The 72,089-nt window shown below is 42.1% G+C and overlaps 1 protein-coding gene across 3 annotated transcripts; it reads right to left on the bottom strand.

The window, feature by feature from the left end:
- Positions 1–17,399: 17,399 nt before the first annotated feature.
- LOC127648086 (MAGUK p55 subfamily member 3-like) lies at positions 17,400–59,562 on the bottom strand. 3 transcript variants are annotated; one of them, XM_052132694.1, is made up of 20 exons: positions 59,438–59,562; positions 50,379–50,624; positions 49,107–49,162; positions 48,907–49,025; positions 48,648–48,725; positions 41,309–41,389; positions 41,072–41,209; positions 40,324–40,405; positions 39,697–39,782; positions 38,633–38,707; positions 38,309–38,505; positions 34,788–34,852; positions 34,218–34,238; positions 32,272–32,313; positions 27,408–27,569; positions 24,377–24,457; positions 24,033–24,126; positions 23,725–23,833; positions 19,155–19,283; positions 17,400–18,847 (listed from the first exon to the last, which is right to left on the bottom strand). In XM_052132694.1, the coding sequence occupies exons 3-20, from the start codon at positions 49,141–49,143 to the stop codon at positions 18,668–18,670; spliced, it is 1,776 nt and encodes a 591-aa protein (XP_051988654.1). In that variant the 5' UTR covers positions 49,144–49,162; positions 50,379–50,624; positions 59,438–59,562; the 3' UTR covers positions 17,400–18,667. The 3 variants fall into 3 exon arrangements, with proteins under 3 accessions (XP_051988654.1, XP_051988652.1, XP_051988653.1); XM_052132692.1 differs by lacking the exon at positions 50,379–50,624 and having other exon boundaries at positions 59,438–59,532; XM_052132693.1 differs by lacking the exons at positions 50,379–50,624; positions 59,438–59,562 and having other exon boundaries at positions 49,107–49,275.
- Positions 59,563–72,089: the final 12,527 nt, after the last annotated feature.

Here is a 72,089-nt window from a genome sequence, read left to right as displayed (position 1 = left end):
ATTTGTTTGTTGTTTACTGCCTCTAAGAGGCTGCAGGCTAATTGAATGCCGTAGACTCTGAAGATAAGGGTGCCTGCAAAGTAAGCATAACGAGGCCTGGGGAAATCAATAGCATTTTCAAACAACTTTCTTCACGAAGGAGCAACAGCTCTAATGAAGAGCATGGCATCAGTGTCTACCATTTAGATCCATCTTTTTTCTCCCCACCGACAAACAAACTATCGGCTCAGCATGAGCATTTACGGCAATTCATTTGAAAGGTTTCTCTGAACATGTTCCACCTTAATGACGTGCATAATTGTTCTCTTGAATCTTAGAGAAATTCTTCTGACATCATCCAACATATCGTCAAGGGAAATAAATAGAAACATTTGCCAATTTTATCCCACTACTGGGGCAAGATGATACCCCACCTGGGGCAAGAAAAATATTTAAATTCAATAAACACCTCAGCTTTCTCATTTTATTTAGGCATTTTATTTTTCACTTGAGTGTAGCCACGGAATAATACTCTACTACACAAGCATGGAAAACATATTGCTGTTTGTGCAGACTGACCATGTTGTGAATACGCCAACAGTAGGTAAAACGTTTTTTTGCTGAAATCAATCTAAGCTTATTGAATTTCGAATTACTTTCCCCCTTGGCCGAAGCTATAAGCGGTGTTGAATGTATGGGCACATGAGAGCTCCATTTAAATGGTGAAATGTCCACAGAGACATGCCAAAAACGAGCTTTCTCTCTCTCTCTCTTTATATATATATAAATATGCATTCCTATTCACTGTATTACATAACTGACTCTATATATATATATATATATATATATATATATATAGTCAATTATGTAATACAGTGAATAGGAATGCATATTTGATTAACCCAAACCTTAAATGACTATATAAATGAAGCCTTAGACTGGTAATTTGACTGAAAAATCGGGTAGTGACCCGATGTGTTGTGTTGGAGTCCTGTCTATATGGTTTATAGACTTGAATCTGTCATTTGTATTCATTTCAGTTTATTTGGAAAAAAAAGGGATGACATGATGCCAATATGTAGAGAGAAAAATAATATGGTGTTTGTGCATAGGCCCATTGAGGCTAAATACAATATGGATATGCAGAGAGAAAATGCTCAGCAGGAGTTCATTTATCTAAATCCTTCACAGATGAGACAATTTTTTCCTGCACATATAACAGGTACAGAATATACATTTTGGCTTAGAGTGCAAATCAGCTTGCACAGTATTTATTCAGCACACATTTAAACAGTGTGATATGTGATATATAAGTACTTTACAAAAAAAAAAAAAAGTAGTTACACGTGTAGGAGTAGCAAAAATATATATGTGGCAGGGCAGAGGGCGGGGCCGGGTCGTGATCATACACACCCGGTCCCGTATCAGTCTAATCAAGCCTCCGAGAGGGATAAGGGCCGATGACGGATGGTGGTGCCGGGAGAGAGAGATCGTTTACGGACATGTCTGTCATGTGTGTTTGTCTTTTAAGTTTATCATTAAAACTATTATTTATATTGTCAAGCCGGTTCTCGCCTCCTCCTTTCCATTGATCTCTTTACACTGGTTCCCTGGTGGTCTATTGGCTAGGATTCGACGCTCTCACCGCCGCGGCCCGGGTTCGACTCCCGGTCAGGAAACCAGTGTAAAGAGATCAATGGAAAGGATATATATATATATATATATATATATATATATATTTTTATAACTGTGACTCTTAGGTCTTATTTTAAACTTTATGTACTCCAGGTAGTGGCAGGTTGGTTGGACAGTCAGTCACACCTCAGGTAAACAAATATAATTATATTTGTTGTATGTAATGGTAGCCAGCTGGTCCGTGCTGTGCAGTGTGTCTAAACCTCTCTCACTGGCCTCAAGGGGCTTACTAGCGACTGACACTAGGGGCTGTAGCCTTTAGCTTGATCCTTAGCACACCCGCCTCCCATACCGGAGACACTGGTTCGAATTCCGCTCGGATCGGGTTTAGCAGGACCAGTTACAGGTATACAGTATGTTTTAGGAGTTATTTGTTCCTTATTGTTTCATTTTAGTTATTGCTATTTCAGTATAAAGAACACAGACAATATAATTACTCATCCTGATTCCTCTTGTGGTTCTCAAAGGTATTAAATGTGGACATAATACCTTTGATGCACTGACTGTATGAAGGCTACTAGTGAAGCTAAATATTTAATTTCTGAAATAGCTTTATCTGATTAATTATTTAAGATCAATACATTTTTGTCAGTGCACCACCACCGTCTACAAAACCATCTGCATCCCCCCTCCCCTTTTTGCTAAACCAAGCAGGATTCACAGCAAAGAGAAAGCTTGTTGGAGAAATCAAAGCTATCCTCAGACATCTTATCTTAAGTCATGTTGCTTTGACTGTTTTTTATTATTATTATTGTTCTTATAATAATAGTTGTTATTATTTATAATTATTATTATAAAGAAACATAAAAGATTTTGTAAATTTGTAATAATTTTCAGCTTTCAGCTATTAAGTAGAAAATAAAGTAATCTTCAACTATCAGCTGACAAAGTGTTATACCCATCACGTTTTAACAAATTATAATTGCTGGCAATGATGTTTTCATAAAAATAATAATAACAAAAAAAAAAAGATCAAAATGGCATGTCTGATATAGCTACATTTAATTGACATTCATTAGACTGATAGTAAAGCCCCAGGTGACTGCATGCATTTGAATAATTTTAAACATGACAATGGAACAGAAGTGACTCTATAGTTTGAAGCCTGCAAAATACAGCAAAACTTTCAAAGGCAAATAAGCCAGACTGCACAGATGGTACGACCAGAAAATGCTCTCGTGGCATTGGTGAACATAAATAAAGGTAGACTATGATTATCTTTACTAAATATTATTAATGTTGGCCTTCTGCAATGTTATTAGCAATGCCTCACAATGATACACAAGACAATGCAGTGCAAATCAGCATGCCGAATGACCCATGTTACACAAAAGGCTCAATAGATAAATGAATAAACTGGCTAATGAGATTGAGTCTCAAGATGAATGTCTGTTTTCTACTTTCAGAACAGAAATGTCTCGCAGAATTTAGTATGTATATGTGTGTGTGTGTGTGTGTGTGTGTGTGTGTGTGTGTGTGTGTGTGTGTGTGTGTGGACAGTTTTAAGTGATTTAAAAGGACTTTTGGGTTTAAGTGATTTACAAGGACTTTTTTTAGGTTACTAACCTGTAATTACAAGGGTATTATGCATTAAATGTAGTTTATGAGGACATTACTTGTGTCCCCATAATTCAAATAGCTTAAAGGGGTCATGACATGGTTTTTTTTATTGTATTATTATGTTCCCTTAGGTGCAATTATAGTATTAATATATTTTTTTTTAAGAAAAACTTTTAAAATCTAGTGATTTATGACCTTTTCCCACCCTGTTTCTCATCCTCTGATTCAAACAGTCTGTTTTGGGGGCGTTTTCCATTTAAGACTTCAGTGTTAACGCCCACTGTTATGATTGGCTAACGTCAGTGCCTATGTATCAATTATTGACGCCCCAGCCAGAACAATATGCAAGTAAACTAAGTAAAAACACTGTGATTATTCATAATGAATGAAATTGCGCTTTAAAAAGTAGTTTAAAGTTTAAAATAGATTAGGCCTACTTACAGTTTGCGTCGTCGTTGTTCCCAGAATAGTCGGCACGGACTTATCTTTGAGCAACAGTTTTCTGGCAAAGAAAGCATCATATTGAGATTTGTTCTCAAAACAGTCATCCTTAAAATGTACAGAACAAACGCTTAAGTTAACACTGCCGTGACTGGAACGTCCGCAAAAAATAAACTGCATCCATTTTTCCCTGACGTCTGGATCTTTCGGCAGCTTATTCAGAGGTTTTGTTTGACCACAGCCAGGAACAGCACATCTGTGTGGCATCGTAATTTTCCTGTGCACAAGTAGTCTCTGTCAGAGCTCGCTGTCCATTGACTGAACACTTGTGAGGCGCACGGCGATACGAAATGAGCGTAGCTGTCTTGCGCTTAAATCGTAGTTATCTTGTGCTGGAGGCGGTCATATGCAAACGCTGTTACGTCATTTCTAACCGACACGTCACTTCTAACCATGAATCCAGAACGAGCTGTATTTTGAGCTTGATTAAATAAATGATTCGTTTAGAATGGGGAGGACGTCTTAAAATATTAAACTTGCAGGACGTTTTAATGATACAAAGACCTCTTATATACCAAAAGATCAAGGCAAATTTGGTTTCTCATGTCATGACCCCTTTAAAAAAACATACTAAACAATGTTTTATTGAAAATGTAAAAATGCAAAAGGTGTTTTGTGAGGGTTAGGTTTAGGGGTAGGATTAGGGGATGGAATCTATACTTTGAACAGTATAAAAATCATTATGTCTATGGAGAGTCCTCATAATGATATCTGCACCAACATAAGTGTGTGTGTTTAAATACAGTATGTGTGTTGGGGGATCTCGTTCATTTATGCTTATTCTAAAAATGACATGTTTTTATGACAGTATGATTCAGTTGTGGCAATAGAAATCCATTTCTCCGATGAGACTTCCATACTAATTAGATCAATTGCCACCTTTTTTAACAAGGCTGGCAACAGGCAGACGAAGAGACAATGACAAAGTGTGAACCCAGGTGCAGTTTACTAATCAAAGTGATATCCAAAAACCATGAATCTAAACGTGAACAAAAGACTTGGCATAAAACTAGACTTGGCTTGCCACCCCCCGCTCCATGCCTCCTTCCTACGGGAATGGGGCTGGCGCAGCCGGCGATGAAGGCGATTTGGGGCATACAACGTGCTCGGCAGGGATGTAGTGGAGGCTAAACGCACGTAACGACTCGGTTACTAACGTAACCTCGGTTCCCTGAGAGGAGGGAACGACTATTGCGTAAGCTGCCGTGTCTGTGCTTGGTCAGTTCGCTTCAGTCGATTGAACCTAAAAGAACTGGCATGACGGGACATTCATTATATAGCCCTCATATGCTAATTTCAGCAGGCTCTGAGCGCGCGAATGCGGGACGCGCCCCCATTGGTCGCGCGTTCTAAGTCGCCCCGTCACTGGTTCGAGCAGTTGCCACAGCACAGCCAATGACCGAGCTGCCTCGCTCATCACTGTCTGCTGTGCAGCTGCAATGCGTTTTACATAAAGACTTCAATATTTCTCGAGAAACTGAGTTTTCCCATAGCGTAAGCTACTTACGCAATAGTCGTTCCCTCCTCTCAGGGAACCGAGGTTACGTTAGTAACCGAGTCGTTCCCTATCGAGAGGTCTCTCCTACTGCGTAAGTAGCTTACGCTATGAGAACACCATGTAAAACGCCGTGCGTGCTGACTTCGCTTTATAAAGCCAGAGGCAGTTGCCTGAGCCTTAAAGCAAAGTGATATTCCATGAGCCGACCAGCGGCAAGCTATATAGTGGGGTATGACAGGGTGCCCTTGCCTTCAAGGTGGGGCGCTCCTTGTACAAACACAAGCACATATCTCATGTACTGAGATTTTGTGTACTGGTACGCATAATAAACCCTCTAAGTCGGTCAGAGACGGACCTTATAAGGGAGGAGATGATGCCCAGCATATACATACTCCAGTTCATTCCACAGTCAGACTGATAGAATGTTGGAATGCAGTGAGGGGACCTGTAGGTTATAAAACCTGATAAATGTTGAAGGCGAGGCCCAGCCTGCCGCCGCACAAATATCTTCAATGGGTATCCCACTCGACCATGCCCACGAGGAGGCCATGCTCCTCGTAGAGTGAGCTCTGACGCCTAAGGGGCATTGAAGGCCCTTGGCTCCATAAGCTAGCACTATAGCATCCACTATCCAGCGCGATATTCGTTGCTTTGAGACAGCGAGACCCTTAGTTCGGCCACCAAAGCATACGAATATTTGTTCCGTCTGTCTGAACAGGGCAGAACGTTCCAAATATACTCTGAGCGCCCTGACCGGGCAGAGTAAATTTGCATCACCTTCGTCTGCTGAGGACGATAGCGCTGCCAGAGATATCACCTGTGCTCTGAAAGGTGTAGAGAGCACCTTAGGAATATACCCGTGCTTTGGCCTAAGGACAACTCTGCAGTCGTTAGGTCCAAATTCCAGGCAAGCAGCGCTTGATGAAAGCACGTGCAGGTCGCCCACTCTTTTAACTGAAGCGAGTGCCAGCAAGAGCGTGGTTTTGAGCGAGAGCTGCTTGAGGTGCACAGTTCGGAGAGGTTCGAACGGGGCACCTTTGAGTGCATCCAGGACCGTGGCCAGGTCCCAGATCGGCACCAAAGGTGGGCGAGGAGGGTTCATCCTCCTAGCGCCTCTTAGGAAACGAACGATCAGATCATTTTTTCCTAATGAATGTCCTTTATCAGGATTGTGTGACGCCGCTATGGCAGCCACATAGACTTTGAGCGTGGAAGGTGTGCGGCCCGCCTCCAGCAGCTCCTGCAAAAAGGCGAGTACACTTGGTATCTCGCACGTTTTGGGGTTCAAGCTCTTGGTATCACACCAGTCACTGAACACTTTCCACTTTTGGGCATACAAGCGCCTCGTAGAGGGGGCTCGCGCCTCGGTAATGGTTTTCAGAACTCCACTGGGGAGGTTCTCGGGAACCCGTTGAGGGGCCATGCATGGAGGGCCCACAGATCGGGGCGGGGATGAAGAATCATCCCGCTGGCCTGTCCGAGGAGGTCTTGCCTCAGCGGAATCAGCCATGGGGCAGATTGCATCATCTGTACCAGCTCTGGAAACCACATCTGGTTTTTCCAGAGTGGGGCTACCAGGAGCACTGCACATTTCACCTCCCTGATCCGACTGATGACCTGAGGCAGCATCACGATCGGGGGAAAAGCATACAAGGGGCAGCTCGGTCAAACTTGGGCGAGCGCGTCCGTGCTTTTTGAGAAGAAGAGAGGGCAGTGCGCGTTTTTTTTGGAGGCGAAGAGGTCGACCTCTGCCTCGCCAAAGGTTCGCCATAACCACTGAACCATCAGAGGGTGGAGAGACCAATCTCCTGGGAGAACTTTGTCTCTGGATAGCATGTCCACTCCTTGGTTCAGGACGCCTGGCACGTGCGCTGCCCTTGTGACCATAGGAGTGTGTGTTGTGGTGTTGTGACCATAGGATGAGCTCCCTGGCCATAGAGTGCAGGGAGCTCGACCTGAGTCCACCTTGGCGATTTATATACGAAACTACCGTCATGTTGTCCGTTCCAACCAGGACGTGTTCGTTTTGCAGGTACGGAAGCAGGGCTCTGAGAGCCAAGGCGACCGCTTTCATTTCCAGACAGTTTATGTGTAGGCGCTTTTCCGGGTTTGACCAAAAGACGGAAACAGGCCTGCCCTCATAAAGGGCCCCCCCCATCCTATTCTGGAGGCATCTGTCATGATCATTTTTCTCCGTGTATTCACGCCCAGACTCACGCCGGTTTGATACCAGATTATGGCTTTCCAGGGCGTCAGGGCTTTTATACAGCCGTGATTCGCTCTGATCAAAAAGTGGCCCGAGCGCCACGCGTGAGTGGGGACACGGCTCTTGAGCCAGCGCTGGAGAGGACGCATGTGCAAAAATCCTAGCTGGAGTACAGCTGATGCCGAGGCCATGAGACCGAGCATTCTCTGAAATCGTTTGACGGGCGTGCGCGCCGTTCTGAACGATGTTGCAAGGCGTCGAATAGAGAGCGCGCTCTGATGAGAGGCACGCTGTCATCTGCACTGAGTCTAGCACTATTCCCAGAAAAGAAATATTCTGGCTGGGGGATAGCACGCTCTTTGCAAAATTTATTCTCAGACCCAGGCATTGTAAATGGCTGATAGTCCAAGATCTGTGTGTCATTAACTGAACCTCTGATTGTGCTATGATTAGCCAATCGTCGAGGTAATTCAGTATCCGCACTCCCGCTGTCTCAGGGGAAAGTGCCGCGTCCATACATTTCGTGAATGTACGGGGGCCAATGATAGGCCGAATGGTAGTACTGTGTACTGGTATGACTGTCCCTCGAAAGCGAATCTCAGAAAGGGCCTGTGGTGAGCGCTATCGGGATGTGAAAGTAAGCGTCTTTCAAATCCACTGATAGAAACCAATTCCCGGGGCGAACTTGCGCGAGGATATGTTTGGTTGTTAACATTCTGAACGAGCGAATCATTAACGCTTTGTTCAGATGTCTGAGATCCAGGATGGGGCGAAGGCCACCGTCCTTTCTCGGGACGAGAAAATAGCGGCTGTAAAAACCCGCCTCGCTCAAAGAGGTAGGAACAGTTTCTATAGCGCCCTTCTCTATCAGTTTGAGCACCTCGGTGCGTAGAACATGTGACACATCTTTCCTCAATTTTGTCTCGACTACCGCTGAAAAGCGGGGTGGTCTGCGAGCGAATTGAAGTGAGTATCCGTGTTTTATTATGTTCAAACCCCATTTCGGCATGTCGGGAATTTTTTCCCAGGCTTCTGCTCACACAGATATGGGCTGAATGCCGGCTGGGGGTGTGTCGCAGTGACGTATGGGCAAATCGCTTTGTGCTAACACAGAATCTACGGCTCTCAGAGGCGCAGGTGCGCGCTGAGCAGCCGTATTGAGTGCCGAGTGCAGAGGTGCGTGTGAGAGTACAGGCACATGCGCTATTTCCGAAATGCTCACAGCATGAGTCGGAGAGGTGCTTGAAACTGTATGAACAGTGTTTTGAGGTGGGGGTGCATTCATCATTATGGGCACGCGTGCCACATTCATAAAGCTTTCCGCATTTAGCGGGGAGTTTCTTAGCTCGCGCATTGCATCTGTGATGTTTGCGGCATAGCTGTTTGAAACTGTGTGGGTAGCTGTGTGTAGGGGTGCGTGCAATACGGCAGGCACACGCGCTACACTTATAGTACTTCCGGTTTTTACTGGGGAAGTGTTTATAACTGTGGGAACAGTGCTTGTGTGTAGTAGTGCATACATGACAATAGGCACACGATCTACATTTTTGAGACATCCAGCCTGAGCTGGGAAGGTGTTTGGCACTGTTTGGACAGTATTGATATGTGGGAATGCGCACTTTAGTGTGGACATGTGAACCCTTAGTGACACAGGCAGAAAATGACTCTTTTGGTGATTTCTGTGTGTTGCCGTGAAAACGGCGTTTGATTGCAGGTGAGCGAGTTTTATGACTGGCCCATTGACTGCTGTATAGACATTTCCAGCCACCTGTAAGGGGACTGGGTAATGTTTTAAATGTTCTGCGAGGAGCGGTCCGGCATTTGCGAGACGCGTACTCCCTCTCTTTCTTCCTGCTGCTAGGAAGATTTACGAGGCTCTGTGTTCAGGGTGATTCTGGGTCGAGGGCCTCGTTGCTCCTGCGGCTTTCTTCGGCCAGCAGAACGCGAGCGGCGTCGAGCGTCCTTTTCAGGTCTGCTCTTCGGCTAGGAGACGGGCGGCTCTGCCCTGGCTCGCTGCTGCTGCTGGGGCGGTTTTTGAGATGAGCTGGAGCGCTTAGGCAGGAAGTGATGCATAGCTTGCGAATCCTTCCGCGCCTCAGTGAAGCGCTCCGTGAAATCTCTCACCGTAGGTCCGAACAGGCCGCTCGGAGTGACAGGTGCGTCAAGGAAGGGTGCCTTATCCGCGTCCTTCATCTCCGTTAGCGTTAGCCACAGATGGCGCTCAAGGACGATCAAATTAGCCATGGCCCGGCCAATGGATTGGGCGGTGGCCTTTGTGGCTCGCAGAGCTACGTCCGTAGCACTGCGCAGGTCCTTAAAAGCGTCGGGTTCAGGTCCAGACTCATCCATAGAGCGGAGAAGTTTGGCCTGAAACACTTGTAGATCCGCCATCGAATGCAGCACTGACGCAGCTTGACCGGCGGCGGCGTATGCGTGACCGGTGAGAGCTGATGTGGTTCTGCACGGCTTCGATGGGTGAGAAGCTCTGGCCTTCCATCCAGCGGTGGAGGGTGGGCATAGATGGTTGGCCACAGTCTCCTCTAGGGGCGGAGTTGCCTCGTAGCCTCTTTCTCTCGCGCCGTCCACTGAGGAGAGCGAAGAAGAGAAAGAAGGCTTTAGGCGAGCCGAGTGCGGGGCTTTCCACGACTTTGTGAGCTCGTCGTGCACAGCAGGGAAGAAAGGAGAGGGTCTCTGTCGGGGGGCCTGCCGGCGCCCCTGCAGGAACCACTCATCCAGCCGGCTGCGGGCGGGTTCTTCCGGAGAAGACCAGTTGAGCCCGAGGTCTTCCACGGCCTTAGACAGGATACGGATGATCTCCGAGTCCATGCTGGTGCCCGCGCTCGTGTCCGCTGATGCCGATGGCGCGGGGTCGAACGAGCCCGGCCAGTCGTCGGATGCAGCGTCAAGAGAGAGGCTGTCATCCTTTCCGTCGTCGTCCCCTGATGTGCCGAACGAGACGAGACCCACCGCTTTGTTGGAGGGGTGCAGGTCCGCTCTCGCGAAATGGACCGGCGGCGGGGAGACATCTGGTAGCGGTGATGCCCACGAGGACTGAGCCGGCGTGACATCACCGGAGTCGGGGTGCTCTGGCAGCCTCTGTGAGCAGCGCTTTTTCTTGCGCAGCTCGAACAGAGGTGGCAGCACGGGGGCAGCCGGCTCGCTTGCGGTGCAAACGGCAAAGCGAGTGCGCAGCTCGGCGAGGCCCAAGGAGTCGCATTCAGGGCATCCGCCCTGAATGAGTGCAGCTTCTGCGTGGTCCAGACCCAGGCAGCGAGTGCAGATGGTGTGCCGATCTCCGTCAGAAAGAGGGCGTCTGCACGAGGCGCAGGCTGAAGGCATTTGAAACAACGCCTGGAAAATAACTTTTTACTCTTAAAAGCGTCGCGGGGGCGAACGCTTGTTCAGTAAAGGATATGCGATGCGCGCCGAATGGCGTAGCAGAAGGCTTCGAAGGCAGCTGAAGATGCCGGCGTCCTCTCAGCAGTCCCGCTGTAAGCTTGTCCACGGCGGCGAAAGACTCCAAAAATCCGGAGGATCCAGTGAAGAGAAGATCTTCGCTGAAGGAGATTAAATCTAAAGAACTGGCATGATGGGACGTTCATTATATAGCCCTCATATGCTAATTTCAGCAGGCACTGAGCGCGCGAATGCGGGACGCGCCCCCATTGGTCGCGCGTTCTAAGTCGCCCCGTCACTGGTTCGAGCAGTTGCCGCAGCACAGCCAATGACCGAGCTCATCACTGTCTGCTGTGCAGCTGCAATGCGTTTTACATAAAGACTTCAATATTTCTCGAGAAACGGAGTTTTCCCATAGCGTAAGCTACTTACGCAATAGGAGAGTCCTCTCGATAGGGAAACGCCGTTTACACACCTCCCAAAATTCGGAAATAGCGTTTACCCACCTCCAAAGTGGGTTTATCCACCTCTAAATTGCGTTTATCCACCTCTAAATAGATAGTTCCTAAGCCATTGTAAATTAAGCTTATGTCGTTTTAGTTTCATATTGTTCATTATTAGTTTCATAGGTTGTTAAACCTAAGACGAAGTCTTTCATAATGCGCTGCTGCCAGTGTTTCCCATGCGCGTGCATCGATATTGACTACTACCAGCTATATACAGCGTGCTGACTTCAAAAATCCAGCTGTATTCTAACAATAACTTAGCTCTCCTTATTAGCTAGGCTCCTTGCATGCTGGCTAATAAGTAATAACTGACAGTGCTGTGTTGGACAGATTTATGCAGCGGTGTTCCATGACGGAGAGAGAGCGCGAGAGGTACGGGTGAGAGAGAGAGAGAGAGAGAGAGGGAGGAGCGAGAGGTAGCCTAGTGCTGCGCGAATGCGCTACAGCTCTCTGCAATCAAATACGATTTTAAATAGGCTTAGTAAAAAATAAAAAATAAATCGAAAATCAATGTGTGGTGGTCAGTGTTGATATTGTGGCGAGCCGCCACAAATAAATGAACGTATGGGAAACCCTGGCTGCATTACTGTCAGTGTTGACCAATCAGCAGGAAGCAGCAGACTGCATCAAGATTCATCCATCACTCACTAGCCCAAACGTCTCATGTAAAAATGTATATCCGGCAATTTTGTTTTAAAATATGTGGCACCAGATTCATTCTTCTGTCGTTAATCTGCACTATTTTACTATCTAAACTATTTTGATAATCAATAAGTCGGGATGAGTCATTTTTTAAGACAAAAGTAAAAAATTCTTTGATTCCAGCTTGTTAAATATGAATATGTTCTAGTGTCTTCTCTCCTCTGTGACAGTAAACTGAATATCTTTGAGTTGTGGACAAAACGAGACATTTGAGGACGTCATCCTCCTGGGCTTTTGGGAAACACTGATCCACATTGTTCTGACATATTATAGACCAAACAAATAATTAATTAATCGAGAAAATATTCAACAGATTAATCGACTATGAAAATAATCCCAAATCCCTAATCATTATGTACAAGTGCATTGCATTGGAAGCCCTGGATATAAATCTCCCTCTCTATCTCTCTTAAATATTTTTGTTCTCTCTGTTTTGTCATTTAGTAAACTTTATAGATTTCAACCATATTATTCCTTCTTGGGTCTCTTTAACAAGAACTTAGATTAATGTATGAATTGAATAGTGATTGTGTGACCTATGATGAGGGAACAACCAGTGATACCCTTGGTAGTACCATGAAATGATAGCCTATAGCGATGTCATCAGGATACACATACACCGGTAGGCAGTGGCCCACCTTACCGGGTGACCACGTCGTGGTCCACCAGAATTTATAGTTTACCCACCTCTTTTTTTACCACTACACCTCTGGTGCTCGGTTTCGCCCGGTAAATCCCCACGAACCAACCGCCCCCCAAGCATGCTCGTTTGCTTCCGTTCGGTCTTGAGGTGAGAGCGACTCACCTCACGGGCAGTCTGTTTACTCCCTTAGACCCTGCGAGCTGGATGATGATTTTGTCGCTGCATCGGAGAGCGTCACAGCGGTGTCTGATGCTGATGACTTGACTGGGCTGCCCCCTCGGGGTCTGCTCGTCAAGCCTGAGCCTCCACGGACCCCCCCGCCTCCGGACCCACGACTGCTGCATCCTGGCCGGTCGGTTCTGACGAGTCCAGAGGACGCCTACATGGGACATCCACCTCAGTCACTAACCCGCCCCCTGCCAGGTGTGCAGAGGGAGGTAAGTGCTTCGAGTATTCTCTCAGCACCAGAGCCTTGGGACGTGTTTTTGCCTCCCGACGCCACATTGCTTGATCCGCCCTGCTGGGTAAGTCAAAAACGATCGTCCCCTTAGTGCCCCTCGCATGGAGCTTGGATGCGTGGCTTTCACTTCCCAACCCATCGCTCTGGCCAGGACCAACCGACAGGGGAAAGGGAACGCTGTTTCCAAACAGAGGCTTTCCCGCTGGGTTGTTGATGCCATATCATTGGCCTATCACACCCAGGCTGTGCCTGCCCCCTTGCGGGTTTGAGCACACTCTACGAGAAATGTGGCATCCTCGTGGGCACTGGCCAATGGCACCTCCCTAGCAGACATATGCAGAGCAGCGGGCTGGGCAACACCCAATACCTTTACGATATTTTACAATCTCAGGGCTGAGTCGGTCTCATCCCGTGTTTTCTCAGATCCGAGCCGGTAGAACTCGGTAACGCGGAACAACTGACCAGGTGTACCGCTTTTCCCCCCACTGAGGCGATCACGTGTGCTCTTATCCCAGGAGATCCTGAATGGACAGACACATTTCCCTCCATTTATAGTGGGTGGGGTGGGACATGTAAATTCTGTCTGCCAATTTCTCATTGGCCTTTTCTCAAGTTCAGAGATGCACGAGGCTCTCAAGAGAGACCTCTAGTGTCACTTCTTCGACACAACGTCTCATTCCCTACATCAGGGAACGGAGATTACAATAGTAACTTAGACGTTCTCTTCCTGCTGGGGGGTGCTTGGTGGCTCAGAAAACCGAATCCTCAATTCATCTGCTTTTAAATCTCTGCATGTTTTATATCTCAATTGTTAAGAATAAACAACAAAGGATTCCAAAATATATTTGGGAGGTTTTAATCTGTTTCTAAAAAAAATACTTGTATAATATACAAAAAAAGGAAATTAAAATAAAAAATTAAATATGGTAGAGGCCACGTCCAATTTATGAACAGAGCCAAATTACATGAAATATTTCCACGTGGCTACACATTGGAGACACTGGATAGTAACTTTTAAGAAAAACTGATAATCTGTGAATGGAAATGCGCCTCAGGAGTTTCTATAAAAGCATTTTTAAAATTCTCATCCAGTAATAATAAACAACTGTAATTGCCTCATAATGGCCAGCAGTGAGAAAATTAACAGGTACCACATGGCAGTGTGATTTAGGATTATTAAAAAAAAATTACATTGCTTGTTGCCTCCCTTGACATGGTGCCCCTGGGCACTATGGTTAATCTGGCCCTGGAAGGGATTTACTTCAAAGGAGCTATGTGCTCACCAAACAAATAACAGTTCTTCCCACGCAATCAAACAAATGTCAATTGGTAAGCATCACGCCCCCTCCTTCTCAGCCCAATGAAGAGGACAGAATTCTATCACACACATGTCACTGCTCAGAGGCTTGAGAAATACAGCTAGAGAAAGATAACAGGAGGTTTCTGGCCCTTCCGTCATTCTTCCAAATAAGGACCATGATTTACTAATGAAATAAGCAATTATTACACTCTGAATGCTTTGCCTGTTGTTTGTTTTGCTTTGCTTTACCTTGATTCTATAATGCAAGTTTAAAGGAAGAATCCACTGAGAAAATGTGTTATCTTATTCTTCAGTTTTTGATAAATTCCAAATTTAATTTGTCAGAGTTAGTATGCTGTCTATGCTTTTTATAATCGCATTTTCGAAATGATTCATCCAAGTGTCAAAGACATCTAAAATATTCCACCCAGATTAATGGGTAACAAATCTGGGATTGTTTGTTCTGTTTTAGGAAAGCAACTGTCAAACTGTCAAAAAACGAATCCAGCATGAAATAGGAAAAACATTAAATTGAATAAAAAAACAATACAAAAGTATGAATATCTTAGAAATGGTATAACACTGATTTCACTGGATGACACAAAGCATGAATTTATAATGTTAGTCAGGGGCGGACTGGGAAGAGAAATCAACCCGGGATTTTACATTGAAACTGTGTGTGTGTATCCTTTTCTGCGTGCTGCGTTTTCCCGTGCTGCATAACGTGGCGGCTCATTTCAGCTTATCGCAGCCCATTCTGCCCCTTTCTCGGACAGCCCTTCAGGAAAAGTCTTGGTTCTGCTGATGGCCAGTCTGCCTCTGATGTTAGTACAATATAATAATTTGGGAAACATGCAGTCCCTCTTAACTATTATTTCACTCTAAATACATGAATGTCCTAAAATAAAATGAAAGATAAATATACCTCCAATAAAAGGCAAACTGCAGTAAATCCCAAATTGTTATGACTGGAATTAGTACTGGAATATGAGTAGTGACTGAAATTGGTCTCGTAAAAAACAATGATCTGTCTTGTGACAGATGGGTCAAATGAGTCATAGACAAAACTATTCTCAGATTCAGAGGAAAAAAAGCAGTGTGAAAATGGCAGACTTGCCTGCAAAATCCACTAAATCAAGGCAACCCATGGTTCTTACAAACAGTTGTTTGAGGTAATGCAAATGCAAACATTAGTGTATAAATGTGTTTTTGTGTCATCCGTCAAATTATTGGTCACGCTTTTTGTGCACAAAAATGGCCTCATCCAATCCAACAACTTCGACATCTCAGCTTTGGTAGTGGTGTAGATGCATACTTAAATGCATTTAACTAATTCTATATGTTATATGTCACATTTGTGCATATGTAAGACAGGAACAATTTATCAGTGGTTTTTTCTTTTGATTTGGAGTACACGACATACAATTGTTAATTTTTACACCCTATACATTGTAAATCACAATTCTGCGTCACGTTTTATAATAAGGGGCCTGGATGTTGCCGTCTCAACTCAACATTGATCTCTGTTAATCTAAACATATAAACCCTTTAATACATTTACATAGCAATTGTGCAGCTTAAGTGCTTTGGCATGGTATTTTGTAACACTACAAATAAAGAAAATCGGCAGTCCTTAAGAAAAGTATCTCGGTTACTGTAATAACCTCTGTTCTCTGATGGAGGGAATGAGAAGTTGTGACGATGTAGTGACACTAAGGGTCACTCTTTGGAGCCCCAAAAATCTCTGATCTTTGAGAAAATGCCAATAAGAATTGGTGAGTGGAATTTGCATGCCACTCCCCTGGACATATGGGTATAAAAGGAGCTGGCTCGCAACCACAGGTTTTGTGCTGAGGAGCTGAGACAGGGTCCCAGACATTTCAGCAGGTAGTACAGCGTTGTGGCAAGAGGGACACAACATCTCGTTCCCTCCATCAGGGAACGGAGTTTATGACAGTAAACGAGACATTCCCCTTCTGTCACTAACTTGACGTAGTGACACTAGTGACATTCCCCTTCTGTAACTCAGTCGATGTAGTGACACTAGGGTTCCCTATACAATACGCCACAACTGCTGAACTGTGTTACCTGGACTGCCGATGCAGGTGCAAGCAAGCAGCAGTGTGTGTAATAGCAGGTGCATTGGTCTGCACGTAACCTCCCCCAACACCCCAAAAGTTGTCATGTAGTTCCCCACATCCCTGGGGGGAATAGATGTAACTAGCATGGGAGCAGGCCACACCAGCCGAGGCCTTTTCTCTGTGTTTTTTCTCTCCACAGAGTGTTAAATTCAGCCGGGGCCAACTAACGCTATTATTCGCACCAGGGAAGGTGTTCTTTTCCTTTCCTACTTTTCAGGGGGAAAAGACACTGCGGAGACCACATCAAGCACCTACCCCAGTACAGGGCACGATAGCACATTCCTCCGCTGAATTCGCCAGCCACAGGGCTAGGGAGGAAAGACATCCTGGGTCCATGGACTCGTGAACTCACATGGGAGAAGAAAGTGCACGTCTTCGCCTCACAGAGGGGAAAGGCGCTGTACGCAAGTGGTACACCTGGCCAGCTGACCCATACACTTACCTGTTCGTACCTGAAAATACACAGGATGAAACTGGCTGAACCTGGAGATTATAGATTCTCGCGAATGTATAGGGGGTTGCCCAGCCCGCTGCCCTGCAGATGTCTGCTAGAGAGGTAATTTGCCAGTGCCCACAAGGATGCCATACTCCTTGAAGAGTGTGCTTGTATTCCCAAAGAGGTGGACACGGCATAGTATGCAGCACGATGGCATCCACGATCCAGTGGGCAAGCCTCTGTTTGGAGACAGTGTTCCCTTTCCGCTGTCTGCCGAAGCAGACCAAGAGCTGCTCAGAGCATCTAAAGCTCTGCGTATGATCCAAAGCAAAGCACGCACTGGACACAGCAACGATAAGGCTGGGTCTGCCTCCTCCCGGGGCAGCGCTTGCAGGCTCACCACCTGATCCCCGAAAGGGGTCGCAAGAACCTTGGCACATAGCCTGTTCGGGGTCTCAGTACCACAGGAGAGTCTTCCGAACCGAACTCAAGGCTAGTGTTGCTGACAGAGAACGCCTGCAGGTCCCCAACCCTCTTAATGGAGTTGAGTGCAGCCAGGAGGGCTGTCTTCAAGGAGAGTGCTTTCAGCTCGACTGACTCTAGGGGCTCAAACCGGGCTCTCCGAAGGCCCATGAGGGGAAGAGGCATGGCCTAGGAGGATTAAGCCTGCAGGCGCCTCTCAGGAACCTGATGATCAGGTTGTGCTTCCGTAGGGCCACATACACCTTCAAGGTGGAGGGGGACAACTGTGCAAGGTCTGTGCAAGTATGCTCACTGGGGGGAAACATATACTTGCGCAGCCCCCGGGGCCAGCTGAGTGCAGAGCAGAGCAGGCAGTGGGAGGATTCTCGGGAAGCAAACAGGTCTATCTGCGCCTTGCCGAACCAAATTCAAATCAGCTGGACCACCTGGGTCCATTGATCACACATGCGCCTAAAAGAGAACCTGATTTCTATTACAAAATAGAGTAATGCCTGATAGGTAAAGCTTTATGAAATGTAAACATTAAATGATTTCAAACTGAAGTACAGTAGTTGCTGAAGTCTCTATTTGGGTGTATGTCACAAGGGAGCAGCTTACTATGCAATGTTGAAACCTTTACAGTCCAACTTTTACTTTTCCCAGAAGTGCCACATTTCAGACAAACATTGCTCTTGCCATGACAACCACATTCCACGGCCATTTAAATCCAAAAGTTATCGTTTCGACTCTTTGATATGATGATCTGACACTGGTTTCATTTTTGTTGTATCTTAAGTATTGGTTAAGTGAACAGCCTATTGAAACTGATTAAATAACAAAAATAAGCTACAAAGTGTACAAAAATAAATAAAATAAAAAATCATTAATTTTATGACATATAACCAAAAATAAACAATTGTCATTAAAAAATTAATTTGATTATTCATGCATACATGTAAGTGCATATGTGCCAGCATGTCCCAGACCAGAAACAAAATATAAAGATATTCATGCTCTCTTTATGCTTGTCTAAAATTCAGTCTCCTTTGAGACCAATGAAGAAATGGCAGAGCTCAAAGAAGCAAGGCCCAAGAGAGGCAGAATGGAAGAAAAAGAAGCCCACCACTGCAAAGCTTTCAGTGGGGTGTTGATCAATAGTCTGGATTGGAGTACAGGGGGGTCCTAGGTCTTGATCCAGCTCACAGGAACCCAGAAAGTCTCTTGTTCCAATCTCTCCAGGATGCTACGTAGTTCTGTGCAGGCACTGGCAGTGTCTTCCTTTATCAGCATTCGATCCACCATGTGACCATAATGCTGATCTATCTGCTGTGCCGACAGACACATTTCCTGCAGGTCTTCCTCCTGAGAGATGAAGAGAGAGTGTAGCACAAGAATATCAATGAGGAGAACAAAATGAAAGAGAAATGACAGTGGATATGTGTATAAAATATTAAAAAAAAAAATCTGTGGATCCTGTTATTTCATCATACATATTTCATGGAAGAATAACCTTGCTGATTTTGAAACCAGATAGTCGCTGTAATTTTATTCCAATTATTATTAGATGATACAATTTTAAGGCTGATTTTTGAGAGGTTGAAAGAATTATCCTTGATCATTAACACAGGGTTTCTTTCATTGGAACTGAATGATCTAAACCCAGACTCACTTTCAATCGCCCATTTTCACCCCCTCCTGGTGATGTGCCAGCACTGCGGCGTCTGTGGCTCTCTGGGATTCGTGGTTTTACGAAAATGACATAAGGCTTAAACTCTGCTGTCCGCAGGGTCTTCAGTGCCTGTGGCAGGGTAAACAACATAACCATTTATGTGGGGTGATAACTCACACAAGCACAGAATAGAACATGTAGAGTCTTATTGTATGCTCAGAGCTGAGAAAATACTGTATTTTTAATACTGTTATAAAACAGGCATGGTCCGTCTGTCTGCCTGTCTGTCTATCTGTCTGTCTTATAATATTTCCCTAAATGCTTCTCTGTCTTATAATATTTATATTATAAGTCTTATAATATTTCCCTAAATGCTTCTCTGTCCAAGCGAGGGATACGGCTAGCATACACCCCATTTTTGCAGGAGCAGGACATCTTATAAGGACTGCAGGTAAGCAAAAATAGTTGCAGGTACTATAACATAATTCTCGCAACTTTGCCCCTTACAGATTCGAGCAAATGTTGATGAAGTAATGTGCATTAAGAGTTCTGGTAGAAACCCAACCAGTTATTGGCCAGTGCACTTAAGGATAAATAAGTACAACATACTTACTTATTTTGCTTTTGATAACATTGTTGTGCCTTATTTATTATCTAATGTTGTGGCTGGGTGATATCACTGGACTTTCTGTTCCTGTTGCTGATGGCATGCTGAACATTTGTTGCCTGCTTAGCATTGCTTATTCATATTCTCATACCGTCTTTTTATCCTTTGTCATTTTACCGTGTGTTTGGGTTTTTCTGCTTTTTATCTGTTGCTGCTGGTGCCTAGCTCGAGTCTGTGTTTGTAGCCTATTAGCTTTTTTCATCATCGCTTATATATTTGTTTTCAGCATTTAATCCTTAACATCTGCCATTTTTCAGAGCGCATCAGGTTTTCCCATGCATTATTCTCCTATCGCGATTAAACTGCGTGCATTTTACAGCGCGCACCTGTTTTTCTCATCTGTGTTACACGGATTACTGCATCGATCTCAAAGCACCGCTTATCAAGATCAACCACCAACAACAAACAATTGTGTGAGGGATTAACATCAATCTCAAACCCTAACCGCTCAGGAACAACCAACAACAACTGCGGTAAGTCATGGCATCCGCTCATGTTATAAGGTTTACAGTAGACTAGTATCACTGAGTGGTGTCTAAAGAATAAAATAGGATTTATAGACAATTGGAAGAGTTTTTGGGGTAGACCTGACCTGCTAAAGAGTTATGGACTCTCCATGGAATGTGTCACTCTCCTTTCTATTGATTTGGCTCGTAGTCTTAATAATGATAGTTTTTGACCAATTGGAGCCAAGTCAGGAAGCAAACAAACTGGTTAATCTGAACGTCTGCTAGCTGCCTTGAGATGTCTCAGGGGTCACATAAATTACAACACATAGAGACTGTATCACCTAGATATCTCATAGAGACTGTATCTGTTCCTCAAACTACCAAACACAAAACCCTCACTAAATCATTTAGAAAAAACAAATAAATTAATGATAAACATCATATAAATACAGGGCTACTAAACATTAGATCTCTTTTCTACCAAAGCACTATTTGTAAATTAAATTATTACAGATCATAGTTTGGATGTGCCCTGTTTGACTGAAACATGGCTTAAACCGGATGCATATTCGTTTAAAGGAATCTACTCCCCCATGTTATTGTTATAAACATGAGCCTCGAGGAGGAGGTGTTGCAACAATGTACAGTGATGTTTTTGGTGTTACTCAGAGGACAGGATATACATTTAAGTCTATTGAACTAATAATGCTTAATGTGACACCGTCAGAAATAAGTAAAAAAAACTCTGTCATCTTTTACCCTTGCTACAGTATATAGATCACCCGGGCCTTATTCTGATTTCCTTGGTGAATTTACAAATTGTTTTTTTCAGATCTTGTAGATAGAGCTTTAATTGTTGGTGACTTCAACATTCACGATAATGAAAATTACACATTGGGATTAGCATTTATCGATATTCTCAACTCTCTTATAGTCAGACAAAATGTAACAGGAACAACTCATCACCATAATTATATGCTAGATTTAATTCTGTCATATGGAGTTGATGTGGATAATTTAGAAATTCTGCCACAGAGCGATGACACCTCGAATCATTTCCTCGTCTCTTGTATGCTGTGATCAGCTAATGTTACTCAATCTACACCACGCTATCGTTCAGGTAGAACTATTCTTTCGACCACTAAAGATAGCTTCACTAATAATCTTCTAGATCTATCTCCCACACTCATAATCCCCAAAGCCCAGAAGAACTTGATGAAATAACGAAAAAATATAAGAAAAATATAAAAACAGTCATCTCTAGCACTCTTGATAGTGTATCCCCCCTTTGATTAAAGAAAATTAAAGAAAGATTTCCTTTTACCATTGCACCATGGTACAATGTTCACACTCATGCTCTCAAGACAGTGCTCGGAACATGGAGCGCAAGTAGAAAAATACAAAATTAGAGGTATTTTGCGGGTGCATGGAAGGATACTGTACGTAGCTACAAAAAGGCACTAAAAGCTGCCAGGTCAGCGTATAGAGGTTGCTATGAAACCACTCATGGACCAATGAGAAGTCTTTTCCAACGTGGCCTTTATTTCTGAATTAGCTGGTAGTTGTCCAAGCAGCTTATCTGATGGCAGTGCTTGACATTTGTTTGGGTTGGTCCTGCCATGATCCAATCAAAACTGAGCCACTCTTCTTTGCCTTGACAGTTAAGGAGGGGCTCTTCCATAAACTGGCTCCTGGAATGTCCTCTGGTCTGATTGGTCACCACATTTGTAAGGTAGGTGCTTTGTAAGTCCTGCAACGCAGCCATGTAAATCTGGCCCTTCCGCTACATACGGCAACAGCAAGCCGTGAGCGCTGAGTGCATTAAAGTGTCCAACATTCCACACTCCGTTTTGATAGTTGAAGAAGTGCATCATCCCAGCCTGATCTCATTAATATATGCAATACTTTTGGATAGACACTAAAACGTGCAATATTGACATATGAAAACCTCTAAAACTTATATATATTTTTTTTACATATTTACAGCTTTTGAAAGGTAAAATGTTGACAAATCCATTACAACTATATTTGAATACACAAATCGATTATAAATATATTTGTACATTTTTACTGTTTTATAGATATTTTAGATCCATTAAGCCTACCCCAACCTCTAAACATAACCGCATTTCAACAACATAAATACATGTAACATGAAATGTGCAGTAGCAATCATTTTTGTTACAATATATTAATTTAGATATATTTTACAGCTGCTAATACCACACCTACTCCTGAACCTAACCATAACCATTTATTAAGCATATAAAACACATAACAGGCAGATACATTTAACAACAATTATTTATTCAGAAAAATGACAAAAATAAATAGTAGAAAATTTGGAAGACAGTAGATTTTAAATGATTAATTGCTGTAAATCTTCTCCTGAGTAGGGTTGCACCAGCTGTGCATAAGTTCTCATGTAAGTTAGGATGTTAAGTTCACACTAAGGGCTTAGTAACTTCTAAATAGTTTGTAACGAAGTCAGAGCTTAATTTGGTTACACCACCTGTTCTTAAAGCAAGACTTAACTTGTAGGTCATAAGCTCTCCGTAAAGTAAAATAAGACATTTACCTGTACTGATCCAATAAGCAGCCTTCATATGTGTGCAAAGTAGTATTAAAAAGCCTTGAATTTCAGTTTGTTACAGCTGATGTTCAATACTTGTTTGCTCATGTAACTGTCAGATGTAATAAATTATATCCCCATTAAAATACGATACATAATAAAAAATTCATTCATTTTAATATCCTATAAATACTATAATGTTTTGAAACTTGACACCGGGTTACGCATCCTGAAAACTGCACCATATAAAAAACAACAATTCAGTTTCACTGGGAAATAATTTCATTTATTATATCTACTTTTAACCCAGTTGCAATGAACCTCTTGTTCATCTAAAAAAATTATGTATTCAGTAGATTGAGCAATATAAAACACTTAATGTTGTAACTGCATGCTCATCTAACTTTAGCTTTAACTTTAATGGTTGCAATAAGATCTCACATTAAAAATGCAAGAGAGTAAGTTTAAAATCAATTGCCCCCCCATGGCGATAAAAGGGATTCTTGAAATAGGGGTTAAATTGCTGCATTTGGTCCAGCAAAACTGATGTGCTTACTACATTAGGCAATAGCTCCACCTGAAGGTTAAACCAGTCAGCACACATCAATGTGTGATTAAGACAATGGAGAATTACTGCTTGGTTATGTATGGTGAATGTTGCAGAAAACAATGCAAATATAACCAAACTGAGTCACACATCATGCTTTTATCTGTTCAAATAATGGGACATTTGTGCATAAGTTATTCTATTTTTTTTTTTTTTTTCTGACCAGAGCAGAGTTTTGCTGTTTTCTTGTAAATTATAAATGACTATGTGTAGAGTGTGCTGACTGTAAGGTACAAAGTCAGCATAGCCTTGGAAAAAAGCTGTTCTAAATGTACCTCAGGTTGTACATCCACCAGACACATCTTGTTCTTGGCTTGAACAGAACGAATGGCTTCTATACTGGTCCCATACAGATTCTCCTTATACTCTCCATACTCTATAAATCTATTGACAAAATTAAAGTAGGTCATACATATTTCAGTGGTGTGCATATTCAGGGTTTGATCATTATAACATCATTATCTGGATCCATTTACAGATAGGATGGTATGTATTTAAAAATGAATATATCTAGTGTAGCTGAAGGTTTGTATACAATGCAGACAAATATAGGCCTACACAATTACCACAGTCTATCACTCACTTGTTATTCTGTGCATCTGCATCAAAGGCCTGCTTGGTCACAAAGCGGTACTCCACTCCCTCCTTTTCATGACTCTTTTTGGGCCGCGTGGTGTCTGTAATGTGGGACAGAGAGACAGAAATAGAGAGAGTGTAACATTGATAAAATGGTTGTTTAAGGTTCATAGATTATTTTCTATGAACTGAAAAAAAAAGAAAAATGAGTTTAAATGGCTATAGATTGTGTATATTTTGTGTGTGCATGCATGCATGTGTGTGTGTGTTTTTTTAGTTTTTTTTTTGGAAGAGTGTATCTATCAGAACATTTTTCACCTTGAATAATTACAAAAGAGTGTTATGACTTACGGGGCACAGCCACAGCATAACGGTGGGGATTTTCTGCTATCACTTTTTGCTTCAGCTCATTGATACGGGCTCCCAGAGAACCTGCCCAAGTATACACAAAATGATAATATGATTTTTGGCATAATATTGATTACCACAAAAATTATTTGGACTTTCCACTCCTTTTGTAAAAAAAATAAATAAATAAATATTCTGGGTTACAGTGAGGCACTTACAATGGAAGTGATTTGGGGCCAATCTTTGAATGCTGAAATACTCACTTTTTCAAAAGTTTAGCAAGACATAAACAATATGCGTGTAAGCAAGATTTTAGGGCGATACATTTGTTTACTAACCTTTTCAGTGTAAAGTTATAGCAAATTTTACAACTCCGTTGCCATGACGATGTTATGTCAACAACACTAAAACCCTAAAATGACTGTAATAGGACATTTTAAGCAAATTTACAACTCAAATAATATATGATGTTTAACAGAAGAATTAATATAAGTGCTTTCATAAGATTATAAGCTTCAAATTTCTGCCTTTGAACCCTCAAAATGGGCCCCATTCACTTCCATTGTGTATCTCAATGTAACCTCGATTTGTATTTATTTATTTATTTTTAAGAAAAGGAGAGACGAATCGAAATTAATTTTTGTGGTAATCAACATTATGCCACAAATTATGTCGATTGAGCTTAACTTGTACTGAACCCAGAATATATCTTCAAGTGAAAAGAAAAACTACCTCGCAAAATTAGTCAGATTAAATTCGAAGGTTGCCACTAGAGGTCATTGTTACCATTAGAATGTGCAAAGCAATACAATGGATGGTGGGCTTATTTAGCACTTATGTTTATAGGGGAAGGTACTGTGCATTCTCAGCCAGTTTTAATTATATATTCCAAGTGCTTAACATTATTGCTCTATTTTTTTCTAGCACTGATAAGAACTTGTTTTACAATATTTTTTTTCACAGGCATATGAACAAAACAGGCACATACATACAGTATCTCAAAAAAGTGAGTACACCCCTCACATTTTTGTAAATATTTGATTATATCTTTTCATGTGACAACACTGAAGAAATGACACTTTGCTACAATGTAAATTAGTGAGTGTACAGCTTGTATAACAGTGTAAATGTAATGTTCCCTCAAAATAACTCAACACACAGACATTAATGTCGAAACCGCTGACAACAAAAGTGAGTACACCCCTAAGTGAAAATGTCCAAATTGGGCCCAAAGTGTCAATATTTTGTGTGGCCACCATTATTTTCCAGAACTGCTTTAACCCTCTTGGGCATGGAGTTCACCAGAGCTTCACAGTTTGCCACTGGAGTCCTCTTCCAATCCTCCGTGATGACATCATGGAGCTGGTGGATGTTAGAGACATTGTGCTCCTCCACCTTCCGTTTGAGGATGCCCCACAGATGCTCAATAGGGTTTAGGTCTGGAGACATGCTTGGCCAGTCCATCACCTTCACCCTCAGCTTTTTAAGCAAGGCATTGGTCATCTTGGAGGTGTGTTTGGAATTCTGCCCTGTGGCCCAGTCTCCGAAGGGAGGGGATCATGCTCTGCTTCAGTATGTTACAGTACATGTTGGCATTCATGGTTCCCTCAGTGAACTGTAGCTCCCCAGTGCTGGCTGCACTCATGCAGCCCCAGACCATGACACTCCAACCACCATGCTTGACTGTAGACAAGACACACTTGTCTTTGTACTCCTAACCTGGTTTACGCCACACATGACACCATCTGAACCAAATAAGTTTATCTTGGTCTCATCAGACCACAGGAAATGGTTCCAGTAATCCATGTCCTTGATCTGCATGTCTTCAGCAAACTGTTTGTGGGCTTTCTTGTGCATCATCTTTAGAAGAGGTTTCTTTCTGGGACGACAGCCATGCAGACCAATTTGATGCAGTGTGCGGTGTATGGTCTGAGCACTGACAGGCTGACCCCCCACCCCCTCAACCTCTGCAGCAATGCTGGTATAGCCCTCATACATCTATTTCCCAAAGAAAACCTCTGGATATGACGCTGAGCATGTGCACTCAACTTCTTTTGACCATGGCGAGGCCTGTTCTGAGTGGAACCTGTCCTGTTAAACCGCTGTATGGATTTGGCCACCATGCTGCAGCTCATTGTCAGGGTCTTGGCAATCTTCTTATAGCCTAGGCCATCTTTATGTAGAGCAACAATTCTTTTTTTCAGATCCTCTGAGAGTTCTTTGCCATGAGGTTCCATGTTGAACTTCCAGTGACCAGTATGAGGGAGTGTGAGAGCGATGACACCAAATATAACACACCTGCTCCACATTCACACATGAGACCTTGTTACAGTAACGAATCAAATGACAACGGGGAGGGAAAATGGCTAATTGGGCCCAATTTGGACATTTTGTTTTAGGGGTGTACTCACTTTTGTTGCCAGCGGTTTAGACATTAACGGCTGTGTGTTGAGTTATTTTGAGGGGAGAGCAAATGTACACTGTTATACAAGCTGTACTCTCACTACTTTACATTGTAGCAAAGTGTCATTTCTTCAGTGTTGTCACATGAAAAGATATAATCAAATATTTACAAAAATGTGAGGGGTGTACTCACTTTTGTGAGATACTGTATGTTCACAGGCATGACTCTACCTTGGTAAACAAGATAGCTTCCTTGTTCTGAGTGCCAAATGTGTCAGATCTTATTTTAATGATGTTTAATAGGACACAAGGACATGATTAGGCTATTAGCTTTGAAAGTGCTTAAGACTTGGACATCCACTGTGCCTACAATTTACATTCAACCAATCAAGGATTCAGAACAATAAAATGTGTGGTCTGTTTTGGTCGTCCTGTGGGCTATGCTTTGTGGGCTATGTTACTGTTCCAAAGCTACTCATTTGTATATTTAAAGTTCTTATTCATTTAAATATAATTACATTTTGTGTATATTTAAGTGTAGGTCATTTAAGTTTGAAGTTTATTTAGGCTAACATTCAAATAACATTGAACTTTAAGGTCAGTTCTTATATTAAATGTTATATTATCTTACCAATGAGAACTACTAATCGGGGTCTTTCATTGGGCCTCTGCTGGTAGCGTGTAACCTCTTCATAGGTCAAGAACTCCATCTCGTTCTGGTCAAAAATACTGACCTCTCCAGTAGAACCACGACGATCCTTCCGACTTAGGCGAAAACTTCTCCGCAAGCCAGCTGAGATTTAGATTCAAAAGAACAGGCCACAAATCAAGCTGAATTTTAATTAGACTATCAATAGTCTGAATAACAGCAGCAAAATAACAGCTTATCGACTGACTTGCTATAGCTAGTAAAGTGTGTTTCAAAAAACATTCAGTAGTCTTTCAGTAGCCTGTATATCTATTAATGATAAGGAATCTATAATTGAGAACATCAATTTATTAAAAGGTAATTAATAGAGATCTACATGGCTACTGAAAGTCTACTGAATGTTTGTTGAAACACTGTTTACAAGCTATAACAAGCCAGTTGATAAGTCACTTATAGTCAATTAAATATCTACTTGGGACCATCAAAATAAAGTGTTACCCTGATTGGCAATAGTGTCTGAGCTCTGCCCCTTTTGGCATGCAGTTGGCCTATATAAGCGGGCACTCAGTCACCATTTCTTCAGAATATTCCTTCAAGACTGCCAACTTCGTCTTCGTCTTGGAACCCTTCTGCTTTGCCATCAATATACACTTACAGTGGACAGAACTTCTCAGCAAGATGCGAACAAGATGACTCGTCGCCTGTGCTCATACCCTGCACCAAGACGCTTCCGCTCCCCTTTGTGTTCCAGTGAAAAGCTCTCCACATCGCCGTTGAAGACACTCTTGGTAAACGGGTTCTTCACTTCAGATGCTCGTCTTTGATCAGTGTGGCACTTCAGTGAAGCACATACCTGCTTCCCACAGCGCTCTGGCTTCAGTTACTGTGTCCTTTATCTATGTATCTAAAACTCCTACCTGCTTCCCACAGCGCTCCGGCTGGAGTTACTGTGTCCTTTACATATAACTAAAGAGCCACTTACGTTATATGCATCTTTTTAAAGATGTCATTCTGCAAGTGTTTCCTATACAAATAAATATAAGCAAGAGAGCTGTGTTCACTGGCTGGACCGCACTGACGCACAAGCAGCTCTCATTGAGACAGACTGCCCTCTCTGCAAGGGCACGAATCTCCGGACAATGCACTTTAGAACTGACCATGTTCTGAGGGAAGATTCAGCCTCTTGTGCCCTCCCACCCGCCTCTTTTTCCGAGGGACCACATGAGGAGGCACGGCAGGGCAGTGAGGTTGATCTGGAAGAATTACTGGAGGATCTCGTGCCAGCGTAACCTCTGCGATCCGTTGATCCAATCTAACATCCTTGCCTGTCCAATATGTGCGTGATGAGCATGGTCTCATTATGTTTGCTGGCTCTGATGACGGGGATTATGCTGTGTCACTCACAGCTTCAGGCGAGTGGTCCATGGAGGATGTTGCTGCCCCTCCCCCCAGTGAGGGTCTTGAATGGTCCCTTCCAGAACAAACAGAAAAGTCTCTCCTGGATGAATGATTTTTGTAAATCCCACCCCTCCCACCCGTCTAATCCATGTCAACTGATGTCCGCACTGGCTGGAAGAGTTTATACAGCAGCACACCAAGATCATTCACCATTCTAGTGTTTTCAAGCTAAGCTCCTTAAACAAATAGATGAGCAAGGACCGATCCAGAGCTGTTCAGAAAACTCTGCACCACTACAAATGTGGCACTGAGAGCCACGAAAACTACTGCTCAGGCCATCAGCAAAATGATGAGCAGCCTGGTGGTTATGGACCAGGAAATTTGGCTTACTCTCCCAAAGATGTATGATGCAAGGAATGACCGAGGTTACATGTGTAACCTAAATCTTAACCATCTTTTTTATAGATTTCATACTTTTCCCATTCAAGTTGATATGAGCTGCATTGGCATGACTGGAAATAGCGTCCCGAGAGCATTCCAAAGATTGTCGACAGTGGACTGACTTGCGAGAAAGATTTGAAATAACTTTATACATTGTCCTATCCTCTAGCAGCATCTCTGACATTATGAGAAGATGTGATTTGTGATATTCTTCAGGACATGGAGGTTAGTAATACATTAGCAGCTGCGTAAGGAAGAACAAGGACTATACCTGAGTAAATGTCCCAGGACAAAAACACTGCTTTACTAAATGTAATATAGAATAGACTACAATGCACATTAGACCACCTCACACTTGTGTGTTTTACACGATATGCCCTTCACAACTGACCCAAGATTAGCTTCATCTGAGTAAACTTAAACTTATATGACATTTAATGATTTAATTTAACCATCCATACTTACTTTCATCATTGACTTCCCTAATAAGTCTGGTACTGCAAGTTACTTACTGGCTTTTCAAGAAGTAACAAACTTGACTTAATTTAAACTTCCCCAGTTTAATCTTCAGCACTTCCCAATATTAGGACTATAATATGGAATTCATGACTCTCGGTCAGTGGTGAGATTTGCCATCAAACACTTGACTCCGCAAGTGAGCTAACAGCCAATCATGCAGGTTGTAATGTGCAAAGTGTCCAATAGCAGGGCTGCAGCCTCACATTGGCTTTGGAGGGTGGGGTTTAAGGGTGGAGGACTTTAAATAATGTGAAGGGAAGCAGAGGAAAAGATTCACAAAGAAGCAATACCTGCCAGAAGGGAGGAAGATATGGGAACATTTTCTAATATTGTTTCAACCTGAAGCTTTTTGGTCACATTCGAACAAGAGGAAACACTTATGTTTCAAATATCATAACTACGCATATTCTTGCCACCCACAGAACGTATTCCAAATTTACCAAGCTTGTTTTTTACAAATCAGAGTAAATGTGTAGACTGTCGTGGAGGTGAAAAGCTATGTCCATGAGTCTGCCTATCTGCCTGTTGATCCTCACTAATCAGTCCTATTCAGAGCTACATCATTTCTGCAGCTAGTACACTAAACTGTTTGAAAATAACATAGTGATATGCTGTGAAAGAAAGATCAAACACCATATGAACTGAATATAACAATATCAATCTCACTTCTCTCTCTTAAAAGATCTTAAAATTAACACACATTAGCTAATGACTTGAAACATGTCAGACATGTTGCTCACACATTCAACTCAAAGAAATAACTCAAACTCTCTCTCTGTACCTCTTGCTCTTCCTTATTCTTGTGCTATATCTAAAGCCTGAAAAATATAAGCCAGGCTTCTTGTCTGTCCTCCAGAAAAGCATTGATGTACCCATTCAAATTAGTCTCTTCACTGTGAAAGTTTTTGACTAGGGATGTGTGAGATTAGTAGACAAGTTGACTAAACGGTTCTGATGCTGCTAGTCGACAGTGGAATTACTAGTTGGTCAATATTTTTCCCCATTCAATTGTTCAGCATTATTACACATTTACGTTTGACTTTATATTATTACAAAGGCTGCGCTTAAATTACTGTCATGTTAATATTACACATTTTAAATATAATTAATAATACAAATATTATTTTAAAAAAGCAGATGTATACAAACTTTAATTTGACCTCAGGCCGTGTGTGCTTCCCTCTCTCATTCGCAGCGCACACTGAAAAATGTCCACTCGCACGATTAGCAGAGTTGCTACGGAAATCACTTCGGTGACCTTGCAGGAAGCTGATTTCCAAAATGATGGTGAATGAATAACGTTGCTATGGATATTTTCACATTTGAGTCTTCTTTAAATCTGTGCATGCTTGTAAGTTCCAATTGTGGGCCAGTGGTGGCTCAGCAGTTAAGCCTCTGGGATACTGACCGAAAGGTCGGGGGTTCAAGCACCGCCAAGATACCACTGTTGGGTCCTTGAGCAAGGCCCTTGACACTATCTGCTTCAGGGGCGCTGTTTCATGGCTGACCCTGCGCTCTGACCCCAGCTTAGTTGGGATATGCGAAAACAAATGCATTGCATTGGCTCTGTACCTGTAATATGACAATAAAGTTGAATCTTAATCTTAAATTATTTTCCCGCCAATCTGGCTTTTTCAAGTGCAGGATAATCACCTCAGGTGAGTCAGGTCACATCTTTTACCAGACCATTTTGACATTTCTTTTTACACCATAACTAATATGAAGTTGTTTTCAATAAATATGCCTGTATTTCTCTATGGTTGATTCATTAAATGCATGTCATGTTCTATCTATGTTTAATGCAGCCTATAATAATGGTAATGCAAGGCAAGCACGTTGCGGAGAAATGCCGCTTTTCAGCAGAATTTAGTATCAGAATTGGCTTTTATTTTAAATGTAAATGCAAATTATTTTAAATGGGTTTCATAAATACACTTTGTTTTTGACTGTTTTCAGAGGGTTTCTTTCTTTTTAGACAAGTTGACTCCAAAATGTTTGTTTAATCATCAGTGAAATGAGTCATTCCGCACTTCCCTAGTTTTGACTGACCTTAAATTCCCTTCACACTGCCAAATATTTCACCAAAAGCCTCTCTTCAAACGTACCCTAGTAACCTCCACTTTTCAAGTGTTCCTCTCATCCATAGCTCTACACTGTACAACATGGTAACCTGAAAATGTTAACTTAAGTGGCTATTGCTTCCTGACTCAATCCTTAAAAATAATTAAAAAAAATAAAAATAATAATAATAATTTCTTATTGCAACATAATGTAATGAGGTTGATTCAAACGTGCTAAATAATATTTTTTTAATTGAGTCAAGCCAGTTTATTTACCAAGATGTTACCAAATGAAGCACATTTTCTATGTTAATAAAAAACATTTTGTTTTTAAAAGGCCCAGAGGCAGGCAGCGATAGAAGGCAGAAGGTTAGTATATATAAGAATTAGCAGGCATTGGGTAGAGAAGTGAGCATGCATGTTCTCACCGATGTACTGTCCATTGAAATAGCCCTCACAGTCACAATCCTCTGTAGGGAGGCAAGCAGGCAGAGAGGGAGTAAGCAGAGGAAACCAGGAGAGAGGATGAAGGGCAAAATAGGGCTGTAGGACTATAATTAGACAAGCAGGTTTAAAAGGTTTAAAGAGTAGGTGCAGGGAGGTGGGAAGCAGGTATTCAGCAGTCTGCATTAGTCATGAAGGAATGGACCAATAAACCAAGGTGTTTTTTTACCAGGAAGAAAATGATGGTGTGGTGCAGTGTAAATGTTAGGATTCTCTTGTCAGATTCATAAGATTTGAAATACAAAATGAAAATGAAGGCCTTGGAATAAAACTGATTACATTACATTTTGAAAATAATGGATGAACTGTGTTACATGAATTGGAAGAACTTGAAATAACATCATCTATGACAACATTTGACAGCTGAAGACGTTAAAGTAAAGAACATGTTGAATATATTTAAAAAGGGTAGAGATAGTGGGTTGAATTCACTAAGGATTAATTATGTCCAGTAAAAGTGCCTTTTATCTGAATATGCTGTTTGCACTGGTTTAGCGCCTAATTCACTAAAGGTATTATGCAGATCAGGCAATGGCACAAATGTAACCACACAATCTGTGCTGAATGCAATTTGCAAGGCACAATTCCGATCTCCCAGGCTGGTTCTGAGGATATTACGGCGGATGCAGCAGACCACCACAATTTTAACCAAATCACTCCACAACTGTGATCAAGACACAGTAATCAATCATGTTTTTAACTTGCTGAAAGTGTGCTTGACCACACAGCGCATCTGGATTTATGGCAGGATATAACGCTCTTCCCCATCATTTGATCATTATTTGGTGAATTACTGCTGACATGATCAATAGAAAATGTACACTAACATCTCTTTTGAATAAAAATCAGCTTACTGCCTGCTTTCATCTGGCATGATGAAAATTGCACTGAATTTATGCAATTTGTGCTGGAAGGAATTACTTTTAAATACTCAATATACAGCGCTATTTCAGGGCTTATTGTTGCTGCTTAAACTAGATTGCAGGTGGTTAATGAAAAAATCGTAGAACTTGCATGCAAAAGTGGCACAATTGTTTATTGCATTCACCCCAGAGTGTAAGAGAGAGAGAGAGATGAAGATAAATTTAAAAATCTCAGAAGATTCAGTTAATAATACAGAATGGAGAGACAATGGAAAGGAAGAGATGACAAGGAAGATGGGACTGAACGAAGGATAAGAAATCTACAAGTTTTTTTTTTATTAGACAAGTGATGTTCCAAGAGTGCTGATATTTAGTATAACAGCACTGGGACTCTTCACTGTTTGTATCACGTCGCTAGTCTAAGTTCTAGACATACTGCCAGTCTCTTCTTTGCTCAGTGAAACAGAGTGGTTAATCTTGCTTTGGCTTTGTTTTCATTTGTTTTCATTTTGCTTTAAAAATTTTCATTTGTGGACCAAAAATCAACAAAATAACTGGTAATATTGCATCTAAAATGTAGGTTCCTCAAACTTCTTGTATATAGAAATGTTGTATAAAAGCAATATCGCAATTCTATTATTGAAATAAATTTAGCATGACTGTGATTTGACCATAGGCACAAGGCCACAGGCAGCATTCTTGCTCATGTGATATTGCTTGAATGTCAGTCTACTACTGTAGGTCCATTTTAGAATTTTAGAAACATATTAGAATTGTATTGTATGCATTGAGTGGGAGTCTCTCTCTTGTTGTATGTGTGTTCATGTGTGAGTACATTAAAACAGAAGGCGTAGGATCTGTCGAGATCCACTGACAGAAGCGGTAATAAATTGGATTAAGTGACAAACTGGCCTAATTTCCTAATCACCACAGACCCACTCTGTATGTATGTGTGTGTGAGTGTGTGTGCATGTGTGTAAGTGTGAACTCTGATCTAGAACACCCACCTTTATCACATCCCTGATCATCTGGTGTTAGCAGTAACGAGAGAAGGAAAAGTGAGAATGACAAACAAATCTAAAAAATTAAAGCCTAAAATAATTTTACTCTGAAATTCTCATTTATAATTTTAGATGCCTCACTGACAATGCAGCATGGATTATGTAATAAATTACATCCCTCCCATGTCAAGCAGGTCAAAGTGCATCCAGCAGTGAAGACAAACACAGTAAGGGAGTAAAAACTAAGAGAAGTGGAGGAGTATGAAGAGAACAGTACGATGCATTTAAAGAGGAGTACAGGAAAGTGACACATGGAGATGGGACGGCTCGACGATAGAGAGAGAGAGCGGGAGGGAGAGAGAGAGAGGGAGGGAGAGAGGGAGGGAAAGAGAGGTGACGTGTTCCTGAACTGCAGATGTGTCTTTTCTTTAATCAGCTTTAGACTTGTGAACATGAAGTGCTTGGTTGGAGTACAGCTTCACACAACCACATACAAAGGCAAATTATACCTCCATTGGTCAGCACTAAATATTGATTGAAGGGGTTTTCAGTGAGAAAGTATCACGTAATACTCACAGACAGCTTTTTTTGGAGATTTGGGATTTGGAAGACTGCCCATATTGATTCTGTAGGCTAATCTCCTGTGGAAGAAAACCATATCCAATTGAAGTCAGAAGTTTACATACACCTTAACCAAATACATTTAAACTAAATTTTTCACAATTCCTGACATTTAATCGTAGAAAGAAATTCCCTGTCTTGTGTCAGTTAGGATCACTACTTTATTTTAAGAATGTGAAATGTCAGAATAATAATAGAGAGAATGATTTGTTTCAGCTTTTATTTCTTTCATAACATTCCCAGTGGGTTAGAAGTTAATACCAGCCAGTTGGTTCCCTCTGATGACGTGGCCCGTAATGCCGTCTGGACCCGCGGCTTTACAGATATTCACCCATTGGAAGGTTCGGGATACATCCGCTACAGAGCCGGAAAGTGAACTAACCTCTTCTAGGTAGCTTCTGCCGCGGGAGTTCTCTCCACGAGGGAAGTGTTATTTCCCTCAAAACGAGCATAAAAAGTATTAAGCTCATCTGGGAGAGAGGCAGCAGTGTTCATGGTGGAGTTTTTATTCCCTTGAATATCTGTGATGAATTTGTGAATCTGTGATGATTTTAATTCCCTGACACATGCTTCTAGAATCGGTGGTGATGAACTGTCCTTCAATCTAGTCCCTGTACTGGCGTTTGGCTGCTCTGATAGTTTTGCGGAGAGCATAACTGGTTTTTTTATGCTCCTCCACGTTCCCGTAATTAAAAGCGGAGGTCCGTGATTTAAGTGCCACAGGAATATCGCTATTAATCCATGATTTCTGGTTAGGGTAGATCCGTATAGTTTTGGTTGCCACTACATCCTCAATGCACTTCCTGATGAAACATGTTAAGTTATCAGCATAGACCTCGATGTCTTCATCAGAGGTGGACCGGAACATCTCCCAGTCCGCGTGATTAAAACCGTCTTATAACATAGAATCTGATTGGTCCGACCAGCACTGGAGTGCGGGTGCTTCCTACTTCAGTTTCTGCCTGTAAGCGGGCAGAAGCAGAACGAAAGAGTGGTCCGATTTGCCAACTGGTGGGTGAATGAGGGACTTGTAGCCATACTGGAAGGGAGAGTAGCAATGGTCCAAAACATGTGTTGAAACTGATGTTTTGGTAGTATTTCGGTGCTATAGACTTGAAGTTGGCTTTGTTAAAGTCCTGGTCACAATGAATGTGGCCTCAGGGTGCAAGGTTTCCTGCTCACTTATACTCCCATACATTTCCTTGTGTGCCCGGTCTGTCGGCTTGTGGTGCGATGTACACAGCTGTGATATTGACTGTGAATTCCCTCAGTAGCAAGAATGGTCGACAGAAGCATGAGAAATTCCAGATCAGGAGAGCAGAAAGACTTGATAGAATGTAGGTTCCTATAATCAAACAAGGTTTTGATGATCATAAAACATACACCACCACCTCTGCTTTTACCTGAGAGGTCTTTCGCTCTGTCCGCTCAATGCACAGAGAACCCCACAGGTTCGATGTCTGAGTCTGGACTCTCCGTAGACATCCAAGTTTCTGTGAGGCAGATAATGCAGCAGTCCCTCGTCTCTCATTGGAAATATATCTGTGCTCTAAGCTTGCAGAGCTTGTTGTCTAGAGACTGAACATTTGCCAGTAGAATGCTGGGTAGCAGGGGTCGATAGTCAAGTCATTTTTATTTGTATAGTGACTTTCACAACACACATCGTTTTAAAGCAGCTTTACAGAAGTTCAGGCATTAACAGAAGATAAAACTGTAATATCTATAATGTCTTACATTCATCATTGTGTAGTTTGATAAAATATGATTGTGAATTGTGTTTAAAAATAAGTAATTAAATAATAATTGTATTTATAACCCTTAGTCTGACAAGAACACCAGCTCTGCTTCCCCTTTTCCGGCTACGTTTCTGAAGCCTGTCAGATTATGTCGATATAGAACTTGATTTTCCAGTGTATATAGATACTTGCCTACCTGTTTCCTCCAGCATGTTCACAAGGTCCTTTACTGTTCTTCTGGGATTGATTTGCACTTTTCGCACCAAACTTCGTTCATCTCAAGGAGACAGAATGCTTCTCCTTCCTGAGCATTATGATGGCTGCGTGGTCCCATGGTGTTTATACTTGCATACTATTGTTTGTACAGATGAGCGTAGTACCTTCAGGCATTTGGAAATTGCTCCCAAGGATGAACCAGACTTGTGGAGGTCCACACATTTTTTTTATGAGGTCTTGGCTGATTTCTTATGATTTTCCCATTATGTCAAGCAAAGAGGCTGTGAGCTTGAAGGTAGTCCTTAAAATGCAAAACTAAAATATGCTTAAAATTTCGGACTGTCTGGAATTGTGTTATAGTCAATTAAAAGTGAAACAATCTGTCTGTAAACAATTATTTGAAAATGTACTCGTGTCATGCACAACGTAGATGTCCTAATCTACTTGCCAAAACTATAGTTTGCTAATATTAAATCTGTCGAGTGGTTAAATTTTTTTTTTTTAATGACTTCAGTGTAAGTGTATGTGCACTTCTGACTTCAACTGTAATTACAACTTGTAATTACAACAAAAAAGACAATGGCATCCACTCCAGATTTGGTCAAAAGTGAGTTAGTGAATTGACATTCCCATCCTTGGAGCTATAAAGCAAGATCAAAAAGCTCATGGTGAGAAAGGAATGTTCATTCTTAGCATGAGAGTATATCCAGCCATGATGCACCCCACTGAGATGAAAAAGGAAATAAGAAATTCTGGACCATCTCTCTCAAGAATGACCTGCGGGTGATTGTTCTGTGATGCAGAATTAAGAATTGATCCTATTGATTTAGCCAAAGGGAAGCACAGCTTTGAGAGACCGTAGCATTAATATGCAACTGTATGCTATCTTGCAATATCCAAGTACCCACAAGGTCTATATGCACCACATATACCATAAGAATATTCACTCAAACTTAAAGGGGTCTTGGCATGAGGAATCAAATTTTCGTTGATCTTTTGACATATAAGAGGTCATTTTATTATAAAAACATACAGTAAGTTTCAGAACTCAATGTTTCATCCTCACTCCAAAGAGAGCATTTGTTGAAACAAAGCTGCCAAAACGACTCATCCTCAACTTCCTCCACATTGTAATGTCACACTGTGATAGACTGACCACCTCCACAACAACACATCAATGCCTACTTAACCTTGTCACCTCAAAAGCCCACCCAGTGGTGGTGACCAATGAGATGACAAGAGGAAAGAGCAGGTCAGTTAAGAGCAGAGAGCCAATCACAATAGTGGGCATTTTCTGTCAAGTTTTAAAGGAGAAGCAGCACCAAAGCCAAGCGTTTCTGACAGAGGGTCAGAATGAGGGTGGAAAATGTGGACTGTTTTTGTGCAAAAAACTTTACTAATATTGTAAGTGAACCTTAAGGAACATGTTAAAATAATTTAAAAAAGCATGTCATGAACCCTTTAATGCAGACTAAACAGTTTTGAGACACTAGTGTTTTATGGTTTAGGAATGATTTGTCCCACCTCTCCTGAAACTGTTTGGATGGGATGAGTCCTGCACGCAGGTTGCTATCTCCCACTTTCTTGGCCTGCCACCAGATTTGATCATCCTGACTGACCACCTGCAGGATGTCTCCACGTTTAAATGTAAGCCCCGCCTCCTGACAGGGCGTGGCCTTGTCCTCTAATGGAATGTAGTCAAAAAGCGCCCGCATGTGGACCTGAAGAAGCCACACAAAGCAGATACAAACAGTAGTCATAGCAAAGTTGCTGCGATCTTGGGGTGGTCCTAAAATTTTAGGTTTTACAGATAATGAATTACCTCTGCAGTTTTTTATTGTCACACACCTTGCTTTCTTTCAGTGTGTCCTCCTCTTTGATTGCTGGGATGATCTTCAGTGTGATAGAGCCTTGTGATTGAGACTAAGAGAGAAAGAGACAGCTCTGTGGATTGTGTTATAAGACATTTAATGGGAATAATTATGCTAATATCCTGCTGAAAAGACCAGCCTAAACCAGCAGGGATTCTATGCTAGTTCAGTCAAGTTCAAGCTGGTGGACCAGCTTAATCTTATATTGCTTTAAATAGTCCAGGAGGTGGACTGGCCATTGGTAAAACTGGGAATTGCACCGCCGCGTTATTCAGAACGGGCCACAAAACAGTGCTGTGATATGCCGAAGAGGGCAGCGTTATGCAGCAAAGGACAGTGCCAACAACTCAACAACTTTTGAATTTTTGGGCCAGTTTCTATGTAAAATCCTAGGCCTATTTCTCTTCCCAGTCCGCCCCTAATTTCAGTACCTTGAAATTAAACCCATTCTGCTGAATTACTCAGAAGTACCAACATCCGTCAGACATTTTTGTAACAATTCAAATGTGATCACCTTTCCCTCTAGTGCTACTGATTGCTCGAGCAACCCCAGAGACACAGATTCTAGTTCCATGGGAAACCAGGAAGTAATTATATTCATATTAACAATGGTGAGCGCATTTTAAATGGTTGCATTTTCGCTCTAAAATTACATACCTTACTGACGATTAGGTTTTGGGTTGGGGTTTAGTTTAGGCAGCAGAGTTAATAAAATATGCATGCCTGTTGACAGTATTACATCACTTACAACTAAAAAATAACTTGCTTTTGACATTTCAACTGGAAACTGGAACTCACACTTGCCTATATGTTCAGCAACACTTCCAGATTCGGCCACTGGGGGCAGCAATTTGAATTTCGGTCAACACAGACACATTTCAGCAGCAGAAGTTTTGACCTACTCTCACGAAATTCACTGTATGATCAGTCTGAAAAATTATTTGGTGAAGCCAGTGTGCAAAACCCAATACGTGAAACAGCAATGCTGGTCTTTTTAGCAGGGTGATATGATGATGAGGAGAGAGGGGAGGAAAGTGCTACCAGCAGTTGGCTGATCTCGTCTGGTCTCTTGTGCATTACAGAGATGCCATGGACTTCCCTTAGTTCATCACCTACATGCACCAGACCTGTAGAGAGGAGGGCTCCCAGAATTACATATTGTCTATTAAACATTGTACCTGTTCTACAATCCACAATACACTTCATATGAGTATTTCAATTAATTTTCATGTGCAAGAAGATTATTCCTACCACCACAAACACAGTAAGGATCATATTCCCATGAAAGCAACTGTGGTTAGTAAGTCTGTTTGATTTTCTTGATTTGGTCTCTGGGGACTCTCTTTGATCATCCAGATGGGCTGTGTGTCATTACAGAAGACATGCAGCCCTTTGGCCAGCATGGACATGAAAATAAGCATAACCAGCACACTCAGTAGAGGTGCTGATATTCTGGCATATTCAGACACTTCAGTGGGTTTACAGACAAATATTTTTTTAAGATTTCCATGAATAAACTCAATGAAAACATTTAAGTAAACTCTTTTGTCCTATGTTATAGGAGTATTTCAGGTAAATAGCTTTCCTTTATGTTTATTATACTGTAGATTTCAGCACGGACTGAAATGAGATGTGAAGATTAAAGACATTCTTTGAAGCGTCACTCACCACTTCTGTCTGCAGCCCCTCCCTTCATGATACGAGCCACAATCACGGCACCTGAGGACTCGTCTCGCCGAATAGTGGCACCCTGAGAAACAGAGAAAGAGAAGGCTAAACCGCAAAGAAACCCAGAACAACAACATTGATATACAGTTTACATATTGGTAGTTCAGATTTTTCTTAGTTTCCTTGAATCACAGATGGGGCTGCACACTTAATCAAATAAATAATTGAGATTACAATTACAGCTGCCACAATTAAACATTAATGAAAAGTATCAATTACAACATTCCATTCAAGTGAAGGCTACTCCTGTTAAGTCAAAAAGTTTGCATTTGTCAAGCATTGTAACCAATCACAAGCATGTATGCTGTTCGCTAATATAACTTATTATAAACTTGAATAACAGCTTTTTATTTTATGCAGCAAAAAGAACCAGTGTGATTGTTTAGGCACTGACTTTACAGATGTTTTATAAATCAGTAGTTATTCAGGGACACAGATCTTATCTTCATTTGAATGTAGCTTATGAATATGGCATGCAGATGACTCACACAAAATAAGTATTTTCATTTAAATTCTAATTTCTAATGTACAAAAATATATAATCGAATTACGCAAAATTAATAGCAATTACATTATCAAGGGAAATAATAGACAATTATGATTTTTGTCATAGTTTTGGAAAAGTTTTCTTTTTAAAAAATGTTTTTATTGTTTTTGTGGCAGCCACCATTGTTTTTTGTACTCATACAAGTGGTTCTTTGTTTTTGACCAGGCAGATGATCTTGACAGAATCCTCATCTAGATCATCATCAAAGTCGTCAGGTAGAGGAGGCAGCACTGGGTCAAAGCTTTTCTGTGCCACTGTGTCATGAACTGACAAAACGGCCTAATAAACAGAAGGGATATGGAAAAACTGTCAACATTAAAAGTGAGATTTAATTTTTCAACTGACATTTACTGTAACATGAAGGTTAGTTGTTAGTACCTTGAGATGTGGTGATGTTAGCAGATGTAAGAGCTCCTTTTCCTCAACACTTATTGGTCCACTCTGCAACTCCTCTGCCACCTAAAAATCAGGGAGTGTAGACTAAAATCAAAACATCTGAAAGCAGAGGTCACATTAGGCCATTCGAGGAGCAGATGTGCAAACGGCGAGCTCTGTGCACTGTACTAGATTTTTTATTATTTTCATGTTATAATCCACTGAGAGTTGATACACCCAGCTACATATTTACTGGACACAGCAACAAGAAGGCTGGGTCTGCCTCCTCCCAGGGCAGCTTGCTTGCAGGTTCACGACCTTGTCCCTGAAGGGGGTCGTAGAAACCTTGGGCACGTAGCCCGGTCATGATAACGTAAGTATGTGCCGGACCGAACTCCAGGAAGGTGTCGCTGACAAAGAATGCTTACAGGTCCCCAACCCTATTGACGGAGACTAACGTGATCAGGAGGGCTGTCTTCAGGGAGAGGGCCTTGAGCTCAACTGAATAAAGTGAACCGAATGGGTCTCTGAAGGCCCATGAGGACCACTGAGAGATCCCAGGAGGGGAACAGGCTTGGTCGGTTTAGATTTTCCACGTCCCATCCAGGTTCCAGAGGTCTGGGCATAGGTGCCAGAGGGTTTCCTGTCCCTGAGAAAGAAGGTCCATCCACAGGGGAATTTTCCAGGGAGGTGCTGTCGCGAGGATCGTAAGATCTGAGAACCAGGTCCGGGTGGGCCAGTAAGGAGCCACCAAGGTGACCTGTTCCTCGTCCTCCCTGATCTTGCACAGCACCAGTCCAAGGAGGCTCACTGGGGAAATGCGTACTTGCGCAGCCCCCGGGGCAAGCTGTTTGCCGGCGTGTCTGTCCCGAGAGGAACTTCTGTCAGGGAGTACCAAAGCAGGCAGTGGGAGTTGTCTTGGGAGGTGTAACATTCACCTTGTCTTGTTTTGCCCTTACCTCTTCTGTGCCCATTTTTCCCGTATTTAACTCCACAGTCCCTTTGTTAGCGTGCACGTTCCCTGTTATTAGTTTCACCTGCACCCGCCCCCTCTGGCTCTCGCGCTCGCTCACAATCACCAGAGTATTAGTTTCACCCGCACTCGTCCCAATCACTAGGTTATTCGTTTCACCTGCACCGCTTGTTTTTTCCCCTATATATATCACAAACCTTTCGTTTCACTCTTGTTGGTTATTGTTTAGTTTACCCCTTCACTTTGCCAGCACTAGTTTTCCCCTAGCTTCCCCTGTCTTTTCCTCTCGCTAGTCTCGTCTAGTTGTTTACTGATTTCCCGGCTTCGACCTAACGCTCCCCCCGACTACTCTTCCGTGGATTTGCCCTCTGTTCTATTTTAATTCCCCGGCTTCGACTTCACGCCCCCCTTGACTCCTCTTCACTGGATTTGCCCTTTTGTACTGTTGCCTGCTTTGTGGAATAAAGCAGTTTACTCCGACATTGTGACTGTCTCGTCTTGTGTGTGTGCGTGACAGAATATCCAACCTTACAGAACAGTCACAATGTATCCTACGGAGGATTTTCACAGCTCGCTAGAGCGGATTTTCATGGCACCTCCGGTACAAGGATCTATGGTTGGGAGACATGACCAAGCGCTCACGGCCCAGGGGCAGCAGGTACGTACTATGTCTGATTTATTTCACCCTGTTTCACCTGTGTCTGCCCCTGAGCCCGTTGATGCTCCCAACGCACCCCTGAGCGCCGTAAGCCTTCAACCCCCCGAGAAGTTCGATGGCTCTTCGGACACTTGCCAAGGGTTTTTTATGCAGGGCAGCGGTTGTAGAACTCATAACCTTGCCCTTAACATTATGGAGCCAGTGGCCCGACTCTTGGTTTTGCGTCAGGGGAGTCAACCCTTGGAGGCTTATGTGGTTGACTTTTGTGCCCTGGCTAACCAGGTGAACTTTGATGAGGTGGCTCTGAAAGACATTTTTCAATGTGGACTGAATGAGCCAACCTCGTCGTTCATGCCTGGTGGTCGCTGCTCCCGCAACCTGGCTCAATTTATTGACCTCGCCCTACTGTTCGCTGGATCCTCATTTACTGTGGGGGAGGCAGACACTGAACCAGAGTTCCGCGACATGGCCCCAGTCTCGAAGCCTGCCACAGCCCCGGTCTCGAAGCCTGCCACGGCCCCAGTCTCGAAGCCCGCCACCGCCCCAGTCTCGAAGCATGCCACGGCCAGCGAGCCAGCGCCCACGCCTGCCACGGTCAGCGAGCCAGCGCCTGTAGCATCGACCGTCCCGGAGCCAGCGCCTGTAACCTCAACCGTCCCCATGGCCACGCTCCCTATTGGCCGAAGGAGAAAGAGAAGGAAGAGGGCACCTTCTCCCCAGTCTCGTCTTGTGCTCAAGACCACAGAGGTTCCCTCAGAGTTTTTCACGGCTCTGCCGGCCTCTGCTCCGCCCTCAGTCTTCCACGGCTCTGCCGGCCTCTGCTCCGCCCTCAGAGTCTTCCACGGCTCTGCCGAGCTCTGCTCCGCCCTCAGAGTCTTCCACGGCTCTGCCGGCCTCTGCTCCGCCCTCAGAGTCTTCCACGGCTCTGCCGAGCTCTGTTCTGCCCTCAGAGTCTTCCACGGCTCTGCCGGCCTCTGCTTCGCCCTCAGAGTCTTCCACGGCTCTGCCGGCCCCTGTTTCGCCCTCAGAGTCTTCCACAGCTCTGTGGGGCTCTGCTCCGCCCTCAGAGTCATCCATGACTCTGCCAGCCTCTGCTCACCCCTCAGAGTCCTCCAGGGCTCCGCCTCTCAGGCCTCCCAGGGCCCCACCTCTCGAGCCTCCCAGGGCCCCTCCTCTCGAGCCTCCCAGGGCCCCTCCTCTCGAGCCTCCCAGGGCTCGGCCTCTCAAGTCTCTCGAGCCTCCCAGGGCTCTACCCCTCGAGCCTCCCAGAGCCCCGCCTCTTGAGCCTCCCAGGGCTCCTCCTCTCGAGCCTCCCAGGGCTCCGCCTCTCAAGCCTCTCGAGCCTCTCAGGGCTCCGTCTCTCGAGTCTTTCAGGGCTCCTCCCCCTCTCAAGCCTCTCAGGGCTTCGTCTCTCGAGTCTTTCAGGGCTCCTCCTCCTCTCAAGCCTCTCAGGGCTTCGTCTCTCGAGTCTTTCAGGGCTCCTCCTCCTCTCGAGCCTCCCAGGGCTCCGTCCCTCGAGTCTTTCAGGGCTCCTCCCCCTCTCAAGCCTCTCAGGGCTTCGTCTCTCGAGTCTTCCAGGGCTCCTCCTCCTTTCGAGCCTCTCAGGGCTCCGTCTCTCGAGTCTTCCAGGGCTCCTCCTCCTCTCGAGCCTCTCAGGGCTCCGTCTCTCGAGTCTTCCAGGGCTCCTCCTCCCCCGAGCCTCTCAAGGCTCCGTCTCTCGAGTCTTTCATGGCTCCCCCTCCAGTGCCTCCTACGGCTCTGCTCCCAGATACTCCAGAGCTTTCTAGGGCTCCGCCTCTCGAGCCTCCTACGGCTCCGCCTCTCGAGCCTCCTACGTCTCTGCCTCCCGAGCCTCCTACAGCTCCCCCTCCAGAGCCTCCTATGGCTCCACCCCCCGAGCCTCCTACGGCTCTGCTCCCAGAGACTCCAGAGCTTTCTAGGGCTCTGCCTCTCGAGCCTCCTACGGTTCCGCTTCCAGAGCCTCCTACGGCTCTGCCCCCAGGGACTCCAGAGCCTTCTAGAGCTCCGCCTCCCGAGCCTCCTGCGGCTCTGCCTCCCGAGCCTCCTACGGCTCTACCCCCAGAGACGACAGAGCCTGCCAGGTCTTCACCTCAGAAACCTCCCACGGCTCCACCCCCCGAGCCTCCTACGGCTCTGCTCCCAGAGACTCCAGAGCTTTCTAGGGCTCCGCCTCTCGAGCCTCTCAAGGCTCCCCCTCCAGAGCCTCCTACGGCTCTGCTCCCAGATACTCCAGAGCTTTCTAGGGCTCCGCCTCTCGAGCCTCCTACGGCTCCGCCTCTCGAGCCTCCTACGTCTCTGCCTCCCGAGCCTCCTACAGCTCCCCCTCCAGAGCCTCCTATGGCTCCACCCCCCGAGCCTCCTACGGCTCTGCTCCCAGAGACTCCAGAGCTTTCTAGGGCTCCGCCTCTCGAGCCTCCTACGGTTCCGCTTCCAGAGCCTCCTACGGCTCTGCCCCCAGGGACTCCAGAGCCTTCTAGAGCTCCGCCTCCCGAGCCTCCTGCGGCTCTGCCTCCCGAGCCTCCTACGGCTCTACCCCCAGAGACGACAGTGCCTGCCAGGTCTTCACCTCAGAAACCTCCCACGGCTCCACCCCCCGAGCCTCCTACGGCTCTGCTCCCAGAGACTCCAGAGCTTTCTAGGGCTCCGCCTCTCGAGCCTCCTACGGCTCTGCCCCCAGGGACTCCAGAGCCTTCTAGAGCTCCGCCTCCCGAGCCTCCTGCGGCTCTGCCTCCCGAGCCTCCTACGGCTCTACCCCCAGAGACAACAGAGCCTGCCAGGTCTTCACCTCAGAAACCTCCCACGGCGCCACCTCCTTTGGCTCCGCCTCCAGAGCCTTCCAGGTCTTCGCCTCAGAAACCTCCCACGGCGCCACCTCCCTTGGCTCCGCCTCCAGAGCCTTCCAGGTCTTCGCCCCTAAAGCCTCCTTCGGCTCCACCTCCAGAGCCTTCTAGGTCTCCGCCTCTAGAGCCTCCCATGGCGCCACCATCACTGGCTCCACCTCCTGAGCCTTCCAGGCCCCTGCCTCTAGAGCCTCCTACGGTGCCGCCTCCATCGCCTCTAGAGCCTCCCACGGCGCCACCGTCATTGGCTCCACCTCCTGAGCCTTCCAGGCCCCCGCCTCTAGAGCCTCCTATGGTGCCGCCTCCGTCGGCTCCGCCGCCAAAGCCTTCCAGATCTCCACCTCTAGAGCCTCCTGCGGCACCACCTCCCTCTGCCCTGTCTCTCGGGCCCCCTATGGCACCGCCTCCTGAGCCCCCCGAGCCTTCCTTGGTGCCTCCTCCTCAGTCTCTCAGTGCCCCACCTGCCGAGTCTCTCACAGCTCCGCCTTCCAGGGCTCCGTCTCCCAAGTCCTCCACGGCACTGCATTTCACGGCTCTGCTCCCGGAAACCCTTCCTCACCTGGTTCTGCCAGCTCCCCCAGTAACCGTTCGTCTTCCCGGACTTCCTGACCCTCTTCCTGTCCTGTGGCCTTTCCCCTGGCGTCCTGACCCTCTTCCTGTCCTGTGGCCTCTTCCCTGGCCTCCTGACCCTGTTCCTGTCCCGTGGCCACCTCCCAGGTCTCCTAGCCTAGTCCCTGTCCTGTGGTCACTTTCCAGGCCCCCGGACCCAGTCCCTGTCCTACAGTTGCCTTCCAGGCCCCCCGACCCTGTCTCTGCCCTATGGCTGCCCCCCAGATCTCCCGGCCACCCGCCTTTCCGCTATGTTCCCCATGACCTTGCCTTGTACTGCCCTATTGGCCCCGTGGACTGTTTAATTTTCCTTTGTTCCCTCGTGGACCTTCTTATTGCCCCTCGTTGCCCCCTTGGACTGCCTGTCTGCCCCTCGTTGCCCTCTTGGACTTCCTGCCTACCCTCTGTGCCCCTTGGACTGCCCTCATTTTGTTTTTGGGCTTTTGTGGGGTTTCTGTTCTGGGGTTTTGTTTGTTGGGATCGTATGGTATCCAATCCCTTGAGGGGGGGCTATGTAACATTCACCTTGTCTCGTTTTGCCCTTACCTCTTCTGTGCCCATTTCGTCCCGTATTTAACTCCACAGTCCCTTTGTTAGCGTGCACGTTCCCTGTTATTAGTTTCACCTGCACCCGCCCCCTCTGGCTCTCGCGCTCGCTCACAATCACCAGAGTATTAGTTTCACCCGCACTCGTCCCAATCACTAGGTTATTCATTTCACCTGCACCGCTCGTTTTTTCCCCTATATATATCACAACCCATTCGTTTCACTCTTGTTGGTTATTTTTTAGTTTACCCCTTCGCTTTGCCAGCACTAGTTTTCCCCTAGCTTCCCCTATCTTTTCCTCTTGCTAGTCTCGTCTAGTTGTTTACTGAGTTCCCGGCTTCGACCTAACGCTCCCCCTGACTACTCTTCCGTGGATTTGCCCTCTGTTCTATTTTGATTCCCCGGCTTCGACCTCACGCCCCCCCTTGACTCCTCTTCACTGGATTTGCCCTTTTGTACTGTTGCCTGCTTTGTGGAATAAAGCAGTTTACTCCGACATTGTGACTGTCTCGTCTTGTGTGTGTGCGTGACAGGAGGCAAAGAGATCTATCTGTGCCGTGCTGAATCGGTCCCAAATCAGCTGGACCACCTGGGGGTGGAGCCTCCACTCTCTGCTGGGGGAAACCTGTTGCGACAGCACATCCGCCGTCGTGTTGTGGTTGCAGGGATGTGAGTGACATTTGGTGACATGAATCACGGCTGACACCAAAGGAGGAGATGGCGGGCGAATTGTGACATATGACGAGAGTCATCAACTCTAGACAGTTGATGTGCATACGCAGACAGGGTCCTGTGCAGGAGCCAGCGGAAGTGTGCCTGTTGCACACAGTGCCACAACCCTGTTGAGAGGCGTCTGTGGTGACCACGACACGTCTGGACACCTGCTGCAAGGGGACTCCGGTCTGCAGCAAGCAAAGGTCTGTACAAGGGTTGAAAGTCTGATGGCAGGAGGGGGTGATTGTCACACGGTATGTCCCGTGGCGCCATGCCCATCTCAGGACTCGAGTCTGTAGCCAGTGCTGAAGGGTCTCATATGCATCAACCTGAGCGGTGTGACCACGGCTGAGGATGCCATATGTCCTAGGACCCTCTGGAATTGTGTTAGAGAAATCGCCGTGCCGGGCTTGAAGAGAGCGAGGCACCTGAACACTGTCTGGGCACACTCGTGGGTGAGGCACTCTGTCATTGAGACTGAGTCTAACTCCATGTCGAGAAAAGAGATGCTCTGAACAGGGCCGAGCTTGCTCATTTCCCAGTTCACCTGAAGCCCTAGACAGCTGATGTGCCTGAGCACCTTGTCCCTGTGAGCGCATAGTAACTCTCGAGAGTGAGCCAGGATGAGCCAGTCATTGAGGTAGTTGAGTATGCAGATGCCCACTTCCCTTAGCGTGGTAAGGGCTGGCTCTGCGACCTTATTTATGAGCCATTTCACTTTGATTACATCTTCAAAAAGTTCAGATTTCAAAAATAGGATAGAAAAACACATTCTTTTACAATTTATAAGGAATTAGCTTTCTCTGCAAACACATTGATACAATTAAGATTTACTTCTCTTATACAAGGGTTGCGGTGTTAAATTGTAGTGTTCTCTCATTCACCCCAGACAGATATCATTACAGCCTGGTTACATATAATTGTAAAAGGCCATTAATAATTTCTGTGGTGATGTGATATGACAGTGAGTACAGCACTTACATCCTCTGCGAGAGTGAAGGCACTGTGGAGAACTGGAGTGGGGCTTTGCCTTTCATACTGACGCAGCTTCTCATGAATCTAGCATTAACACACATAATACACATTAATGCAAAGACGAAGCATATTGCTTACCAATAAATTCTTATGCTCTTATGTTTAAAAACAAGCTAATATAAATAATGCATGATGTAAATAATTTTTAATGCATGATGCTAGATATGAACATTAAAACTTCATAATCAGTGACACAGAAACACACCTTCATAAGGTTGCTGAGACTTCTCTCACTAAAGACGTCCTTAAGGAAGACTATCTCTTCTTTGTGATTGGCATTTGGACACAGCTGTGAGGTCAGTAGGGCAAGAGTCTCATGCAACCCTGCATGCAGTACAGGAGATCAGTGTCCATGTGTCTATACATATGCAAGTGTGTTTGGCTGTATGCATGAGCTATATGTACCTGCTCCTGCAGAGAAGATTGGCATGGCTTCTTTCATGGATCAGGATAGAGTTGGCCTAAAAAAAGAGGTAATTGTTACAACAGCAGGAACTCATATTCCTTATATTAGTGGTTCACAACTGTTGGGTCACGACAGAAAAACAACACTAAATGCAAATAAAGAAATAAATAATAATACATATTTAAAAATTTGACACACTGACTAAAATGAAGCCACAACCACAATCTTTTGTTGATTTGCATTGACAATAGATTTAGCTTCTGCTGTTTCTATGTCATAGTTGGTGTTGGGTATAATGCATTACTAAGTTATTAATTACTGTAATAAAATTACTTTTTCATTGAAAAAAGTCAAGCAAGGGATTAATCTTAATTTTTCTGTAATTTAATTACAGTTACTTCTGATGTAATTGTGTTAAATAATCTATAGACTATAGAAGTCTATATTTAACAATAGTGAATTTAAAATAAAAATGTAATGTCTAATGTTAAAATTTATATTTTCTAATTTAATGCAGCCCCTTAAATACTTTGGCCAGTTCATGAATAATTTATTTGATTTTATATGATTTATTGGAAATAATTAAAAGAACAGTTTCATGTCTATCCTTCTATTTTTCATCTGGTTGAGGATGATAAGGGAATTAGAATGTAATTAGTAATAATTAATGCAATTACTTACTACAATAATCTAATTACACTGTAGAAGATGTAATTAGTAGTAAGAAAATTAATAATTTTTTATAGTAGCTTACCCAACACTGGTCATGTTAATGTCAATTTTCAAAATTTCTGGACCTGTACAGTTGATGGAAATGTTAATTATTTTAAACTAATTATTTTAAGGACATTTCTTGACCATTTTGCACTGTGTTGGGATGCCACTTGATGTCTAATGTAAAGTATGGGTTCCTAAAGCAAAACCATTTGAGAACCACTGCCTTAGAGAGAGACAGACATGCATATGCAGAATAATATGCTCATATTGAGCAATATCAGTCTCACAACTCTGTATATTTTCCCTTCTCTATTTAGGTCTCTTTCAGTTTAATCATTCAGATCATCTGCTCATTATTTATATGTCTATCTTGTAATTTACAGGTATGTACAGATTAATGTACAGATAATTTGTGCCTTTGGATAAAATTTCCCAGGTATTTTTTTCATCTGCCATCTATCCCTCCCTGATTTCCTCAAGGCATTAGCAATCAGTTTAAATGCCTGCAGTGGATTGGCAAATCAATATCTCTTCACTTTAAAAATGCGACTTACATTTCATCTTGGTTTACTCAGTGCATATTGCCTTGATATGATTAACTAGTAATAAGGCATGATAAAGTGCTAGGAAAGATGGGAGAGTGTGACTGGAAGAGATGATGGATGCTGTTTCTGTGGGAGCCAGGAAGCCACAGCAGGAAGACAGAGTTTAAAGAGCCACCACAACTTCCTCTTTTTTTCACTCTCTCTCTCTCTTCCACACAGTCAGGCTCCCAAAGCAAATCGCTGATGGCATACTTTCTGAGGACCAAGTGAAACAGAAACAGAATTTCACCAAGAAAAATGTCAAGAGAGACAAATAAAATAGATCTACTGCTGCAGTAATCAGAGTTTTCTCTCCCATATTCCATTCTTATCCAAACACCCACATACTTTTTTAATCAAAATCAATTGTGTGGCTTTTAGTCCATGTCTTTTAGATTTGAGGCTAAAAATGGACAAACTTCTAGCAGATATATGCAATTAAAATGTACAGTCTTTCTGCAAAGTATACCAAAAATATTGATCACTCATTTTGTTTGCAGGGGCATATAAATAGTTTTGTCCTATTAAATTCTCTTTAGAATGAGAACTGCCCATAAACACACCTGCCACCGATTAGCAAGTAGCAGAGAATGAGGTGTGTTTGACTTCATGCAGTGCTGTGCAAACCGATCGGAGCTTGCCTTGATTCATTACATGCCGGTTAGACATGTCCGAGATTTGTTTGATGTCTCTGCTACATCACCATGTTGTACACCTTCAAAGTACTGCTAGAGCATGTTGAGACCAGCTGTCTCAGCCAGTGTAGTTGCAAAGTGGCTACACAAGCTCTGATGAAGACACAGCTTATTCGAGTTTGGAATAGCATACTACCCATACTTCTCTTAGTGCATCAGTAATAGTATGGTATGTAGTATGCCATATATTCTGAGACCCTAAGTTTGGCTAAACTCTCATGAATCAGGTTTTTTTTTTATTATTATTATTCTTAAATATCATGTTTATTCATAAAACAATTAAAAATTATTCAAAAATACAGACTTCTTTATTGGTATTACAATTACATTTTATTCCACACTTTCTTTGTACACACAGGCACTGCATGAAGCAACACATAACCTTTAGAAATGAAAAGTGTTTCTGATCAAATTGAAATGTCTGCCTATCTGAATTCCTATTGCACCCACTTCGTCTGAAATAAAGAGAGCAAACATCACTCAATCGGCCTTGTAAGTTTAGCACAGGACATAAAGCAAAAAGTGTCTGGCTTGTGAGAGCTAAACTAATAATTCCATTTTGACTACTGCAGTCAGGAACCAACTATCACTTACCCTTGCTCTCAGTATGATGTAATTTCCTCTTTCGCTACTCTGGTAATGATGCAATTTGCAAAAAGGAAGCAATACACGGGTCTGAATAGTGTTTTTGAGGGATTGTTTTCCCACTCTGACCCTCAAGGAAAATGGCTTCACAATATTAACAATTTTAAAATGCAGAAAGGTGAGAGCTAAGTTTAGGGGTAAGGTTAGGTTTAGATGTGTTAAATCGACAGTTAACAATTAATCAGTCACTTTACTTTAGAGAAAGTTAAAAGTGAAACATTGTTTATCCCAATGATCCTAATGAAAGGATTTTGACAGATGAATTATTCTCATAGAGATGATGAGAATTATATAGTTTGATGCCATGGTGTGTCAATGAACTTAGACTAAAGTCATTCATGTATTGCTTTAACTTAGGATCTTATACATCATTTTGACTATTTATGTCAAAAAATATAAATTATTTATATTCAATATTTTTTTACCTCACTTTACTCACTATAATATAACTCTTTTGTGATGAATTTATGGTAATGTACATGACAATTCAAGAATCATGATAGATATTAGGGCAATCCCACTGATCTGCTCTTCCCAATACATTTTCTTCAATGGTATTGGTCTACAATTTGAAATATGTAGCACTTGATGAATTAGTTGTTTGAAGCTGATTTGCAATAAGTTATGTGCTGTATCTGTTCTTTTGCATCACAGATGATTCAGGGAGGAGAGAGGATGTTGAGGATAGTACTAGAGTGGAAGATTTAGGAACTGTAGAAACAGGCCCAGCAAGAGCAAAACTCAAAGAATACCCTCTCACCAGCTTTGGACTACAGGGAAGTGGTTGCTAGTGTGAAAATAAAATTGTCTGGGCTAAGCCCCGGATGTCCTTCAATGCTGGAAACGCCTCAGGGTGGAGGCCTCCCCTAATGTTTCGCCATCTGTTTGGGTTGGTCCCTCTCCAGTGATTTGATGATAAAATACGGAACAATAGGCATCATTTCGGCCAAAAAACGGGACATCCTAGCTAAAGTATACTTCGGTCAGTCAGGACACATGACGCGAACGTTGTTATCAGCAAAGTGTTAGAGGACTCAACGTGTGCGGCCGATTGTTCTAACTGTGTCGCTGAGCGCAGAATGCGTCAAGCATGTGTGGGTGAGGAGGTCAGGAGATACCTGCATTTGTATAACTCGAGACTGAAGGAATATAAAGACATCTTTCTGGTTCTAAATTCCTGAAGAGGAATAGTTTGGTGTCTTATAGCAGACGTATCGTGCATACTTTAGTTTAATTTAACAGGCTTGCGTTCGACTGTACGCAGACTTTGAGCATTTGCGTCAAAATCGAAGTATATAGTACTCTGGGCTAGTGTTGTCAAAAGTACCGGTACTTCGGTACCAAGTCGATACTAAAATAAAAAGCTGTTACGGTACCAGTGTTTCTGCAGTACCGGTAGTACCGAGCACCGAATCTATCTGGTACCAGCGCACAGTGTGACTGACACACGACAGCTTTAAAATGCTCACAGGCTTATTTTGAATTTGTGCTGTATTACTTCTTGTACATTGAAAAGGACAATTAATCAAATTTAAATCGTGACATGTCCTAGAATGATTTATTAAACCGATAAAGGCTGCAATCTTACTGTGGAAGAGATGTGTACGTTAAATAAATATAACCTCTCATCCACTAGAAACTCCACAAACATTGAGAATCATTCACATCGTATGAGATGACAAAGCTGATCACTTATAGGGCCTACATTGTGAGTCATGTAAAATATATATTTATATAATTAAAATTACAGCATCTGAGCTTTAATCTCAGCTCATCTTTATTTATATCGCATTTAAAACAACAGTTAACCAAAGTGCGTCACAGTAATACAATTTAAAACATAACATTTCAAAATGACCACATACATACATCCACAAACAGCAGTAATCTAAAATACAAACACTCCAAAACTGTGTCCTACATTGAGATTTCAGACGTGACTTAAAAGTCTTCAATACAGTGGCCGAGAGAGCTCAACGTGCTGCAACCTAAAGAAGACGCATGCAAATAGAAAAAAACGCATGCAAATAAAAAAACACCCGCAAATTAAGAAAACATCTTCATCAGTTTCACAACACACGTGTGCTCCAAATACTCACAACACAACAAAATACAGAAACGCGCTGCAAAAGCTCACAACACAACCAAATACAGAAACGCGCTGCAAGTAACACAGACCACAACGGAAATGTTTCCAGGGGAACCAAATAAGTGACGAACCCGGCTGGGACGTGCTTATTGCACGTGAGCATCCCTATGCCCTACTCCCTTCGAAGGGCAGACGGCAGAGCTCTTCAAGTGGGACTTTGGAGTGAGCATGGCACTAGTGTGCCATTTATGTAGCCGTTTGGAACGCACTTGATGAAGGGAGCAATGAAAGACAACTTCCAACGTAATTATTTTCACCTGGGATGTTCCCATGACAACGCAGCACATTGTCCATCAGCTGAATAGCTGTTCTGAGGACAGAAATATAATGCTGTTAACATAACGGTTGCAAATATATTTATTTTTACTTTACAAAAAAACTGTTAAAATATTTGTTTTATATATCCGTTAGGCCTATATATCTGTGTGTCAGTGTCTCAACTTTAAAACATTGGACCCTACATTACCTACACCTTCTTATGAAACTTTAAACATAACATGAAACAATTTGTATAGTGTAACTCAGAGCCATGGAGAGAATGGCTCTGGTGTAACTGATGTAATATCTTTCCTTCATGTTCTTCTCTATCTTTTTTATTTATTTTAGTTTTCAGCTCATTGTTCTTTTCTCATTTCTGATGACATTCAACATATTGTTAATACATTTTTTATATTGTATACAAGTTTTATGTCATAAAAAATTTATCTCTGTATGTTTTGCGGAAAAAAAAAGTTTAAATAAATAAAATAAAATAAAGTAGAATTTTGAGCTGTAAGCAAAGAGTAGAAGAACTATAAAAAAGTATAATATTACAATATAATATTATAATATTATTTCTATATACAATATATTACAATATTATTTTAATATTATAGTTTATTTATAAAAAAAAAAATATATAGGTCCCAGCCGGGTTCGTCACATATTTGGTTCCCCCAGAAACATTTCCGTTGTGTTCTGTGTTACTTGCAGCGCGTTTCTGTATTTGGTTGTGTTGTGAGCTTTTGCAGCGTGTTTCTGTATTTTGTTGTGTTGTGAGTATTTGGAGCACACGTGTGTTGTGAAACTGATGAAGATGTTTTCTTAATTTGCAGGTGTTTTTTTATTTGCAAGCGTTTTTTTCTATTTGCATGCATCTTCTTTAGGTTGCAGCACGTTGAGCTCTGTCGGCCACCGTACTTCAATGATCCAGTTTATCCAGAAAAGTGAAGCATCTATCTAGATCAGTGAGCATATGGCAAAAAACATGTCATAATAAAAGCACGATTCAAAATAAAATCTAGATGCCTAAAATTGAAGAAATTGAATGAAAATATATTACAACTTTATAGTAAAATTTTACATTCTCTGTAGTAATAATAATAATAATTAATCAAAGTATCACAAGCAAGACATCTGTTGAATACAAATTTGGCAAAAAAAAAAAAAAGCAATGACATGTTAAAAAGTTTGGTTCCTTTGTTAAAAGTTTTAGAATTTATTGATTAGACACCATTTTGATGATTAAATTAAACTTTTTTAAAAAAAAAAAATCTGGAAAATAATAATAATTATTAAACTATAATTATTAACATAATTAAATATAACTAAACTGGTGTGTTCAATGGCACATTATCATATTAGCATATTTTTGCTGTGGTATCGAAATTGGTATCGAGAATCGTGAAATTTAACTGGTATCGGTACCTACTACCGAAATGTTGGTACCATCACAACACTACTTTGGGCTTTATAGGGGACATTTAGCAACCCTACATCTGTATAAGCTAATTTTTCCCGGAATTTCAGTTTCATCATACCACGTTGGTGGAACGACCTTTCCAACTCCATCTGTGAAGCTGACTCACTCTCTGTTTTCAAAAAAACAACACTTAACCAGTCACTAAATAAATAAATAAAAAAAAAAAAAATTCTTGTTGCACTTTAATCTATTTTGAATACTATTTTGATGCTAGTGAAACTTTGTAGTATGGCACTTTTCATACCACTGTCTCCTTAAGATTATTTGCTTATGTTTTCCTCTTTTGTAAGTCACTTTGGATAAACGTGCCTGCCAAATGAATAAAATGTAAATGTAAGCCAATTGCGTATCTTTTGGGTGTGACTGACGGTTTGTCTGATCTGTTTTTTTCTGGCAGTAAGAGTGTTTGGGAAACATGTATTTACTGATGATGCCTGATGACTGATGGGATGGTTATTACAAACAACAACAATAGACCTTATTAACAGTATGACCATTTTTTATTTTTGAAAGTACAATCTCTTCAGTGGCATCCACAGTATACAGTTGAGCTGTATAAATCTCATACATCATATAAAATATTTTCACAACTATTTTTCACAAATAGAGTTTTTGTCTTCTATTTTTTTGTCAGCGGAACGATCCAGAACACTTTAAACAACAGTACAACTCGTTGAAGAGACAACAAGTCTATCCCTCACAGCCTTGTTGTCATTGCCATCAAGATGGTGCTACTGTGAATAAGGTCTATGAAGTTTACACATGGCTATAACAGGTGGAGAACTTCTTTTTAAGATGGAGTCTGCTCAATGAGCACAGGTTTGATACCTTTCTTTTAGGCTGTTAACCTGTTTTCAACTTCTCATCAGGCTTTTTAAGAGACAGATTGGCTTTAACGGACAAGCTAAAAGCATGAGCAGGATTGTTAGAGCAAGGTATTTAATATCCACAAGGTTGTTATTTGATCTAGTGGTAAGGAACTTGTGGAGTGCATGTGAGATACTAAGATTTGGTTGAAACAATTTATTTAGAAATTTAAGACAATATAAAACTGAGCCCAAAAAATGCAGTGAAGGCTGGGAAGCTCAGTGTAATTTGACTTAAATGCTATATATTAGGCAGCAAATTTATTAAGAATCATATTTGCGGGGAAACTATTTCAGTGTGCCTGATGATTCTCATTCATAGCTGACAGAAAACATGATGTTCACCTGATTGTCATGATAGTAGCAAAGTCATATGCACACAAATGAATAAAGCGTAAAAAAGTAATATGCACACAATCACATAACATAATCCATTCTGCTCAATTCTAAAGCTGCATCTGCAGTCAATTTACTATTTAGTATTTTAGCCTACTGTTTAGGTTCTAAACTATACAAAGCTATAGTCATGTATGGACTATAAAAAAAGTCAACAAGAGTGATTTTGCCAGAGATTAAAAAGGCTGTGATTCTCAGCATATACCCTCAGATCAACAGCTGTGTGCCATACCATAAAAACTTTGCAAATGCAACAGAATTCCAGATCTATTTGAATGGAAAATGCTTTCCATAATTCTCCTGGACAATTCTAAAAAATATTAATTCAGCTGAGAGGAATACATATTCTGTAAACTCTAAAACTCCAAATAATTAAATGTACTGAAAAAGGAAAAATGTAATCATGCAAGTTAGCTCATATGAATTAACCTTGATGAGTATTTAGAACATTCTCTTTACAAAACTGACACATTTTAAGTAACCTGAATTGTTTTATTGTTTTGAGTTTAATGAACGTGTCTCTTAACATTTACAGGAACTTAAATTTAACTGAAACTGGGCAGGGGATTTAAAATTGCCAACATGCTTTGCATTGTACTCGACATGTAGAGTAAGGGTGCTTTCACAGCACTTTTGGTGCGCATCTGGGTTCGAATGACGTCAATGTGTGGTTTGTTTTGGTTGTGTGAACACTGTTTTTTTCCGAACTCGGGTACGCACCCGTGAACCGCACCTGAGTCCACTTGAAAAGTTGGTCTGGGTATGGGTCATGTGAACTCCGGTGCGGTTTGCTGCTAATATGAACACAATCGTACCAAATCGCGGAAGTGAATCCTTATTGATTGCATATAATTTGTGTCTTTGCAGGCTCCCGATTGCAATTATTTTGGTATAATGCATTTCTCATACCAGCTTGTGTCCAAATAAATCACACATTCTTCACATCTCTTGCAACGCATCTGCTGGCTCACGAAATACAAATGCTACAATTCTTCACATCATTGCACATTCAATGCATCCTTGGCAGACAAACATAATTGTAATTTTATGCATGTAAAGTTTTGGGGGGAAATCCAAAGAAATTAATACTTCAATAACACCGCAGAGCTGATGTCTTCATGCGTTGTTGCCTAGTTAATTAGTAAACAGCTGCCATTTGTATTTATGTTGTTGACGTAATCAGACTGCGGTTCGGACCCAAAACATATGATGTGAACAGAGACCAATGGGGCAAGGGGAGGAAACTAACTGGGGTTTGGTCCAAGCAATCAGACCAATTGTGAAAGCACTCTAAATGTTAAAATTAAGTGTTAAATAATGTGTCTATGTGCAAGATGAATGTAATGGTTGGAGACTTGTTAAGTGTTTGTTGTTTTATTGTGTTATTTAGAAGAGTTTATGCTATGTTGGAGTTACCGTTATGATGAATATTGGGGCTTGAGCCTAGGTTGAGGACAGGTAGGTTTGAATTTATATCATCCTATAGCGTAGTGTTTTACTCATTGTTCAATTGCTTTGTAAATCATATTGTAGAACTGTGTTTCGAATTAGCATTTATTCTACATGCTAGCTTTTACTGTAATTGCTAGGCCTAGCTTATTAGTTTTTTCTACTTCTTTCTTTCTACTTAATTTTCGTTGAGATTACATGTTTCTTTTAAGTTCAGACAATGAGATAAATTAGTTAGTTTACTCAATATTTCAAGATAATAGCAATGAACATGCATGTGTAGTACAAAATCTGAACATTCTATTAACTAGATAACTTTTGTTTTGTTCTGAAAAATTAGGGTTTACAGTGAGGAGACTGCACTTATGTTGGAATCATAACATTGTGCTCACTTTTGCATTATACACTGCAAGTGTTAAAATTCATTCATAGTTCAACTGCATGTTGGCATAAAACAAACTTAAACACACTGTGCTGGCAAACATAGCAAACACACATCTCTGTTAACTAGTTCTCTGATTCTGTACTGACTCCTAAACAGATCCAGACCATTAGAACTCAACACACATTGACCAAATTCCTTTTCACGCACATTGTTGCATTACCATGTTTCAAGACACACACAGAAACATGCACATGCATAAAACAACACACATGCATGCATGTGTCTCAGACAAACAAAAAACAGGTAACAATGAATAACAAACAAATAGAGGGACTTTTATATCATCAGGATGTTTTTCTGTATCCCTTCCACAGCCATGGAAGCATCAACTTTTCTCTCTGATTACCATCCTTTCTTTCTGCTCAGATGCATAATGCATCCTTTCCCTTCTCTGTCAATTACTCACTGCTACTCTCTTTCTCTTTCTTCGATTCTCTCTCTTCCTCCATCTGTGGTTGCTCTGCAGTGCTGATTTGCACATACAGTTTAAAAAATAAAGCCCTTCTAGAAGAGATTATCACCAAAAAACACACATTTACTTGCATGCACAAATACAAGCATGCAATCCCTATTAAACTGTGCTGCTTTACGTTTAAATCTTGTATAATTATGCACATGCATGTTAGAAAAAGGAGCAGCCTACCTCTTTCTCTACGTCTCCTTGGATCTGTTGTTCCCAGACTGTGGCCTTACTGGTCCTTTTACTGTGACTCTTTCTCCGGCTGCCGCCTCATCCTGCCATTTCTCTCTTTTCCACACACAACACAAACCTCCCTCCCCTTTTCATCCTCTTTCCCCTCCCACCTCCTCTCCTTCTCTCCTCTGATCATCAAGCATACCTCCCTCTTTCTCCCCCTCTATCTGCTGTCATTATGCCACCAGAGGCAGAAACAGGTGGACGATGTAGGACACAGAGGGGCCGTGTTTCCTCCACTAGGCATCTCCACCCAACCCTCTTTTTTATCTATAGATAATTGTGTTCACTTGAACAGCTCTTAAAGTCTAAACACTCATTCACTCAAAGTCAAATGGAAGACATGGTGGCAGAGAAATAGAAAAGAGCTGATCCCAATCCCCCTCTCTTCCATACACCTCTCATCCATGGGCTGAACAAGTATGTGTGTGTATGAGATTGCTGCTGCTCCTTTGTTTCACAGTACATATAGGCAGAGTTAGAGGGTTACAGGGTTACTGAATACATGTATTGGGATTACATATTTAAAATACATGTATTCCACTATAGTTACAATTTTAATAATTGGCAATTAGAATACAGTTGCAAGAGATTACTTGAATTTTATTGTCATTTGTTTCATTTAATATTTTGTCTATTCAGATGGAAAACACTTATACATATAAATGATGCGATCCAAAGTGCATTTGAACAGCGGTGAAACCCTTTCTTATGATGTGTTACATTCATACGAGCAGACAGAGAAGTAAGTTTGGAGCAGAAGAAACAGAAATAAACCTTGTGTAAATCAGTTTTACGCTAAGCTATAATGCTATTTCTAGCCATTTTACATGCACATTACCAGGTACAATCATATTATTTTTATCAAGAAAATTAACATTGGTTCATAATTTCTAGTAAGATCTTTGATATTAGGTCAAAAATCGTTTTCTTGATAATAATCTTTTTATTGTTTTTCCTGTACAAATATCAAAAAATCTTTAAAATAAGATCAATGTTGATAAATCTTGTTTTAGAAATGTCTAGGTTACTGTTGTAACCTCTGTTCCCTGATGGAGGGAACAAGACTTTTGTCGAATGAAGCGACACTAGGGGTCTTTCTTGAAGGTCTCGGTTACCTCTGAACTTGAGAAAAGGCCAATGAGAAAATGGCAGACAGAATTTGCATGTCCCTCCCCCGGACATACGGGTATAAAAGGTGTGAATTGTGCATCTGTCCATTCAGGTTTTGCACTGAGAAGCCGAGAATACGGTTCGGCTGTTACAGTGGCTCGGTACAGTGTCATGGCCGGGGGGACACGACGTTGTGTCGAATGAAGCAACACTAGGGGTGCCTATTCAATCACACCATTTGCTGAACCTTGTTTGTGAACTCCTGACACAGGTGCAGGCAGGCAGTTGCATGCCAAAGACCGTACATACCTTTCCCAACACCCCATAAAAACATCATACATTTTTAGGTTACATAGCATCTTCTTCCCGAAGGGGGTAACGAGAGATGTGCCAAGCATGGGCGCAGGCTGCGCCAGCTGCGCCTTTTCTCTCTTCTATGTTTCTTGAGTTAAAACGGCTGGGGCCATTTAATGCTATAACACGCATCGGGGAAGGCGTTCTTTTGGGGGAAAAGACCCTGTGGAGACCACATCCTGCCCAGGCTGGGGGAGGTTAAATGTGGTGAATAAGTCACATGGGATTTCAAGCCACATGTGGAAGTGGCGCGGTGGTAGATCCTACCTAGCGAGGGAGGAGTTTCTACAAACACAGCGACCAGGGGAAGAGGGGACTGCCCAAGGGAGACGTGGGTCCACCGGCAGGGGGACCGTACCGCGGAAAATACACTCAGGGGTATTAATCTGTGAAGGCCAACTCTGTCCACCTGTTCCGCTGTCCACCAAAGCAGACAAAGCTCTGCGTGCGGTTTTCATAGGTACGCAAAGCATGCACCAGACATAGCAACGAAAAGGCTAGGTCTGCCTCCTCCTGTGGAAGGGCTTTCATGTTCACTGGTCCCTGAAGGGCGTTGTAGGAACCTTGGGCACGTAGCCTGGTCGAGGTCTTAGGACGACATGGGCATCTGCCGGAATGAACTCCAGGCAAGTGTCGCTGACAGAGAACGCTTGCAGGTACCCAACCCTCTTGATGGAAGTGAGTGCGATCAGGAGGGCTGTCTTCAAGATGAGGGCTCGGGGCACGGATGCCAGAGGGTGCCCCGTCCCTGAGAAAGAAGGTCCTTCTTCAGGGGAATTCGCCAGGGAGCGTGAAATCCAAGAACCAAGTCCGCGTGGGCCAATAGGGGGCCTATTGACTTGTTCCTTGTCCTCCCTGACCTTGCACAGCACCCGTGCAAGTAGGCTCACTGGGGGAAATGTGTGCTTGAACAAGGCAAGACATTTCAGCACTGGTCCCTGTGGGCACACAGTGACTCTCAAGAGTGAGCTAGAATCAACCAGTTGTCAAGGTAGTTGAGTATGCGGATGCCCACTTCCCTTAGTGGGGAAAGTGCTGCCTCTGCGACCTTCGTGAAGATGCAAGGGGACAGGGACAGACCGAAGGGGAGGACCTTGTTCTGATACGCCTGGCCGTCGAACACAAATCGTAGGAAGGGTGGATATCGAGGCAAGATAGAGACGTGGAAGTACGCGTCCTTCAGGTCTACCGCAGTGAACAAATCCTGATGCCGGACGGAGTTTGTGCAAGGTCCAGTTGAAAACTCACCTTTTTTTGGATACGATAAAGTAAGAGCTGTAGTAACCCTTCTTCATCTCGGTTAGAGGAACAGGCTCTATCGTGTCTTTGAGTAAAAGGGTCACGATCTCTGCACATAGGGTTTTTGACATCTTTGCCGTGCTCCGAGGTAAAGCAGATACTGCTGAAAGGGGGCAGGGGCCTGGCAAAATGAATTATGTAGCCAAGTCGGATGGTCCTTGCCAACCAATGCGGGTTGGGAAGTGAAAGCCACGCGTCCAAGCTCTGTGCGAGGGGGCACTAAGGGGTCGATCATTTTCAACATACCTGGCAGGGCCTCACAGCGGGGTGGGGCAGGTAGTGTTGCGTTGGAAAAAAAGTGCCTCCGAGGCTTTGGGGTTGAGAAAAGACTCAAAGCACTTACCTTGCTCCGCACACCCGGCAGGGGGTGAGTTAGTGACAGAGGAGGATGTCCTGTGTAGGCGTCCTCTGGACAGCCGGGGGACAGCAGTCGTGGGTCCGGAGGTGAGGGATCTGGGTCCGGGGAGCCAGGGTGCTGATGTGTGTGAGAATGGCCGCATTGCAGGCCAGATGATCCAAGGAACGAGGAAGTAGCTCTTTTACTGAGAATGATGGTACCGCAAAAGAAATAATGACAAATGAGGATTCTCCTCCCGGCCCTCTACTGGGAGATGGTGTGGTCTGCTTACCAGCTTTTTGTGGTAAAGTAATCCTAAATTAACTGAGGATATACATGTAGATGCATTGTCCTTTAATTTTGGCAGATGAAGGCTTTTGTTAGTGGTTAATTCATTTTCTTTGTAGTTTAAGAGAGTGTTGTCCCTTCTTTGACCAAGTTGATATTGGTATCATTCAATGAGGAGCATCGAAGTCCGGCTGCAAGCTTATGGCAGATACTTTTGGTGGACTCCATCCTGAACCCATGCTTCAGGCAGTGGCTCACGAAGAATCGCATGTCTTTGAGTTAGCATCAGTTCATCCTCTGTGTGTAGTTGCTCCCAATGGCAGGCTAGCGCCTTGCATGGCAGCTCTGCCGCCATTGGTGTGTGAATGTGAGTGTGGATGGGTGATTGGGACACAGTGTAAAGCGCTTTGGTAACCACTAAGGTTAATAAAAAAGCGCTATATAAGTGTAGACCATTTACCATTTACCATCATCACTCAGCAACAGAGTGGGAATCAGACATCAGGTAGGACTGGAGATGGATCTGGCAGGCTCTGGTAACCAGGTTTACAAGTTTAGACAAGGAAAGAAATATAATAAAATCAACAGAGATGCCATTAAATTTAAAACAGGGTTAAAGAATAAGAGAGGTGTTTTTGGTTCCGGCAGAACTAACTAAAGCAGCATAGCTATGAATTGAGTGATAAATAGATAAGTCTTTAGTCTAGTCTTAAACTGAGAAAGTGTGTCTGAGTTCTGAACACTGCTAGGAAGACTATTCTATAGTTTATGAGCCAAATATGAAAATTATCTCCCTCATTTTGTGGATTTTAATATTCTTTGTATTGTTAACAGGCCGTAGTTTTGTAATTAGCATGATGGATTATAGCGTGACAGTTCACTTAAGTACTTTGGAGCTAGACCATTAAAAGCTTTGTAAGTAATTAACATAATGTAAAAATTATTACGAAACTTAACAGCTATCTTTAGTAGTTGAAAGAACAGTTCTACGTGAATGATAACATTGTGTAGACTGAGCTACCTTTGCTAAGCGCAGCATACAAGAGATGAGGATATGATCTGCATATGAATTTGGTGATGGGTTGGACCTGTCACATTTTGTCTAACACCAACAGAATATTTTTGAGAATATCGATACATGCTAATCCCAGTGTATAATTTTTGTTATCTATGTGGATGTTGAAGTCAGAGACGATTAAAACTCTATTCACAGCAACCACTAGATATGACACAAAATCAGCAAATGCTCGAAGGAATTTAGAATATGGTCCTGGAAGTCTATATACTGTTGCAAGAACAAAAGACAACAACATTGTTTTATTTATCTAAAATGTCACATTAAGCATTATCAGTTAATAAGAATAAAACATATTTCCAGACCAATAAGTAACACTAAAAATATCAATGTAAACTGTAGCAACACCTCCTCCTCGACTTTTCAGATGAGGCTCATGTTTATAACAATAACCTGAGGGAGTAGACTCATTTTAAACTAATATATTCATCTGTTTTAATTTAGGTTTCAGTTTAACAGAGCGAATCCAAAGTATGATCTGTAATAATTTCATTTACAATTAGTGATTTGGATGTAAACGATCTAATGATTAGTAGTCCTAACTTTATATGAAGTTTATCTTCAGTTATTTTGTTGTTTTCAAGTTTGACATTAGTAAAATTTTTTCTAAATTACTTAATGATGGTTTTGTGTTTGGTAGTTCGGAGAACAACCACAGTCTCTATATGATACATAGGTAATTCATTCTCTATGTGTTGCAGTTTATGTGACCTGTGTGATGTCTCAAGGCAGCTTATAGACGTTTGGATAAGCCAGTTTGTCTGCTTCCTGACCTGGACCCCAGTTAGTCAAATACTATCATTATTAACATGGACATCCAGCTATTCAGTGACACTAATCTACTGTAAACCTCATCAGCACAATGAGCAGGGAGGGGGCCAGAGCATATTTCAGTATCTGATATAGTTTTTACAAGTTCACACACCTCTTTAACATTATCTATAGCGATGTCCGACTGGCGAAGCTGGGCATCATTAGTGGTGATATGAATAACAATCTTATAAAATCTATGTTTAGCCAGCACTTGTACATTTTATCTGATGTCAGCTGCACTGGCATAGGATATGCATTTAACAATAGTGGCTGGAGTCTCTATTTCCACATTCCTTACAACAGAGTTACCAATAACAATGGCACTTTCAACGGAATTCTCATTGGGTGCATCACTGAGTGGGGAGAATCAATTCTAAATCCTAACAGGAATGTGAACGTGGTGTCCCTTTGCTGAGCGAGTATGTCGCTGAAACATCAGCCCTGCTGCAGGGGCTGTACAGCCGGAACCAAAGTGAGTGTGTTGCTCACTGTACTACCCGCATCTGAAACAGTATTCAACGGCTTCTCTTTCTCACTAATCTCCACTAGCATTCGGATGTGTGTCTCTAATTCAGGGCTAGTAAACTGGTGGCCCACAGACTAAATCCAGCCCACCAATCATCTTTTTCTGGCCCACCAACTGATTTTTTATCAAATTGCCATACCGCGCAATTCATAGGCATGAGACTTTAACAGCACTCAATGGCACGTGCAACAGCATTCAACTGTTATCAGTAATTTTTTTAAATATTTTTCAAAGTAAAACTGATCAAACATTACTTGTTAGTTAAGAGCCAGTTCTTATGAAGGAATTTATGGACAGACGTTAAACCATGATACTTAAACTCGATACAGTATACCCTGTGACTATTTTAGTATAAATGAATGCACAGTATTAAGGGTGTATTTTAAGTAACATGTTACTTAAGATGAAAGTGCTAGCTAAGATGTACTGTATAGAAGGTAGTTGAAGAGCCCAGCTCTAACTCACTTACCTTCTCTATCAGCCAAACTAATTCCTTACATTTATCACAAATGACTCTTCTGATCGAATAGGCTATAGTAAACATGTGACATGCAGTGCACAAAGCAATAATTTGAGCAGATGCCATGACACAGCAATTGTTTGTTGCTGTTGTGGTGGTGGTTTATGATCAGTGGGCACGCAGTTTAAGCTCGACAAAAGTGGAAAGGCATGTGTGAGCGGTAAAATACACTTAGTTGTATCACGTTTAAAAGTATACAAGCAGAAAAAAATTAGCATGAAAAAATGGAAGCGATTAAACACTGAAAGACAAACAATGCTAAGCAGGCTAGAAACACGAGGGCTAGCAGCAACAGGAACAGGAAACATAATGATAATGTTGTTTCTCTTACATTATCGTTTTCCAAAGAATGTACAATTGAAGAACGTTTTTGAAACACTCCATTTTTGGTGAAGGAAAATGCCATTTTAGTGTGGAACAAGAGGTGTCAATTTAGTGAAATCAATGCATTTTCAAATGAAAACTTATTATTGTGGATGTGGCCCAAACCTGGAAGTGAAAAGAAAGTTTTGGAAAAAAAAGTCTCCCCTTTTTTCCCCAATTTCTAAGTCCTCGAGGTGGCGTAGTGACTCAGTTGCCTCCGCGTCTGAGACTGTCAATCCACGCATTTTGTCATGTGGCTTGTTGAGTGCGTTTCAACAGAGATGTAGCATGAGTGGAGGCCCACTCTATTCTATGCACAACTCACCACGTGCCCCACCGAAAGCGAGAACCACACAATATAACGACCCCGAGGAGGTTACCCCATATGACACTTCCATCCCTACAACCGGGCTAATTTGGTTGCTTAGGAGACCTGACTGGAGTCACTCAGCTTGCCCTGGATTTGAACTCATGACTCCAGGGGATACAGTCAGCATCAATACTCGCTGAGCTACCCAGGACCCCTCGTTTTGGAAATGTATAACATTTACAATAAATAAAAGGGATGACCTACTTTTAAGGACCCAAGGAAGCTTCTATAGCATAGACATAACACACATCAGAAAAAAGATGGTTAACTGAACAAAGTCAATGAAAAACAATCACATGAAAAATATATTTTTTTAATATTTAATCCAAATTGTATAGACAGTATGATTAAGGAAGGAGTCAGAGAGAGAGTTGAAAAACAGTGCAAATAGGGAGTTTTTAATTGGTTTTTAAAGACCTGGAGCGATGTAAACAAAGGTATGAGGGAGAACATCCCAGAGTTTGGGTGCAGCAATCCTGAAGGTACTAAATACTGTCGATTTAACATTTTAATTTTTTAATATTTAATTTTTTCTAGGTCACTAATTCAGCTTTTTACTCAAATAATGATGCTGATAATATACGTTATGCAATTCTTTTCTTTGTGTAAATTAGAAAAGAATGTGAAAACAAGCATTTTTTTTCATTAGTGGTCTCAGATAATGAGTGAATAAACTGAGCAAATTAAAATGGTTAAATTATTAAACAATGAGACTGTAGAGACAACAACACAAATCTCACCATAATAAGCTCAAATGCACTTTTTTTTGCAGGGAGCATGATCTTAGACTAATCACGGGCTTATAGCTTTAATTTTTTTTTGTTTGTTTGTTTTGTTTTTTTGTGGTCCTCTGTGTATACTTTAATCTTGCATTGATGATATGGTTGTTCTCAGAGCCAGAGCCCCTCATTAATTGATGCAGGGGTTGTTAAGAGTCGATAAGGTTGTTTGGGGGTTTCTGTCTAATTATTTCAGAGACATCTGTTAGCCATGATCTGACTCTGAGAAAAAGATTTACAACAGTCCATCTGTCAGTTCAAAACACACACACACACACACACACACACACACACACACACACACACACACACACACACACACACACACACACACACACACTCGGCTATTCTTATGAGGACTCTCCATAGACATAGTGATTTTTATACACTATGCAGAGCCGTAGCAAAGATATCTTGCCCCCTGACTGTATATTTCTCTGGGCCCTTTACCTATTACAAAATACCAATGAAGTGCTCGTGTCGTGAAGCTTTGCGGGCGATGTGGGCAGAGCTTCCTTTTAAATGTAAACAATTATTATGTTATGTACTAACACAGCATTAAAAATGACAGAAACTTGAGAACAAATGATCACAGAATTATAGCGATGTGATATTGTTCTTCCCCACCTATCTCTTTATGATTATGGATTTCAATATGATGGCCAAATATCACAAATATAAAGTTATTTTATTGAGTCTTAATCCATCGATGGTAGAACCTGAGCAGACTAACCTGAAAAGCTATTTAGCCTATAAGCACCTTCACAGCTGTAAAGTTGGACATGTTTTGTGAACTTTAGATAATTATATTTATTTTGAAGCATATATTGAGTCTAGTCAGAACATGAAGAGTTTGTTGTACCGAAATGTTGTACTTACTGAAGATACAGGGGAGGTCCAGACAGGTCTGGACCAGACAGGAGGTCCAGACAGCAAGATGCTCATGTATTACAGGACTCAGGTGATGATACTGTCATGCTGTCATACTTACTACATGCTGTAGTAAGCACAATCTATCTTTATAATTTTTTGTTTACATACATAATTTAATTTCTGTATCTAATTGCTATAACCTACATTAAATATTTTAGTGTTGACTGAACAACTGATCCTGTTAATAGATTGAATGTATTGTTCTTGTGTAGGAAACAATGATGTTTTAACAACCACACAATAAACTGTACTGTTCATAAAATACATGCAATACAAATAAACATATTTATTTGGACATACACTATAATTATTATATAAAAAAGTTACATTTTCTCTGTAAAGCAACTTTAAAACAGCATGTATTATTAAAGCACTAGCTGTACAAATACATTTAATTGATACTGAATTAATGTCCACACTGTTTTCTAAATCACATTTCCCCTTAAAGGAAGACAAGCACATTCTGCAAAGACACTCAAAAAAAAGTGAATTGCAGACAGGAAAAATACAGGGCAGAGGAAAATCAGAATAGTTAATTTCAAACGTGATAAAATAACTCACTACTGTACACGTGTCATCTAATAATTATGGTATTTTACTGTAGAATTTATCCATCTAACATCACAGCATGAAAACAGTAGAAAACATCGTCATACACAGTTCAGGTAAAACATTGTTCCTTTGTATACTCAGTAATAATGCCATTTCAAAACATGTGAAGCATTCACAAACAAAGATGCTAAATAGAAATGAACAAACTCTCAAAATTTCTAATGAACTTCCAGCACATGTACACACATCTATAGCACAATAATGCTTTCAATTATCTCATTCATTGCACTCTGTTTCTGGATGTCTATCATAGCCGGACTGTAACAGTGGATAATATAAGTAATCCCCGCTGTTGACTTATTGACAATAAAGTGAAAATTATTCCAAGCTCAGATGTTCCTAAGTCAATCCTTCGGTAGCCAGCCGATGGAAGAAGCAGGATCTGGGACTGGAGCACTTTGCTTTGTGAGTGGTTTCTGATCATAACATTGCTGTTTTAGACTAAACTTTAGTTTTGCTTGATTATTAGGATAACCATTAACTGCACACATTGTCTGGGACATTTTTGAGACATTTTACAACATTTAAAAAGTACGATTCGAACCACATGACCCGCAAGCAATCAGAGACCGGCTACAAACAAAACACAAACCAATCGCACTTCCGCTAGCTAACCAGAAATTCCTCCCACCTAGCGAAATACAGTGGACTCCCTGATAATATTGTGGATAGAAAATGTTTGCTTCTTAATCTAGCTAATGAATTTAATGTTATTCACCTTATTAAGCCCAACCCCTTTTCCTCGCTCCTCTCTTCCAAATTTTGTCATCTAACTTCCTGTTTGTATTGAAGCTACTGAGAAGAGTCGATTAAAATTGATTACATGTGGGAGCATAGAAAGTATTTTCACCAAGAATTGATGTTGTGAGTCTACAGTACCCCTTTACTACATGAAAATGCTAGTGAAGTGTTTTTTCTGTCACTCTAAATGTTCGTTTTTTCAGACACCAGCAGAGGTAAGTTGAACCTGGCAGGTCACATTCGGATTACTGTGACACACTACACATTTTCATAAAAACGTGTAATTATTTACATTTTTAGGTTTCAACTTGTTAAAGATTTCTGTTAAAATGAGTAGTCAATGTGAAATTTCTAACAGTAATTACATATTACACATGCAAGTTCAACATAAAGGAAAATACCATTTTTACTTTTAAAAATTAGAGGCTTAAATATGATTAAAATGGTTATAAACAGAATATAAAATAAAACATACACTTTCGTGTGTGTGTGTGTGTCTTGATGGATTAGTTATGACATTTTTTGTAGGGACTAGATTATTATAATTTTTATAAGTCTTAAAAATTATAAAAACTTACACAAACCATGGATCCCACATATTAATAATTTGCATAAATGGTTTCAACAATTGTCAGAAGTCAGGAAAGGCCCACATACAGCCTGAAAATGTGTGACCAGACCCAAATGTTAATACTGAACCTAACCTTAACCTAAAATCAGACTCTTTCCTGTAAATATTAAGAGCAATTACATTGTAATTTAATATCCTATTGGATTTATGGACAAAATATGTAAGGGATAATGTACAGTCAGCTGGTTGTTTTTGGACAATAAACTTTTTCAAAAATTTTTTAGGAAATTTGGTAAATGTAAACGGGATGGGATAAAGTGTCCCATGTACCCCCACAATTATATGTAGGAACAGTATGTGAGCTAGTAATGAATTTACACTGCCTATATTCTACATCATTATTATGTAAGGAAATGTATAATGCATTGCGTTTCCTTGTGTTGCTTGGTTCTTTGGGATCTGAAGAAAGTTTGTTCTGTCAATGTCTTGGACTCTGTTATGATCGCGGATAGTTGGATGGCTGATAAAGTGGGCTTTTAAGTTAGGCCTTCTGCAAGGAACTGTAGAGCAGAGAGTGAGAGGCTTCCTCTGGACTTTTGTGTCCTGAGTTTTCCTTGGAATCTACATGGTACGGAGTATTTGGAAGAAGCAAGAGAGCCGAAGAGAGGAGACCAAGTGACAGTTCAAAGAGAGCGTTGGAAGAGAGAAGAGGAGTGTTCTTCCTGTTATGGAATCATTTGAACTGAAATTGTCCGCACCCCAAAGGTGTCTTGAGTTAATGAGAAGTGACTTTTCAGAGTCGCATGGTCGACTGGTCTGTCCTTTTCAAAGTTGATTTATGATCCTTTGTGTGAAGGATCCTTTCATCTCCCGCTCAAAAATAGTGCATGTTTACACATGAATTTGTATATCTTGAAAACAGTGCAAGTGTCATAACATCCGTTGTCATCAACATTCTCTACGTAAACAAGCAAGCATTTACATACTAATTGTGACATGTTTTCATGAATATTAAACATGTAAGTAACAAAACATGAAAATCCCAGGTTACAAATCATACTGATCAATATTCATTGGTTTCACAACATGGATAAAACATTACACGTTTTGAGAAACCTGATTGTTGGGGTATATTATTAGGATAAGCCTTGAATAGTTACCATTCTTAGTAGAATGAGATGAATCATACAAGATTAAAGATTATAATCATCGATCTGTCAGTTATAAGTGATTAGAAATCACTATACATATTTTAAAATGCACATCAGGCTATAATCATTAATTTGTCAGTTATAAAAGTGGTCACGGGTCATAAAGTCATTTTCAGGATAATCTAACAAGGCTAGGTTTTGTATACATTGTAGGTCCAGATTTTGGGCCTTGGGACTGTCTTCACGTGTCTCTGTTTCCTGATATGGCCACGGATATATGCATTAAGGTCACAAGGTGTTACTTGGCCATTTGGTCTTACAGAGGGTTTAAGTTTGTAGAACAAGGTTTTATTTATTGTAAACTCTTGTCATTACAAACCCTAGTTTGATATTAAGCAGGCAGAGAGATGGTCTCCTTCAGCAATTTGGGTGCCATGGATTCGTTTGTATGACTCTATAATGGCTCGGTGGAGATCACTCTGATCTGTGGAATGTGGTGTTGTGTTCATTTAATAGCTTTGTTCATGGAAAATCCTACAAAGTGGAGGGGTCTTGTATCACCCTGAAGGGGTTTATTTTGCAATAGCAACTGGCTGACTATCCTGCTTATTACATGGCTACTAACCAAATAAATAAATACATGGACATAAAATATTGATTTGCAGTGAATTGGTGTAATCTGAGAAGAAATCGCTGAACAGCTGGAATCAACCTCCGGTTTGTGTCTGAGTTCTGTTGGTGTTTATTTTGTGAAAA

The sequence above is a fragment of the Xyrauchen texanus genome, chromosome 8 (genome assembly GCF_025860055.1).
Source record: "Xyrauchen texanus isolate HMW12.3.18 chromosome 8, RBS_HiC_50CHRs, whole genome shotgun sequence".
Lineage (NCBI taxonomy): Eukaryota > Metazoa > Chordata > Actinopteri > Cypriniformes > Catostomidae > Xyrauchen > Xyrauchen texanus.
The sequence above is the reverse complement of the archived record's forward strand: the minus strand, read 5'-3'. Positions and strand labels throughout refer to the sequence as shown.

Coding starts and splice junctions, on each gene's coding strand:
- LOC127648086 (XM_052132694.1), bottom strand. CDS start 49,143: ATGAAAGAAGCCATGCCAATCTTCTCTGCAGGAGCAG. Junction 40,406..41,071: donor TCAAAAACAAAGAACCACTT/GTATGAGTACAA, acceptor TCTGTTTCTCAG/GGTGCCACTATTCGGCGAGA. Junction 23,834..24,032: donor GCAGATGCACAGAATAACAA/GTGAGTGATAGA, acceptor TTTTGTCAATAG/ATTTATAGAGTATGGAGAGT.